At 37.0% G+C, this 72,089-nt stretch overlaps 4 protein-coding genes across 5 annotated transcripts in view; all 4 read left to right on the top strand.

Annotated features, from left to right (window-relative positions):
- Window positions 1–22,096: 22,096 nt before the first annotated feature.
- Window positions 22,097–23,383, top strand: LOC145130287 (common plant regulatory factor 1-like). Its single transcript, XM_079065114.1, has 4 exons — window positions 22,097–22,174; window positions 22,267–22,335; window positions 22,723–22,848; window positions 23,228–23,383. Exons 1-4 carry the CDS (start codon window positions 22,097–22,099, stop codon window positions 23,381–23,383), a joined length of 429 nt encoding a protein of 142 aa, XP_078921240.1.
- A 12,374-nt stretch (window positions 23,384–35,757) lies between these two features.
- Window positions 35,758–36,209, top strand: LOC145130286 (uncharacterized). Its single transcript, XM_079065113.1, has 2 exons — window positions 35,758–35,794; window positions 35,878–36,209. Exons 1-2 carry the CDS (start codon window positions 35,758–35,760, stop codon window positions 36,207–36,209), a joined length of 369 nt encoding a protein of 122 aa, XP_078921239.1.
- Window positions 36,210–37,348: 1,139 nt separating this feature from the next.
- On the top strand, window positions 37,349–39,279 carry LOC145133028 (cinnamoyl-CoA reductase 1-like). Its single transcript, XM_079067972.1, has 6 exons — window positions 37,349–37,516; window positions 37,792–37,961; window positions 38,061–38,246; window positions 38,348–38,510; window positions 38,617–38,806; window positions 39,044–39,279. The coding sequence occupies exons 1-6, from the start codon at window positions 37,396–37,398 to the stop codon at window positions 39,180–39,182; spliced, it is 969 nt and encodes a 322-aa protein (XP_078924098.1). The 5' UTR covers window positions 37,349–37,395; the 3' UTR covers window positions 39,183–39,279.
- A 32,358-nt stretch (window positions 39,280–71,637) lies between these two features.
- Window positions 71,638–72,089, top strand: part of LOC145133673 (AT-hook motif nuclear-localized protein 10-like) — a 2,996-nt gene continuing 2,544 nt past the window's right edge. The window contains exons 1-2 of one of the 2 annotated variants that reach the window (XM_079068612.1): window positions 71,638–71,839; window positions 71,999–72,089. The exon at window positions 71,999–72,089 is cut by the window's right edge and continues 28 nt beyond it. The gene's annotated coding sequence lies outside the window, so the exon portion shown is untranslated. The remainder of the gene's footprint in view (window positions 71,840–71,998) is intronic. The other variant, XM_079068611.1, reaches the window with a different exon arrangement.

The raw sequence follows: 72,089 nt of genomic DNA, 5'->3' as shown, positions 1-72,089 counted from the left end.
TTCTGTCATTGTACATTTTGACATCAAGATATAAGAAAATAGCAGAAATTTCTGTTTATAAAACAAAATAGAGCTTGTTTGTTGATTCAAAAGATTAAAGCGGTATAACTCTTATAAGAGATCTTATAATTAAGATTATAGAAAGATTAAATCAATATTAGAATGATGCGATCTAGCCCTGTGTGGGGGTGTAGTTGGAACCTTCAGAACAACAATTGTAGTTCCCCTAATAATTGAAGAGGACTTATGAATCTGAACGTAACCTTGTTTAAACCAAAAACACACTATTCTTATTCTTATCTCGCATCAATTAATCCAAAAAATAAGTTCAACCAAAGCTAATAACACGCCAAACTTAAACATCATAGTTGAAAGCAAGTTTCAATTTGTTTAATCAGAAAATGACCTAATGGATAAGTAATAGAAGGAAATAAAACCGGGACACAAATGGAACATCACTCATAGTACAAAAGTTTACCGTATATGGTGGGAAAAGAAAGAGCAAGAGAGGTGTCGATGAGCAAAATCAACTACCACAGGATTAATTCTCGCCAATTGAACTGTTCCTCACAACAAATAGAACATGTCTACAGTTAATTCTCTTCTTCTTGTTATCTCTTGCTGCATTTCCATCCAACTCCAAAACCTAGAATTCGAGTTTGGGGATCAAATCAATTGCTGATTTTAAAAAATATCAACAAAAAACACAAATAGAACATTGAACTGTTCTCCCCACTCTCGATTCAATGAAAAAAAAAAACAGAGAACACACGAATTGGAGGAGGTGAGTAGCACTTTGAATTTAGGACAAAACAGGAAAGGGCGGTGGGTATGGTAACATAAACCCTATAAAAGATCGGAAACACGAACCTGAAACAGCAATGAACGACGGAAGCGGAAGCGTTTGTATTAGGGCTTAAAAAAACTCTCAATCGAGATAGGGGCAGACGAAATTGGAATACAGTGGGGCGAAGCAGGTGTGGAGGTGAGAGGGTGAATGCAGAGACGATTGACACCAAATCTAGGATGAAAGCCACGTCAAACCACCAAACGTATTGTCGATTGCCTGGAGAAACAGTAAGACGTCCTCGTTCCTTCCACTATCTATGAGTTTAAGGATTTTTTTGGTAGCGGTGGTTTTCCTGTTAACGGATTGACAGAAGGAATATAAGAAGAAGCATTAGGGGGTGGGGTGGTTTTGGCGAATTTTGATCCGAAGAGTTCTTAGTTAAAACAATGAAGGCGGTGGAATAGTTGTGTATATTTCATTGGAGGCGGTGTAAGGAATATAATATCAAGGGACTAAACTTGCCAACCCACAAAATAGTATGGCCAACGCCTGAAGCATCAAAAATTTACTATTCATAAGGATAGTCGTATGTATATAACATTTCTTAAATTGAGGACAAATTTGGTTCAACACGCATGTCTTTTAAGTTTTAATAATTAGAGGCAATTTTTAAAAACCTGTTTTTTTAGTTGAATCGGTATGGTGACCGGTTCCCAATTCAACCGGTTCGACAGCTGGGTTAACTGGTTTCTATATTTTTCATCTTTTTTCCTATTTTCTTACACATATATAAATATATAAATCATGAATTTGACGTTTACAAATTCAGACATTAAAAATACATATAAAAATAAGTTGTGCATCAATCAAAATACATTAAAATAACACATAAACATAATTTTTAGAGTTTATATCAATCCATATACGTCAAAAAGAAAATAAAGAATAATACCGAAACAAAATATAGTTTTAGATAAATACAAACACATCAAAAAACTTTATAACATTTACCATATTTTTTATTTAGAGAAAACTAAGGTCCCATTGTTAGAAAACTAAGGTCTCATTTGTTAGTTGCTGACTGAGAAAGGTCTGTCTGGGTAAGAAATCATGATTGAGTAAGAAATCATGTTGTTTGATTGTACATCTGACTGGATGTGCTGACCGATGAAAAATGACCGTGTTACCCTGCTGCTCTATACAGTAATGAAAATGACTATTTTACCCTTTAGTTTATTTATGCTAGCTAAAATATATTTGTTTGCATGCAAATTTAACTTCGATGAACATTGTTAATTTAATAAAAGGTCCACATGTAATGCATGAATTACATATATATCACTTAAAAATTAACAGTTTTGAGGAATGAATACAAAACTAAATTTTATTTATTTTAAAAACAATAATATAACCAAATGTAATGGACATGTGAAAACCCAGGCACATGAGTTGGAGGTATTTTCATTTTTCTACATTAACTACACACCTAACAACATCCTATAATAAATTAATACACACCCTTTCTTCTCTCTTCACTTTCATTCCAGTCGATTCTAGAGAGAGAATAGGATCTGACCCAATCTCCATACAAAAGTTGTAGCTCTTTTCTAGGGCAGTTCCACCCCTCATCTGAACCATCGACCATGACAACACCACCGCTGCAAATCGAACTTTTTGTTCCTTTCTGGTGGGAAGAACAATCAGATAACCACCATGGATAGATGTCTGGAGCTTTCTCAAAGAATGACAATGGTGTAATCCTACATTATTACCAAAATACCCTCACATTCTTATCCTTATTCTCTTCAATCGATCGTAATTTTGAATCCTATTGGACTCGATCAACAGGTAAAAGGGTGCTCCCCTCTGCTTCTCTCTTAGAAAGATGCGATTTTTTTGGTTGGGTTTAAAAGGATGAACAAGGGTTGTGGTGTGGTGTTTATGGAAAGTTTCATGGTTCTTGTGTGTGTGAACAAGGCATGTTTATGGATGTTTTTGTGGTAGCTGCACTGCTGCAATGGCGATGGATTTGTGATGCAAAGGGCAAAAATGTAAAGAAAACAAATATGACCAAGTCAGCTACTTTTATCTTACTTACTGAGTCAAATGGTTCTGGCCGAGTCATTCCACATATCAAACACACTCACCCACATTGATCTGACCGAGTCAGACATTTTTGTCTGACCGGACTCAGTCAGACCCAAATCAAACAGGACCTAAAAAAAATTTAAAAAAATCACCAAATTTTATTATGCAAATGATTCTTTTCCATGTATTTTTATTCAGTTTAACCGGTTCAACCAGTTTATTTTGACCGGTTCAACCGGGTTTTTCTAAAAACTGCCCGGTTCAACCCGGTTCAGAAATCGACGTAAAACCGGTGATAATCGAACCGCTCCCTCCCCCGGTTCCCGGTCCAACCGGTTCGATCGGCCGGTTCAAACCGGTTTTTAAAACATTGATTAGAGGGCGTATATGTAAAATCAACGACACCCACTCTGATCTGCCCCCTGCCCAGCATCGCCCCCTCCCGCTATGCCCCTCTGACAGTTGCCTTTTCACTCTCCTTATCTACCATAGCCTCTATTCCTCCAACCATCGGAAACAATCTCTCACCGTCTTCGGCTCAGATGATTCCCTGTTTTAAACGCCTCCAACTTCAACATTGTAGTTGACTCCTCCGGCTACAAAGACTTTTCTTTCTGGTTCAATTAAAGTGTAACATGTGACAACCCGAAATTTCTATCTTGTACAGTAATTCAATTCAATCACAGTCAGACTCGTTTCTGCTATCTTTTAGCATTGTTTAGGGTATGTTTGAGTGTTCTAAGCCTAGTACATTCAAGGTTTGGGTTTAGGGATGAGTTAAATTAAGTTCTTCGTATTGCATCCGAGTCAAACATGATGGGTTTTAGGTAAAACAAATAAACCAGAAAACAATTCCTAAGTTCACATGCAACCTACTTTGGATCTATGTTTTAACTATTGAACATACAACTTTGAATTGCAAAATAAGAACCCTAGAGGAGAGAGGCTAATTTCGAAATTAACAAACTAGGATTTAGGAGTTACATACCTTTCAATTGTTATAGCAAACAATTGATAATCCTCTTGATCTTGATCTTGATCTTCTTGGAAGCTTAGCACCACAAATGTAATGCCTCTAATGGAATCACACCCAAGAACTAGCAAGAAGGAAACTTGGAGGAGAGAGGATGGAGAGAGTATGCAATTTCGGCCTTAGGGTTTCTTCCAAAGAAATCAGTACCCAAAATGTGAGCCAGGAGGCTCCTTAAATAGTTGAGGGAACTAGGGTTTAGGTAAAACCCTAGTTATCCTTTGCTTAGGGCCTAAGCAAGACCCAAGGCCTTATCTTGGACCCCTTGGACGAATTCTCTAGGGTTTCCCCTAGGGTTTTCGTCCACCCCCTTCCAAGGGAGTTCTGGATCCTTCCATTCAACTATCAGTTAATTGCAAACTAGTCCCTGCACTTTATAATTAATTCTTTTAACCCCAAAATCAATTCTGATTAATTTCTGGCTAACAATTAATTAAACATAATGATTTCTAATTAATATATTAATCCATTAACATATTAATAAATCATTTATATATTAATTCATTAATCTTATAAATTAATATCTCTCCTTTCATAATTTCCTTGTCCAATTGCTAGGTTGAGGGCAACCCAAAAGGACTGTGCTGCTATCAATTCAAGTACATACCAATTATAGTTATGGGCTTAGACACCTAATCCAACAATCTCCCACTTGGATAAGTCTGTAACTATAATTGCTAGTATGCCTTCTAAATTTGACCAGCAAATTGTAGCTTCCAAAAAGCTGCTGCCGAACTCTGACCCAGTCAGTTACGTGTCCTAAGATAAGTGATCATATAACCCTTCGTTCTGCTTGATATCCCCAGACAAAAGACATGGAATGTAATCAATCTGTTTGTCCAGAATCTATGTTTCCCGATTCCTGATTTGTGATGATGTAGGACTTCTAATCGAACACATCAATTTAGTCCTGGCTGGGCCCAACACATAAGTCAACACCAAATCATCGAGGGGCCCACAGATATCGCTTTTCCTATTAGGGCAAAAGGAACGAATAAACGTTGACTCATATGCTTGTATCTTTTACTCATCAAATTATGCATGACAATACGTTTTATAACACCAAGTTACTGATGTGTTTTCGTATCACCAATGCACAACCGACTTGTAAATTACAACTCATATATCTTCGTTTCAAGATTATAAGATATTATCGTCTCAGTATTACTCGTGATGAATTCCATGAAGTAATACTCTGAGCGAGGGTTTATCCAATACTCAAATCTTAATTTCTGAGTACTCATGAACGTTGCAGCAATTCTATTGCCATGTCTATCCTTAGACAATCTGCAATCCAATTCATGACAGTCTTAATTCACTACTTACTTCCAAGAGTACGAGCGACTGTGGAGTTTGAATAATCTCATTATTCAGGAAGTAAAACATGCAAAAATGAAACACAATAATAAACAATTGACAAAAGGTAGTAGCCAAACTTATAAATAATACTTTATTATTTAATCACCAAAAGTCAATTACATTTACTTTGTTACAAGTTTCAAAAACTAATCTAACTACTAAAACTAATATCATCTTTCAGTCCTATGCTCCGAGCATGCTGAATATGCTTAGCCCTACTCAGACCCTTTGTGAGAGGATCTGCTGGGTTATCTTCAGATGACACCCTCTTTACTATAAGATGGCCTTCTTCTACTCTATGTCTGATGAAATGGTACTTTCTGTCGATATGTCTGGTCTTACCATGATCTCTCGGTTCCTTTGTCAAGGCAACCGCTCCTTCATTATCGCAGAACAGTTCCATAGGCTCCTGGATGGTTGGAACAACTCCGAGATCTCCGATGAAGTTCCTCAACCAAGCTGCTTCTTTCGACGCTTCACTCGCTGCTATGTACTCTGATTCACAAGTAGAATCAGCCACCGTATTTTGCTTGGAACTCTTCCAAGTAACTGCTCCTCCATTCAGTAAAAACACCCAGCCTGACTGAGAACGGAAGTTATCTCTATCCGTCTGAAAGCTGGCATCACTGTAACCATCTACTCTCAAAGTATCACTGTCACCAAGCACAAGGACCCAGTCCTTTGTCCTTCGCAAATACTTGAGTATATTCTTAACTGCTATCCAATGAGCTCTACCTGGGTTTCCCTGATAGCGACTGACCATGCTCAAAGCAAATGCCACATCAGGGCGAGTACATGTCATAGCGTACATGATCGATCCGACAGCGGAAGCATAAGGTACACGACTCATGTCATCTATTTTAACATCTGTACTCGGGCATTGAGTCTTACTCAATTTGGTATTGCTCTGGATAGGTAGCTCTCCCTTCTTGGAATTTTCCATACTAAACCTCTTTAGTACCTTATCCAAGTATGTGCTCTGACTAAGTCCAATTAGTCTCTTCTTTCTATCTCTCAATATTCTAATCCCAAGAATATAGGCAGCTTCTCCAAGGTCTTTCATGGCAAAACACTTTCCAAGCCAAGACTTAACATCTCTCAAGGTTGGAATGTCGTTACCAATGAGTAATATGTCATCGACATATAACACCAGAAAAGTTACTATACTCCCACTAGCCTTGATATACACACAAAACTCATCTTCACTTCTAGAGAAACCAAACTCTTTGACTTTCTCATGGAAGCAAAGATTCCAGCTGCGAGATGCTTGTTTTAATCCATAAATGGATTTCTCAAGCTTGCACACTCTATTGGGAAACTTTGCATCAACAAAACCCTCTGGCTGATTCATGTAAACATCCTCAGCCAACTTCCCGTTAAGGAAAGCAGTCTTGACATCCATCTTCCAGATTTCATAGTCATGAAAGGCAGCTATGGCGAGCAATATCCTAATAGATTTAATCTTAGCTATTGGCGAAAAGGTCTCATCATAGTCAACCCCTGGGGTTTGAGTGAAACCTTTTGCAACCAGTCGAGCCTTGAATGTATGCACATTCCCATCCATGTCTGTCTTCTTCTTGAAGATCCATTTGCACCCAACTGTCTTGCTACCTGGTGCACTATCAACCAAATTCCAAACTTGGTTGTCATACATGGACTTAATCTCGTTGTCCATTGCCTCTTTCCACTTGGAAGCCTTTGGGCCTGCCATTGCTTCCTTATAAGTGACTGGTTCATCTAAGTTTACCAGTGTTCTGTCACTTATGAATGTGTCACCATCTGAAGTAATATGGAAACCATACAACTCAGGTGGCACACTCACCCTAGTGGATCTTCTAAGAGGTAATGAGTTATCAATTGGTTCAACAGGAACTGTTTCCTCTGGTTGAGTGCTAGTGTCATCTAAGGTTCCTTCATTGGCTGACTCTTGAATTTCTTCAAGGTCAATAGTGCTCCCACTGTCCTCTTTGAATATGAGCTCTCTTTCAAGAAAGACTCCTCTTCGTGCTACAAAGACCACGTTCTCACTAGGCCTGTAGAACAAATATCCAAAAGACTGCTTTGGGTAACCAATGAAAACACATTTCTCGCTTCTAGCTGCTAGCTTGTCGTGAGTCTCTCGTCTTATGAAAGCTTCACAACCCCAGACTTTAATATGTGCTAACGAGGGAACTTTCTCTGTCCACATTTCGTGAGGTGTTTTGGCAACCTTCTTTGTAGGGACAAGATTGAGGATGTGGGTGGCTGTCTCTAAGGCATACCCCCATAAGTGAATGGGAAGCGAAGCCCGACTCATCATAGAACGAACCATGTCTAACAAGGTTCGATTACGCCTCTCAGCTACACCATTTAACTGTGGTGTCCTAGGAGGAGTCAATTGTGAGACTATCCCACATTCTTTCAGATAGTCGTTAAACTCGATACTAAGATACTCCCCGCCTCTATCGGATCTAAGTATCTTTATCTTTCTGCCCAATTGATTTTCGACTTCATGTTTAAACTCTTTGAACTTTTCAAAATTTTCTGACTTATGCTTGATCAAGTAGATATATCCATATCTGCTATAATCGTCAGTGAAAGTCACATAGAATCGATTAGCATCTCTTGTAGTTGATCTGAAGGGCCCACACACATCCGTGTGTATGAGATCCAACAGACCTTCACCTCTTTCACAAGACCCTGTGAATGGTGATTTTGTCATCTTTCCCAAAAGACAAGATTCACACATATCATCTGACTTTAGGTCAAATGATTCCAACACTCCATCCTTTTGGAGTTGGGCTATGCGTTTCTTGTTAATGTGTCCAAGACGACAATGCCACAAGCATGCCTTGTCTACACTATTAGACAAGTCAATATTAAGTACACTATTTCCTAGGCTATCAACACAAGTCACTGTTTCATACACATCATTACAAGGCAAAGCTTCAAACATAAAAACACCATTCTTATAAACAGAAATTGAACCATTCAAATCATTAAAAGAATATGTAAAACCTTGTCTGAACAATGCATGAAATGAAATAATGTTTCTCGTCATCTCAGACGAATAGCAACAATTTATTAAATCTAATCTAACATCATTATTAAGCAGAAGCTGATAAACTCCGATCTTGGTTACTGGTGAAGACTTTCTGTTTCCCATGATCAGGTTTATCCTTCCTCGCTCTATCTCCTCACTTTCCTTTAGACCCTGCAAATCAGAACAGATATGAAAACCACATCCTGTATCAAGGACCCATGAACGAGAAGATAATGAGTTATTAGCAGAAATAGTGTAAATACCTGCCGAAGATGGCTTCACTTTGCCATCCTTGATATCTTGCAGATATTGTGGGCAAGATCTCTTCCAATGCCCCTTTTGGTTGCAGTAAAAGCAAACTGCCTCTTTTGGATCAGAAACATGGGGAGTGGAACCATTGGGCTTAGCCTTTGGTCCATTACTAGATGACCCAGCTTGAGCCTTGCTCTTCCAGTTTTGCTTGGGAGGACCTTTCCTCTTTTTCCCCTTTCCCTGTCCAATAGCCAAAACAGGGGCATTCGTAGGTGTGGAGGGTATACTTTTACCCTTCATCCCTGCCTCAGCTGTCTGCAACAAGTTGTGCAATTGGGCCAAGGTCTGCTCAGTATTGTTCAAATGGTAAGTTAGAATAAACTGACCATAACATTCAGGAAGTGAGTTCAAAACCATGTCAATGGCTAATTCCTCATCAAAGTGAATATTGAGCTTGACCAAACGCTCTATGTAGCGTTGCATTCTTTGCACATGTGACACAACCGACTCCCCATCTTTCATCTTGCAAGCCATGAGTGACTTGACTACTTCGAACTTTTCTTGACGAGCTCGCTTATGGTACTTTTCCATAAGGTCCTTATTCATCTCGAAACGCCAGTAGTCCTCATAGTACCTCTGCAGTTCTGGGGGCATAGTTGCCACCATGATGCATGCCACTTTGGTAGCATCATCGTAATGTTTCTTGTAGGCAGCAAGATCTTCAGGAGTAGCTTCATTCTCATCAAGCTCTTTGAGCTCCTTTTCAAGAACATATTCTTTGTTCTCGAAACGAAGAACCATTTTGATGTTGCGCATCCAATCGTTATAGTTTGAGCCATCCATAACGACTTTGGAGCATATATTGAGCAAAGAGAAGTTTTGGTTGGAGGAGGACGAAGCAGAAGTGTTTCCAGGAGTAGACATCTGAAAAAAAAGAAAGTTTTAGTTAGATTTCAAGATACCTTAATAGAATAACCCAAAGATATAATATCAAGGTTAGGATCCAACTATGAAGATTCACAACTTAGAAATGGGATGCCGAGATCCAAGTGCAAATTTCATAAAGGTAGGTGAATGACGATTCACCAATTCCACCATTAGACGAAACAAACGAAGTGAAATTCCTAATTCTTTTGAGATACATTGAAACTATTCAATGGCATGTTTTAATCTCAGATTATGCTCTTCTATTTGTGACTGGGATGCCGAGGATCACAAACAAGATGTGAATAACCATGCAAATGTGCTTGGTAACCTCATTGTCTTTATCATTTACTATTGATGTGCTGGTAAACCACACACACTCCATCAAAATGACAATTATGAGATACCCATTACTACTCTTTATTAGTGCCTTTTAGTGTGCTGGTTAACCACACACGCTCCACTAACAACCAATAAAGCATAATGTGCAATTTCATGGATTAGCATACTTTTCACATTTTTCCTAAAGTAACTAGAGTTGGGATTTTGAAAAGAATGTTCTAGTACTTTCTTTAATATCATTATACTTTTAATGAGAAGTAGTTGTCCTATCAAATCCGTTCTGCTAACGACCCTCCACTAATCAAGGAAGCGGTGGGTGAGAGTGGACACCCATTCAACTATTATTTTATAGGCAGTTTCCTTATACCCCCCTTATAGATTAGCTTCGTGAATGAGGCATACTAGCGATTTGACTGACCATATTCTTATACATATATAATATTAAACTTTTAATTATAATATATATATAAGGTGTGTTTTAAAACATTTTAAAACTTCAAGGGTTTATAAATTTCGAAATTTAAGCTATTAAATTTAAATTTAAATAAACCAATTAACTAGATTTAATATTTATCTTTTAATTAACTATTAATCAAATTATTAAATCTTGTAAGGATTATCTGATTAAATTAATCCATTAATTTAATCCTAATCCTTATCCCTCTAAATTTCGAAAAATAGGGTAAGGATAATTATCCAATTAATCTAATTAAGTAACAATTATCCAAAACAAGAAACCCTAGTTATCCTCTAGCATATTTCGAAATTCACAAGGGAGTAGGCTAGGGTTTTCAAAACCCTAACCCTAATTTCGATTAGGGTTCTTTGGAGGCTAGGGTTTTCGAAAAAACCTTTGATCCAAAACCCTAGAAATCGCAAATTATGGCCTTTAGGGTTTAATAGCTATAAACCCTAATTTGCAATTCAACAATTGTAGCAATTCAATTTAAAACAACAATGGCTCTGATACCACTGATGGGTTTTAGGTAAAACAAATAAACCAGAAAACAATTCCTAAGTTCACATGCAACCTACTTTGGATCTATGGTTTAACTATTGAACATACAACTTTGAATTGCAAAATAAGAACCCTAGAGGAGAGAGGCTAATTTCGAAATTAACAAACTAGGGTTTAGGAGTTACATACCTTTCAATTGTTATAGCAAACAATTGATAATCCTCTTGATCTTGATCTTGATCTTCTTGGAAGCTTAGCACCACAAATGTAATGCCTCTAATGGAATCACACCCAAGAACTAGCAAGAAGGAAACTTGGAGGAGAGAGGATGGAGAGAGTATGCAATTTCGGCCTTAGGGTTTCTTCCAAAGAAATCAGTACCCAAAATGTGAGCCAGGAGGCTCCTTAAATAGTTGAGGGAACTAGGGTTTAAGGAAAACCCTAGTTATCCTTTGCTTAGGGCCTAAGCAAGACCCAAGGCCTTATCTTGGACCCCTTGGACGAATTCTATAGGGTTTCCCCTAGGGTTTTCGTCCACCCCCTTCCAAGGGAGTTCTGGATCCTTCCATTCAACTATCAGTTAATTGCAAACTAGTCCCTGCACTTTATAATTAATTCTTTTAACCCCAAAATCAATTCTGATTAATTTCTGGCTAACAATTAATTAAACATAATGATTTCTAATTAATATATTAATCCATTAACATATTAATAAATCATTTATATATTAATTCATTAATCTTATAAATTAATATCTCTTCTTTCATAATTTCCTTGTCCAGTTGCTAGGTTGAGGGCAACCCAAAAGGACTGTGCTGCTATCAATTCAAGTACATACCAATTATAGTTATGGGCTTAGACACCTAATCCAACAAAACACTCCTTCAAGAGGAGTGTACGGCCGCACACATAAGTGTACGGTCGTACAATCAATGTGGTCGTGAACTCATGCATATATATAAGTCCTTCCTTTTTTTCCCTCACTTTTCACACTTCCAAGTCAAGAAATCCAATTCTCTCTCAACTATCATCAAGCCGTGAACTCCATAGGAACCCTCAAAAGTGTGAGTATCTCTTCTATCTTCTAGTTAAGCTTGAGAAACACTTGATTCCTAGCCTTGAATCTTCATCTAATGCAAGAACACCAAGGGTGTACGGCCGTACACCCCTCTTATGGCCGTAAGCCCTTGTTTGGTGCATGTTTTGGCCTCAAACTCATCTTATGTCCCAATATAGGATCTTGAACACTTAATGGATGCTATATAGGGCCGTAAAACACCACTTTTTCATGTTTCTTCCATGAGTGTACGGCCGTACACTCCATGACCGTACACTCAATGGTCGTACACCACATTGGCCGTACGCACCCTTGTGTGGCCGTGAACCCCTTTAATGCAATCACATGTGATTGTAACACTTCATTACAAGTGTTTCCTAGTCCATAAGATAGTTTCCTTGCATGTTAGTTGTGTTAAACACTAATTACATGCCTATATATGCCATTATATGTCATTTAGGACTCGTTTGTGTCTCGGGAATTCATTCGTGGAACTTCTCATCCTTACGCGAATCTTCAATTGAATCACCCACATAAGGTGAGTTCATACCCCTTTAATCTAATTTTTCAAATGATTTTTAAAGCTTTTTAGGGGGGGAATACAAGTTGAATACAATTATTAATTTGTGTTAATAATTGTATGTGATATCAATTACACAAAGGATTTTCTTATGCTTTTAAGGATTACCTAATATTTCAAAAATGACTTAAAGTCATGTTATATCTTTAAAGTCATGTAAACTCTTTTTGAAACCCTGTTAAAACTCTTTAAAGTCATATAAATAAGACTTAAAGGGCTTAGGACTAATGAGTTGCCTTATCTCCTTTTCCTTGTTTGGATGTGGGTTTAAGGTGAGGTTATTTGTTTGAACATCGTTTCTTTCTTAATTATATACATTATACATATGGGAATATAAAAGGTTATTTCCACTACAAGAAAAAGACCCTTTTACAACGCGCAAACCACGACACTCATTGATTTATGTTACGCAAAAGAGAGTGACATTAAAAAAATGTCGTCTCTTCAAAAAAAAATTAAAGATTTAGGTCACGCATTATTGTGTGCCCTTAAATTAGTGTCTAAACAAAAAAAACACGGAGGGCACCTATAGTAAAATGCGTGTCGTCTAAGGCCTGTCGCTTTATAAATTTTAATGGAACGTGCGTTCCATCCTTTAATAGCAGGGGGGAAATGAAATCCTAAAAAATTAAAAACCCCGCGTTTCATCCATCTTTTAGGGTTCCCTAGACCTCATTTGCAGGTTTCGTTCTCTACTCAAGTTGTTGTTGTCCGGGAAGGAATAACGAATTCATCATCTCCACCAGTCGACAACCTTCACTCTCTCCTTCTCCTTTTCTCTGTAAACCCTAATCTGCCTCCACCACTACTGAATCCCTTTTGTTTATCCTAAAGGAATAACGCAACCAAGCTCGTATCTCAGATCAAGTACGCCGGCGTGGAGTTAAGAATTGAGGGCCTGCTTCAGGCTCACATCCTCGCTGACGTGCATCACGTGATATTCCAGACCAGCGAGGTTTGATCGACTTGAGAGCTCTGATCGGAGGCTGGAGCAGCGGCTCTGGTCCATGGAAATCGGAGGAGGTGGTGAAGGATGGTGGTTGGAGGAGGCGATGAATAACATGAACGAGGAGATCTTGTTCCTGACTGTATCCCAGTCTCCGAATGTACAACAATTAAGGCAAGATATTTGGGGGTTTCTTTCAAGAAGCAAGTTCAATGTACAACAACAAAAGTTTACTTGGTCTCAAATTCTTCTTGCCCAGGTTGTTTTTCTGCCCTCGTTGTACTTTTAGTTATCCCGCATCTGCTTATAGTCCCGAGATGCTTTCCATGTTCTTATAAGCTTGCTGGTGTTTACAAACTTATTGGCACGCATAAACTCTTTTATATCTTGTAATCAGCTTCATGTTTAATAAGAATATATACTGTGCATTTTGATTGTAGTATGAGGCTTGTAAGGTTTTCAGGTCATATTGAATCAAAACTGCATAGGCTAAGTTGATGATCTGTTGTGAAGTGTATGTTGCTTTGTGCTGATATATGTTTATGTTTTCAGGTTCCAATGGCTCCAAAACAGCCAAACACAGGACTCTTTGTGGGTCTAAACAAAGGGCATGTTGTTACCAAGAAGGAATTAGCACATCGTCCTTCCGACAGAAAAGGGGTAAGTAACAAATCATGATATCTAAATTGTGTTGAGTTTCTTTTGGTTAAATTAATGGTTGTATTTCTTTGGATTATATATAGAAAACAAGCAAGAGATCACACTTTGTGAGAAACCTTATTAGAGAGGTTGCTGGATTTGCTCCTTATGAGAAGAGAATCACTGAGCTTCTCAAGGTTGGAAAGGACAAACGTGCCCTCAAAGTGGCAAAAAGGAAGTTGGGGACTCACAAGAGAGCAAAGAAGAAGCGTGAGGAGACTACAAATCTTTTTTCTTTTTACTTACGTGGTTCACAAAATATATACTTATATTGACATAGTATGATGAATGTTATTTATTTAGTATGATTTGTTGTATTACACTGGTTTGATATAGATTGGGTCTTCTTTTTGTAGGTCTGGTGGAGGCGCTGAGAAGAAAAAGTGAGTTTTTTCATTCTTGTTGGAAAGATAGAGATCTCTTGAGATTTTTTTGTCTTTTGAATAGAGTAGAGGTTTTGGTATTTATTGAAAAGCCTAACTTTTATATCAGGCACTATGTCATGTTGGATCAACCATGGACCATAGATTTGTAGTTATAATATGCATAACTAAATATTTTCTCAATCGCTTTACAAAAGTATATGTTTATGACATTATGAATTTTATCTATCTTTGTGTGTGGCTTTTATAAACACAATAAACATTATATCTTACCTTTTTATTCTTGTTGTTGGCCCCACAATTGAGTTTACAGAACTTTGGGACTCAAGCAGATGAAGACCAACAAGAACTAACGGTGGGACCTGAGTTATGAGCTCTGCTTATGTGGTTTTGGGAATTGACATGAGGTGAGGGGAAAGTGTGTAAAGATATCAGAAAGCCAGGACAATCATACACTATATTTGCGAAATATTATCAAAACATGGAAAAAGGAGGAAGTAAGCTTACTCTTTGAGGCATTTTATCAAATAACTTATGTTCTGTTTTCTCTATGCATATTACACTTATGCTTAGGTCTTCTTTATATTGGTTAGTTCGTAGCCTTATGCATGTGTGTAAAAATATTTAGGCATTCCTTTTGTATATGCAGGCGATGATTACGAGATCAAAGTATGGAACTACAAACTGCATCGGTGTTTATTCACGCTGCTTGGCCATCTTGATTACATCCGGACTGTTCAATTTCACCATGCGAACCCCTGGATTGTTAGTGCTAGTGATGATCAAACTATCCAGATATGGAACTGGCAATCCCGTACTTGTATTTCTGTTTTGACTGGACACAACCATTATGCAATGTGTGCTTTGTTCCATCCGAAAGAGGACCTTGTTGTGTCAGCATCATTAGATCAGACTGTTCGAGTTTGGGACATTGGTGCTTTGAAAAAGAAAACAGTTTCCCCTGCTGATGATATCCTCCGTGTTGTGTTCCAGCCTCCAAAGCTACAGTAGCCATCATTGTTGACAAAATGAAACCTACGGGACAAGTTTTTCTTCCCACCCTATGATGAACACAATTAATAGACGCAACTACAATGGTGGCTGCCAAGACTATAAATAGAGACTTCATTCTTCAGTTGTATGCATCCCAAAAACACAGAGAAACAGATAGTATAACACTTAGAGTGAGAGTGTTAGTGAGAGGGTTGGTTTTTTGTAATAGTTGAGTGTGAGAGTTGCTCCTCCTATTGTAATTCTATTTTCGTGTTTAATAGAAGAGTTTTCCAACCCCAACAACTGGTATCAGAGCTTGGTTCGGTGTCCAGGGAATTCTTTACGAATTTCTCTGTTTTTTCGTCAAAAAAATTTTGTCTCAAAATTCGTTTTTGAGTACACCGTTGGAAAGGGCTTGTTTCAAGGATTCCGAAAATATATTTTTCGTAATTTTTTGACCACCAGAAGGCCCTCAAATCGTTGGTCAAAGTTGGTCAAATATGGCCGGAAAAGTCGCCGGAAAAACCAGGTGGCCGGAGAAGACTGCCGGGGAAGAAGGAGTGACGTCATCAGTGAGGTCATCATTGACCAGAATTTCAGGAAGTTGCAGTTTAGCCCCTGAAGTTCCAGAAAATTGCAGAAAGGTCCCTCTGTTTCTGAAAAACTGCAGTTCGGTCCCTGTTCCTCTGAAAACATCTGTTTTGGTCCCTGCAGTTCTGAAAAGTTTCAGAAAAGTCCCTGGTTGGCAGAAATATTTCAGATTGGCCCCTGTAAGTTCCGAAAATTACAGTTTAGCCCCTATAGTTCTGAAAAGTTACAAATTAGCACATAACTTTTCAAGAAAGTATATTTTGAGCCCGAAAAATTCTACCCCACCATTTTTGACGCTTCCGAATCCAAACGAGAGCTCGGTTTTATCTAATTTTTCCTTGAAATATTTGTAAAATAAATTTGCAATTATTTTCGATGGAATCTACAAGTACGATTACGATGGTTCGACTTACGCCCACAAATTACAACATGTGGAAGCCAAGGATGGAAGATTTGCTTAATCTGAAAGATTTAGCAGAGCCTATAGAAAAGCAAGGCGTCAAACCCAACACGAAGACAGACGAAGTTTGGACTAGAATAAACAGGAAAACGGTGGCACAAATTCGACAGTGGATCGACCACAGTGTTTTTCATCATGTCTCTCAAGAGACAGACGCGTACAAACTTTGGGAGAAGCTCGAGAATATGTATCAGGCAAAGACAGCACGCAACAAGACCTTGCTAATGAGGCGCCTTGTAAACCACAAGTTACGAAGTGGTACGTCCATAACCGAGCATACGAGTCAGTTCCAGGATCTCGTAAACCAGCTCGGTGCTGCTGATTGGGTTCTCAAAGACGAGGAACAAGCCATATTGCTCTTGAGTTCTCTACCAGATAATTGGGAGACGCTTGTTGTGACTCTCAGCAATTCTGCCCCCGGTGGTAAAGTGACAATGGAGATGGTCACAGATGCCCTAATGAACGAGGAAGCCAGAAGGAAAGAAGCTGGTACAGACCTCGTGTCAGAAAACAAAGAAAGAGGCGGAGGCAGAACTGGAGGCCGAGGTCGAGGTAGAGGCAGAGGTAGACATGGTCAAAGTAGAGGAAGATCCCAAGATCGTGGGAAATCACGAGATCGAGGGAAATCGCAAGAGCGAGGTAAATCTTCAAATACATGGTTCGAAGGCTATTGCAATCATTGTAATTATTATGGTCACAAAAGGAGTGATTGCCGAAGGTTCTTACGAGAGCAGCCCGAGACAAGCCAGAATCCAAGCAGGGAGAATGGTGAAACCATGGTCACCATAACACAAGACGTTGCCCTTGTTACATACGAGGAGGAAGCATGCCTACATGTTGAAACTCATGATGATGAGTGGGTGATTGATAGCGCTGCATCATATCATTCGACTCCAAACCGGGATTTATTCAGTACTTATAAACCCGGAGACCATGGTACCGTGAAGATGGGAAACACCAGTTTCTCAAGCATTGTTGGTATTGGTGATGTGCATTTAAAGACCAATGTTGGATGTACATTGGTGTTGAAAGATGTTCGGCATGTCCCAAAGCTGAGAATGAATCTTATCTCAGTTGGAGCTCTTGACGTCCAAGGATATGATAATCAATTCAAAAATGGCACCTGGAAGTTGTTGAAAGGTGTTATGGTTGTTGCAAGGGGAAAACTTGATGGTACTCTTTATAAAAGTCATGCAAAGTTGCTTCAACCAAGTCTCAATGTTGTTAAAGAAAAGACATCACCAAACTTGTGGCATAGAAGACTAGGCCACATGAGCGAGAAGGGATTGACGACTCTTGCAAAGAAGGAGTCCATTTCAATGGCAAAAGATGTTACCTTGGATCCTTGTAAATACTGTCTATTCGGGAAACAACACAGAGTTTCCTTTAGCTCCACAAGAAAGAACCGCTCTGAGTTGCTGAGCCTTGTCCACTCCGACGTATGTGGACCCATTGAAGTAGAATCTCTTGGTGGAAGCCGGTATTTTGTGACATTCATTGACGATGCATCACGAAAGGTATGGGCATACTGTTTGAGAACGAAGGACCAAGTATTGGACCGCTTCAAAGCTTTTCATGCAATGGTGGAAAGACAAACAGACAAGAAGCTAAAATGTCTCCGATCAGATAATGGAGGCGAATACTATTCCCGTGAGTTCTCTAAATACTGCACGGAACATGGTATCAGACATGAAAAGACTGTCCCACGAACCCCACAACACAATGGTGTAGCAGAACGGATGAATCGCACCATTGTTGAGAAAGTTCGATGCATGCTCAGCATGACTAAACTCCCAAAGCCATTCTGGGGTGAAGCTGTATTGACATCTTGCTATCTAATAAATAGGTCACCTTCCGCTCCATTGAATTTTGAAGTTCCGGAGAAGATATAGACGGGTAAAGACATATCATATTCTCACTTGAGAGTATTTGGGTGCAAGGCGTTTGCACATGTATCAAGTGAACTGTGGAAGAAGTTGGACCTCAAATCCACTCCATGCATCTTTATTGGATATGGAGATGAAGAGTTCGGGTACAGACTATGGGACCCAGAACTAAAGAAGGTTATTCGAAGTAGAGATGTGGTTTTCTATGAAAACCAGTATTATGATTTCAAGGCACCGGTTAACAAGCAACAAAGCTCCAAAGTTTCAGATATAATATCTGAAAATAAAGAAGATGTTTCCGCTGAAGAAGTGGATGAAGAAGTCGATGATGCATATCAAGATGGTGTTGATGAGGGGGAGCTTCCACCCCTGGATAATTCAGATCCACTGCCAGAAGTTGCAAATGAAGGAACTCAATTTCGACGATCCGAACGAGTCCGTGCTCCATCAAGAAGATATCTGACTTCAAACTACATCCTTCTTACTAGTGTGGGGGAGCCAGAGAGTTTTCAAGAAGCTCAATCTCATATTGACAAAGCAAATTGGCAGAAGGCCATGGAAGAAGAAATGAATTATTTGCAGAAGAATCAAACATATGAGTTGGTAAACCTCCCCAAAGGAAAGAAAGCCTTGAAAAACAAGTGGGTTTTCAAGTTGAAGAAAGACGGCAAGGGAAATACTATGAAGTATAAGGCGAGACTCGTTGTCGAAGGTTTCCAACAAAAAGAAGGAATCGACTTTGATGAAATTTTTTCGCCAGTTGTGAAGATGATGTCTATTCGAGTTGTACTCGGATTAGTTGCCAGTCTAGATCTTGAACTTGAGCAGATGGATGTGAAAACAGCCTTTCTCCATGGTGATTTGGATGAAGAAATATACATGGAGCAACCTGATGGCTTTAAAGTCCCAAAGAAAGAGCATCTCGTCTGTAAATTAAAGAAGAGCCTTTATGGTCTTAAGCAAGCCCCAAGGCAGTGGTACATGAAGTTTGATTCATTTATGATGAATCATGAGTACAAGAGAACTGTTGCAGACCATTGTGTCTATCTGAAGAAGTTTCCAGATGGGAAATTTGTCATCCTTTTGCTCTACGTGGATGATATGTTGATAGTGGGCCAAGATGCAATGATGATCAACAACTTGAAGAAGGATTTGTCTAAGTTCTTTGATATGAAAGACTTAGGCCAAGCACAACAGATATTGGGCATGAAAATTATCCGTGATTGAAAATCAAGAAAATTGTTCTTATCACAGGAAGAGTATGTTGAACGTGTGATCAAAAGGTTCAACATAGAAAATGCCAAGCCCGTTGGTACGCCCTTGGCTAACCACTTCAAGTTGAGTAAGAAAAATTGTCCATCTTCTGAGAAAGAAAAAGAAGAGATGAAGGCAGTCCCCTATTCCTCAGCCGTAGGAAGTCTTATGTATGCAATGGTGTGTACAAGACCAAATATTGCTCATGCTGTCGGTGTTGTGAGTAGATATCTAGCTAATCCAGGAAAACAACATTGGGAAGCAGTCAAATGGATACTTCGATACCTGAAGGGTAGTTCGAAACTATGTTTATGCTACGGGGGAGCAAAGCCAATCGTGGAAGGTTATACAGATGCCGATATGGCAGGAGATCTTGATAGTAGGAAATCTACATCAAGTTACATTTTTACTTTGGCAGGGGGAGCTATCTCGTGGCAATCCAAGTTACAGAAGTATGTCGCACTGTCAACAACAGAAGCCGAGTATATTGCTGCCGTTGAAGCTGGGAAGGAACTTATATGGATGAAACGATTTCTTCAAGAATTAGGCTTTCCACAAGAAGAGTACATCATTCATTGCGATAGTCAGAGTGCTATGGACCTGAGTAAGAACTCGATGTACCATTCCCGTACAAAACATATTGATATACGTTATCACTGGCTTAGAGAAGCAATTGAGGGACGAGAATTGAAGTTGTTAAAGATCAACACCAATAACAATCCTGCAGACATGTTGACAAAGGTGGTGACACAAGAGAAACACAGACTATGTGCTGACATAGTTGGGATGAGGATTGTTGGACGGAGACTGGAGGGGGAGATTTGTTGTGTTCCAGCCTCCAAAGCCTCCAAAGCTACAGTAGCCATCATTGTTGACAAAATGAAACCTACGGGACAAGTTTTTCTTCCCACCCTATGATGAACACAATTAATAGACGCAACTACAATGGTGGCTGCCAAGACTATAAATAGAGACTTCATTCTTCAGTTGTATGCATCCCAAAAACACAGAGAAACAGATAGTATAACACTTAGAGTGAGAGTGTTAGTGAGAGGGTTGGTTTTTTGTAATAGTTGAGTGTGAGAGTTGCTCCTCCTATTGTAATTCTATTTTCGTGTTTAATAGAAGAGTTTTCCAACCCCAACACTCCGCCTCAGTCAAATGAATACTGATTTCTTTGGAGGAGTTGATGTTGTTGTGAAGTATGTCTTGGAGGGCCATGATCGTGGAGTCAATTGGGCATCATTCCATCCCACTCTTCCTCTTATTGTTTCTGGAGCTGATGATCGCCAAGTCAAGATCTGGCGCATGAATGGTATGGTGTCTTTACAGGGTAGTTCATTTGTTAATAAGCTTTTAATTTCCATCTCTTCTTGTGTCATACATTATCACCAAGATACTTCGGGATCACAAATCTCACTTATCAACTTTATCTTTCAGATACCAAAGCTTGGGAAGTAGACACATTGAGAGGTCACATGAACAATGTATCATGTGTTCTTTTCCACGCAAGACAAGACATCATATTATCAAACTCAGAGGACAAAAGCATACCCGTTTGGGATGCCACAAAAAGAACCGGCCTTCAAACATTCCGCAGGGAACACAACAAATTCTGGATACTCGGCTATCATCCCGAAATGAATCTCCTAGCAGCTGGCCATGACAGTGGCATGATGGTTTTCAAGCTGGAAAGAGAACACCCTGCTTTCTCTGTTAGGATCCTTCTACAGCACATTCTACTGGGGGATTCTACAACACTACAACAGTAAGTACATTCTTTTCTCAACTAAATAAATTATTTTATGGGTATGTCTAATTTAATTTTTTTAATGTTTGACCAGATTACGAATTGAGAGGTTACAAAATTAGTGTGGGAATGGTTGAGAAATCTGCTCCAAGGGCTCCTCTTGCTCATGAGAGAGGGTCAAAATTTGATATCACTGGGTCAATTTTGTATGTTATTTCCTAGTCTATACCTGATAGAAAATTTCCATATAAAATATTAAATTTCTTAAAAAATAAGTAAGTAGCATTTGAAAAACTTACATGGAATAGAGATATGAGTTTACCCTTCCAGTTTGTCATCGGTGTGGAAAAGGGGTTTGGTTTCAGGGGTTTGAACACCTACATTTCAACCAATTAAACAAGTTGAAATTAAAGATGGTGATAGTTTGCCAATGATAACTTTATTGCATAAACAAACATTTAAACCTTATTTTCTATTACCAAAGCTATAAATGATCAAGTTTACCAACGGGTTGGCATGCAGGTTTCGTTGGAATGTCTTCCTCAGTTAATATGTTCGGGGTTTTAGTCTCGTTTGGGTTCACTGAGAGAGCCAATGAATTAGAAGTACGGTATGTAGGCTGTATTTAAAACTCCTATATAATAAAATATCTCACCACAAACCATCTGAATTTTGTTAATTCAAGTCTTATTTTGGATCTTTATATTTCCACAGGCATGTTATGGCCCTAAAATGACTGTGCCACCATACTACAATCCTGTTGTTGCATCTGGTCATGCCCCTCGCCCTTATATGTGGGGTCCTCTACAGGTATAACATGCAAACAATTATCTCCATTCATTCAGATTTATCAGGTTGACCTTTGGGTTGACTTTTTTGTACTTGCAAAATCACAAAATCAGCATATGATGCCACCATATGCTGCTTTCTATCCACATGGAAGTGTTTATGCACATCTTGTAGTTCATCTTGTAAGTCTTCTTGACCTTTCTAAGATCATCTTGTAAGTCTTTTATGAAGGTGGAAACAATATTGATGGGAACTCACACAGGTAACATATCTTGCATCAAGCCTATATTGGTTAATTTACGTGCTTCCACTTTCCACATATAAATGGTAGCTCGTTTATAAAACAGTGGGGAGACTGAAGGAACGAGTGAAGGAATTGATGGGAATACAACTGAGGTAAGAAACCTTTATGTCATCAGCTGAAGTTGAGAAGGCTGAGCCACAAATGATGGCTAAAACTAAGGTAAACTGAGACAGAGCTCTATTTTTAACTTTGTTTTACTAACTTTCTGTTTTTAAAACATCATGTATCTTATAAAAGTTTAATCTTTATCTGGTTGGTTGATCAGTTGAGCAGCTGGCAAATACCAACAGATGTGACTGAGCAAAGAAAAAATCAAGACAGATCTGGTGCAGAAGATGGGCTTTCATCGATTGAAATCATGTTTTACAACAGTCTTCTATCCATTCTTGGCGTTTCTTATAATAGTTACTGGAGAATTCTCAAGTTCAATCTCATTATTATATGCAAAGGTCAGGATCTCCTTATGTGTGTATATTTAGTGTTATGAGAAGCCTTTAATTCTTGACATTATTTGGTAAATAAGCAAAAAGTTAATTACTAAGACCCTGGTTCTTTTCCCCCCATTAAGTGTTGTCTTGGATGAAGTGCTATATGATAAATGATGTTAAAAACATATTTGAAAAGTGAATAAGGGGAAACTTGTTAAAAGTTAGGACTTGATAAGGATAGTTAAATTCACATATTTTGTAAGGATAGTTAAATTCACATGTTTTGAATCATTTAGAGTACATGTTTCTCTCTTACATTATTTTTGTTTCATTACTCTGTAGGGTGGAGATGATGCTCTCGACCAAGCTACAAATGAAGGGGGAGATAGAGATACATTAACTGTTATGGCGCCTATTGCTAGAAAAGAAAAGAGAAATAAAGCTTATGATGTGGACATGATATCTGAAACAAGAAGGTGCCCCTTAATAGCAATGTAGTATTAGGTCATATAGTTCGGGAAAATCTTTTAATAACAATGTACAATCGGATCCCCTTTATACCAATGTATTACAAAATTTTGACATGATGTTATTGTAACGCCCGTGTTTCTAGGCTAGGCATTAATATTGACATGATAGTCTAGGTTAACCTTTGTGACTCATTTTGAAGAAATGAAAAGGAATTATGTGAATATTATGTGTTTTATGTGTTTTATGCTTAATTATTAGGGTTTAATTAATTAAGACTAAAAATGAGCGTCGAAAATAAATATTAGATAAAGCCGATATTTATTAAGAAAGTTGTAGTGGTCGTGACAAGGATTACGGATATATAAAGAATGTCGAAATCCGAGTTATAACGAAGAAGTTATAATCTGTCGAAGTTTCGCGACAAACCGGCACGGTGCCGAATATCGTAAAAAGTGAGTTTTTGATAAACTACTTTTTAGCCTTAGTGATCTAAACGAAAATTGTAGTGTTCGTTAAACTGAGAGTATGTATAAAAAGAACGCCCAAATCTGACTTCGTATGAGGAAGTTATGATTTTTCGAAGTTTCAGCTTAGGAGTAGACAACTAAAAACTCGAATTTTAGATCGAGTGATTTTTAGCCGACACGACCTAAACGAGCCAGGTGCTGCCCCCTTCGGATCTGCTGCCGCGTGCCTTCTCTCCAACCATCCGATCAGCAGCCTCCCCTATAAATAGAAGGCTGCGAGCCTTCTCGGGTAATTTTGAGAAATTGTCTATTTTTACCCCTTTTTCAATATTTTAGCTATTTTAACATCCCCCGAAGCCCCGGTATCAATTATCACCCCCGGAATACGCCACGAAGTGCCCGAGAAGCCCGGAAAATTTATCTTTTCGGTTTCGAAGCCCAACCCTCGCAGAGCCCGGTTTCTCAATAAAACTCTCGATTTTATTAGAAACGATCGTTTTAGGAAACGAATTGCTGCCCGATTTTCATTAAATCAGGTGAGTGTGTAGTTACTTTCACCTTATACATAGATATGAAGTATTTTATATAAAATACGTGCTGCTTGAATATATATTGTTTGTCTATTTGAGATGGATGTTGAAGGAATGATTTATACATGTTTTTAAATAATTTAAACTGTATATGTATTTTATCTACAAAAATGTTGGGTAAACATGGGTAGATGAAATAGTGGGTGTGTGATGAAAGGTGAGTTGGATAGATGAGATGATCAGTGATATAGATCATGAGTTGAGAGTGAGTGGTGAAATGAGATCATGAGTTGAGGGTGAGTGGTGAAATATGAGAAAAGCCCTTACCCAAACGTTGAAGTTGAGTGGTGAAATATGAGAAAAGCCCTTACCCAAACGTTGCCCCCCGTCATTCAGCAGAGTATGGATGACAACCACGGACTATTCTAGACGGTCTGTGGAACACTAGCAGGCCCGCAACCTGTAGGTGTGTGAACTATATGTTCATTTGTTGTACTCTAAAAACCCATTAACATGTATTGCAGGGGGGATTCCTGTGAATAATAATGTCGATAAATAAAAGCTATGGACTTAGCACATGTTGGATAAACCTTGGCAGCTATGGACTTAGTGCTTGTTGTATAAACCCTGGCGACGATGTGACTTTGTGCCTATTCCTTAGGATGAATCCTTAGGAAGGAGTGATAGTTGATTCTTAGGGTAAACCCTTAAGAAATAAATAAGATAATGGGGTTGGGGTAATTTGGTTGATTGTTGATGTTTAAGCATAATAAATTTATTTATTGTGGGTTGAAAACCCTATATGCTCACCAGGCTTCCAAGCCTGACCCACTCAACTTTTTATATTACAGGTAGTGATGAGTGATTTATGGATTATAGGCCAGTAGTTGTAAATAACTGTTGTAAGGCTTATAATGTCTTGTTTATGCTTTTGATCTGTATCGGAACATGACATCCCGAGGTTTTGATATAAAAGGAAATTATATATTTCTTAAAGAAAGGTTTTGATAAACTTTTATCATGTTTTGTTTTGGGAACAAATTTCGCAACATCTTTTAAAAGGATTACTCTGATTTTATTTTAAAAAGCATAAAATAAATCGGTCTTTTCTGGCCGAGAAATTAGGGGATGTCACAGTTATGCATGAAATTGATTGTTTTGGTATATATTTGTTTCCATATTTTTGTATTACGCGTAAATGAGTATCGTAAAGACGCGTCGTAAATGTATATCGTAAATGGTTGCTGAAGTTTATGACACGCATATGCGTGTCATCTTCATTTATGACAGGGGCTTTAATGATACGCAATGCGTGTCGTAAACGTGCGTCGTAAGGTAACGACACGCAAATGCGTGTCGTCTTCCTTTATGACAGGGGCTTCCTTGATACGCATTGCGCGTCGTAAACGCGCGTCGTAAATGTATGTCATAAATGCGCGTCGTAAATGCGTGTCGTCCATAGACGACGCGCAAAAGCGTGTCGTCTCTCGTTATGACAGGGTCTTCCTTGACACGCATTTGTGCGTCGTCTGAGCGTTTTACGACACGCATTGCGCGTCGTAAAAGTCTGTTTTTCTAGTAGTGTTCAGTCGGTATCATTACCTTTGTATCATGCTGAGCAAAGGGATATATTCAAGAGAGATCATGCCAATCAGATAGAACGTATAAATTATAATAGGTATAATTTATGATTCAAAACTAAATATACAAGTATGATTCACGATTGTATACTTTACATTCCAAGTATATAAGGAAAGGAAAGTACTAACAATTCAATTATTTACACCAGGATACATATAATACTTTTAGTATATGGATAATATATTAAAGAAGTAATAATACATCATACCGGGTTTGCACTAACAGGGGTACAAATACAACGTACCAGGGTTAGCAATCACGGGGTAATAATACATCATACCGGGTTTGCACTAACAGGGGTACAAATACAATGTACCAGGGTTAGCAATCACAGGGTAATAATACATCCTACCGGGTTTGCACTAACCGGGGTACAAATACAACGTACCAGGTTTAGCAATCACGGGGTAATAATACATCATACCGGGTTTGCACTAACAGGGGTACAAATACAACGTACCAGGGTTAGCAATCATGGGATAATAATACATCATACCGGGTTTGCACTAACAGGGGTACAAATACAACATACCAGGGTTAGCAATCACGGGGTAATAATAAATCTTACTGGAAACAAATGAGAAATCTATTTTTCTAGATAAGTATACGAGATATAAACAACTTTATCATAATTTAAACCCTAATTAACCAGGATAATATTAGGGTAGTTATTCACCAGTAGTTTATTCTTTTTAAGAAATACTATTGTAGTATTCACTTTTCAAAATGGAATGGTTTTATGGGATTAAAGCTACTTATCTGAACGGTTTTATGGGGATTTAAAACTACTTTTCACCAACAAGAAGGAAGACATCCTTCTTATAATTTTATAGATAGTTAAAATTATGTTAAACCTTATTATAAGTATAATATTACTTATATGGAACAGTTTTATGGAATTAAAACTACTTATCAGTTGTAAAACAGAAAATATAAAATTTTCTGGAACGTCATCATTCGTTCTCTTAAAACTAGTATAACATAAAGGACCTCAAATGGTTAACTTTATAATTCCTTAGTTTATATACAAGAGTTATACATAATTAATATCCGACTAACAGTGGAATGTGTGATTTCTGCCTTACTTCTTGTTCTTTGTTTGGTTGTGGGCTTAGGGCAGATTCACACATTTAACTGTCAGTTCGATATTAGGTTATATATGATTAGTATAAACTAAGTAATTGTAGAGGGAACTATTATGGTTATCATATTGTCACATCAGAAAATATAGGATTTTCTGGAGGAACCAGTTAACTTTTCCAAGAACTTAGAGTATACTTCATATAACTAAAATACTTATGAACTCACCAGCTTAAATGCTGATCTACTCTTTCAAAATAACTTGTATTCTCAGGAATCCAATAGACAGGTACACTCCCGAAGCTTTTGAGAAGACTGTCTGGTACCGATCTGCAACTCTTGTCTTCTATTGTATCTACTTTGACGTTTGAATATGTAATGTTTAAACACTTATGTAAAACTTATATTTATTAATGCAATGGTTGTTTGTACTTTGATTACTATAATGCATGTGTTGTGATACTTACATGACGTCCTCCGCCCCCGAACGTTTCCGCCGTTCTAGTTTGAGGGTGTGACAGATTGGTATCAGAGCATTGTTTATAGTGAACTCAGTATATCAGTCATAAAAGATATACAACTATAAACACATTGGGATAAAAACACTCTGACAAAGAATTATACTTTAAAATATAACAATATTTTATAAAAGTATAAGTACATACAGAATATATATACTAGAACGAGTATCACAAGAAGAACAAAACAAAAGTATTTGGATGTTGGACATTGCAGTTAAACCTGGACAGTTATGTAATCATATATGAGATCAATATAGCCTGATCAACTATATTCATTTGAGATATGACCAACATGTGTTTGGGAGTTATTGTAGTGTTGCAACAAGTCTAAAACTTACTTAGGTACCAGAAGAATTCTAGAACCAAACATAAAGGTTAAAATACTATAGGAGTATTTTAGGATGCTATAACAATAAAAATGAAAACTTATAAACTTCCTATATCTAGAAGTTCAAGAATCAATCATATAATTAAAATACTATAGAAGTATTTTAAATACCATAAATAAACTTTTGGGAAATTTTAAAAGATCTTTTCTGGTAAGTCTGTAATTACTAAGTGGATACGTTAAGGTTATACATAGTTGAGATTTTATAGACTTAGAATATGTGATTTTCACTATACTTCCTTTTCCTTGTTTGGATGTGGTTTTAGAGTATGATTACTTATTCAAAGCTCTATTTGATCTGGATTATATATAATCGGTACACACTATGTGATTATAGAAGGACTGGAAAGGATCACCTTCGTAAAAATTTGATTTTTCTCATAGATTCTTTAGACATTCCCATTCTCGTATAAACCCCTAGATAGATGTAGTCACTCCAGCAATCAATAGAAGAGTCAAGGAGGATCTAGCAGAGTTACATTAGGAGAATTCTGAGAAAGAAACAGATGAGAAGTAAAGAAACTATAGAAATCATTTAGTTCCCTTACCCTATTAAGGACACCAATGAGAGGTTCGCATGAATTTCTGGGATTTGAACTCTTCATTACGAAGTAATGGGGATCAGTGTAAGAATTGGAAGTAAGAAGGCATAGAAATTCAATATACCTACGAAAGAGAAGGACACCATATAGATACCAGGAGAGAACAAATCATTACTACCCAGAATAGAACGGAGAACAGAGGAAAACCACGCGTGATTCATGTGAAGTGTTTGAGCGCCTTTTCATCTTATTAATAACTAATAAATTAATACAACCTAGTGAGTTAGTGATTACATTACTCACATTAGGTTTTGAGCTTATTGTCTTTTCTTGTCACGGCTAATAACAATAAATCGGATCACAGAAATCTCAATTGAGAGTGATTACTTCTCAAATTCATAAGTCTATTTTATGTAGACTTTATTATGAATTTTTTTCAAATCTTTTCGAAAGTTGGAAAACGATATCCACCAATATAAGGTAACTTAGTTTGGATGACACTCGGTTTCTAACCATACTAGAAACTTACTTCTACTCTTACTAGGACTGCATCATATGGATGTAGGTCGAATCATTGAGAACTGGATAACAAAACGAAAAATTTATATGTATATATAAATGTTTAGAATACATCTAGAGGCAACCATTGTTGCTCACGAGCTCATTTTCTTATCGTGTAGCAGAATCATGCCTCCGAAGAAACGTAGCCAACCCACCAGTAAAACCCCAATCCTTCAGATAGATTTAGCTATGTTTCAAGCTGCGGTCACAGCAGCCATAGCAGCTGTCATGGCTCACCTTAATGCTAACAACACAAATGTTAGTGGAAATGTAATCGGCAATCCCGATCGTGTTGATAACCAATTCAACAACAAGTGCCTACTTGTAAAGACCCTCCAGACTTCAAACCTAATATCCTGAAACGAAAGTTCGAGAACGAGAAAGGGAGTTGTTCAACTCAAGGACCTACTGAAAGGCAACAAACTGGGGCAGTCAATACCCCCATCAGCCCTGCTATTCCAACACCGACCACACCATACTTAGGAAACCTCCCACACTGCAGCAAGTGCAACTACCATCATCATGGAGTCTGCCGAGTGTTGCATTGCATTAGATGCAACATGAAGGGACACACCACCCACATCTATAGGGCCCCAGTCGAGTTCATCGCTTCAACTACCAATGTTAGATATACTCATAGCCTTGCAAAAGTGAAAAAAGAATCTTGCACTACAGGTGTTTGATGAACTGTCTGAGTGAACATTTTTGCTTGATAAGGCCATTTGCATCCCTATAGCCGAAATAGTTATCATACCACTCATATACAAACTCATTCGATATACCAAACTCCAAAAACCATCATGATGATGACCAATTGTTATTTTGATCAAAAGTTCAAAGCATATCCCGTCATACTGATAACAATTGCAAAAGAAGCTAACTTATTGGTTCACTATTCCCGGTTCTCTCACTTATAGCCGACCTTATTGACAACACTACTCAAGGGTGATTAACCTGTTGGCTCCATAATCGAAAAGGATTAAACTTAACTACTAGCTATCAGATGCAACCGAAATTTAGTTCATCACACTGATTTTGAAACAATTCCTTGAGACGTTTCAACAAGCATTTGGTGGGCTGCCATGCATAACCACGTTTGGATGTTCTTACCTGTTGCAATCACCTCAATGTAAACCAATTTGGTTCTATTCATCCTGAAGTCCTTCAGCTCCACTAAACATTGCTTCATAGAATTAACTTTCGTCTTCTCACTTCCCTGGAATTTTTCCTTGAGATTGTTCCAGATTTCCTTTGCAGTTGTACAACTCCTCACGTAGTTGTAAACAACTGGAGGCAAAGCTCCTCTTAGCTCTCTTACACACTTTTTCTACAGCTTTTTTAGACGATCAGATTGATTTTCAACTTCAGAGTTTCCAGAGGAAGAACCAATTGGTTGAACATTCGATGGTGGATTGAGATTGCCAGAAATGCAATTCCACAGTTCTTCATCCAATCCATTAAGATAATCCTGCATACGATCAGCCCACTGATCGTAATACTCAGGGATAAGCATAGGAATTTTGGTGGATGATCCTAGAAGATGAGAAAATGAAGTCATGGAATTCAGATTGAATGACGCCATTGTTGTACGGAATAGATCCTTGAGAATTTTTGAAGAAACTTTGAGAATTTGACAACAAATTGTATGATTCAAATCACAATCACTCTTAGAACACTCGATTCAATGAATTAAGTGCAGAATCGAATCACAGACTTAGATCTAAACAATTTTCACTTTCAAAAAGTGCGGAAACTTTTGAATCAAAAAGTTGACTCAAAAACCTTTTGAACAAAGTGAAAATCAGATCAGAGATATGATTCCTGCTCTGATACCAATTGATGAGACAATGAATCAAGTATTGAACGAATTAGAGTGTAAATTCAAAGTAGAATTGAAAGATTTGAACACCGATGTAAATATGATCTGTTTGGCTCTATTACGCTTTTGCAAATTTTACAGAGTACAATGAATATTCTGTAAAGACTTCGTTACTAAGACACTAGTAACCACTCCTATTTATAGAAGAGAAAAGCGTACAAAAAATATACTAAGGACTAAACATGAAGCTTCGAATATTATGCCCTAGTAAAATACATTATAAAAATGTTCAAAGACCCTAAATACAAACTTCGACTATTACAACATTTCGACCCTAACAGACTTCATCATATAGTGCCAATGCTTTTCTCAACAAAATTGATACGAATTCGATTCAAGAGTTTAAGACCTGACAAATGTGATCATGTATATAAACGAGACAGTGAACCTTTAAAGAAGAAAATAAACCAGGTTATCTTTTTTCTTTAAAAAAAAGGGTAAAATAGGAAGTCAGAACTCATCAAGAAAATTAATCATCCCCATATTGTTTCTCACTTTTTACACTTGCAGCTAAACAGAAACAATTGTATCTGGGAAACGGAGTGATAAGAGAAATGGAAAAGTTCCTAAAAGAAAATGTGACTTGTTTTCTGTAAAGGCGGGCTTGTCAAGCTTCAGTTCATTTGCTGGTGGAATTAACATACTTGGTATGTATTTTTTAGCAATTAGTTATTATTTGTTAACACACTTTATAAAATGTTATTTGATTTTTGGTCATGGGTATATGGTTCAAAACACGATATTTGTGATTTTGGAAAGCATGTGGATGAACCGATGAAGGGTCATTGAATGAGCTTCTTGATGGTAGTTACAAGTGTCCTAATTCCATTAAAGACAAGGAAAAGAGAACAAAAGTTCTAAATGGAAGTATTTTGCTATGAGCTAGATAAACTTGCTCAATTCGTCAACTTTAGAAGCATGGTCAAACTAGTCAAACCCCAAATGTGGCACCTGTAGATGGTAAACATAACCATAATGTTTCTTCTTGCTTACCAAATGATGCCATTCTTGGACCTAACATGAATGATGACAATAAAGGAGATGTAAGAAATCCATCTTCTTTTGACAAGGTTAGTCCAATTTTACTGTTTTTTTATTCCAGTGCTTTATAGTTAAAGAGAAAATTACAAATTTGGTCCCTATAATATACTTATTTGTTTTTATCACAAATTTTGTTTGGTGGTTTCATTTCGTTGTAGTTTTTGTAACAACCATAAAAATCACAGTTTTCAAATCATAGTTTTTGTACACATCCCTATAATATACTTATTTGTTTTTAAACTTTTAAAATCAACTCAATTCATAAATTGTTTACAAATCATAGTTTTCAAAAACATTTCCAACATCAGAGTCTCCCAAAATCATAAGTCATAAACAAGAGGATGTGTACGGTCATGCCTTCGACTTCCCTCGATCATCCGAAGTACTTGAAACCACAACTAAAAACCATAAGCCAAAGCTTAGCGAGTTCCCCTAAAGTACCAACACATAAGCATATAACATATACAATAACAGCATGTACTGGGTCCACAACTAAAAGACTAGATTACCCCTGATCCCACAACATAATTATGGCTTGCCCTAGGGCCCAAAGCTTATGTTTGGCTTGCTCCCTGACAAAATCAGTCATCGGACTGAAACACCCTTAAGCCCTTAGTACGAGTCTGACATACCACTCGGTCCTCAGCTCGTATCTGGAATGCTCCTGAGTCCTCGGTATGATTCTAGCATGCCCTGCCCGACCCTCATCTCATATCTGGAATGATCCAAGGTTTGTTGGCTACCGCACGAAGCAGTACGACCTCAACCCAACATAATATGTTGACATATAATAGATAACAACATATACAGATAATCATGCAGACAGAATCACAGGTAGTCCTACAGATCTACCAAACTAGCATATCGACATCTAGCATAATCATGCGTATCTATTCCATACTCAGTATATCAGAGAATAGCAGGATATCAAACCAATGGGTCGGCATTGGTGACTTCAACCCGTAAGTATAGTGAGGAAAACTCACCTCACAAACTGAACAAAAGTTGATGAGGTCTCGACTCTGAATCTCAGCTCCAACCGACACCTAACCATTCAAGTGACCAATCACAATCAAAATCCCAAAATACCCTTAAGGTCAAACTTCGTCAAAATCCATAAATCAACTGATTCAACCCAACCGAGTCAACTCATCAATCGATCTAAGAGGTGACAATAGAATGCAACAACATGATCAAGCTATACACCTTGTTATTTTCATCAAAATTAGCTGTTAAGATCTTGAACCAACTGCACAATTACATGTTCCCTTAAAATGTTTTTGATGATATGACATACTGTCACATAGGCAAATCAAAATATAGAATTAGAAATAATTCATTGGATTAAGATCATATAGAAGTGGTTGAACTCACTTTTTGGTTTTGCATCGGAAATAAATCTTGTGCCTATCTTTGCAAGGTACTCTTTTGGAGGTTTGGTTAACAGACTTCACATAAACAACATTTGATCAAATTGAAGCACATGTGATGTAATTGGGGGATTAAGGTCGACGTTAGGGAGGAATTTATGAAAATCCTCTGGAGAAAGGCCTTCCTAATAATAAACATGGCATCCCATGACATTCAAAGCATTTAATTAAACTCTTAGAGCATTTTTTAGTAAATGGAGATAAGTAAATGTTTTGATTTACATTGTAAGGCTTGAGGACCTACTGAGTGAAGAAATTAGATGATCGGTCACTTTAAAACGCAAACGTTTGAGTGTAGAGAGATAAACGCCACCTCAGATGAACACACAATAGTGTACACCACTGGACCAATATCAAAGTGAAGAACATGAACATCCATACAAAATAGGAAATATGAAAAATAAAACCTAATTAATTCAAGCATCCAACAAACAAACATAAAAAAACAAAGAAATTACAGACTTGAAGCCGTAGTTGCTTCTGATTCTTCATGTCGTTCAACTTTTTTTTTAAATTCACTTCTAATTCTAAGTTTCAAATTTGATAAAGAGAAATCAATGAATACAATGTTAATTGCTTTTAGCATAAATAAAAACAAAACAAATTGCATCTTTACTGACCTTGGCTGGAGTCTTAAGATTGAGGCATCATGACAAAGCATCCAAGAAAAGTAAGAAGATGTCAAGAACCAAAGACAACCGATCACTAAGAACAATGGATGGAGAGTAATCTTTACCGGAGACCTTGGGGGTAGACATTGTCGCTGTCGGAGAACGATAACAATCCCAGAAACCACTGTGTTTGTAAGGAAAAATCTAAGAGAACTGCTTCTAGGGTTATACAACTTCAATCGAAAAACATGATTTCAAAATTGAAATTAAATTTGTCGTATAGTAAGCTATATTTGATTCCAGGAGAAAGGTTGATGGGAATCGAAGGTTATTAAGAGAAACAAACCTTACTTTAACTCCCATCGACGAATTAGGCAACAAAAAAAAGGCAATCACAAAATCAGAAAGCAATAATATATAGAGGCAAATCAGACGGTTATCAAAGGGATGAAGCGATCTTAGATGAGACAATCGACGATTGTGCAGAGCGTGGGGAAGAAGAATAAACTGCCAAAAACCTGTAAATACCAAGTTATTACGGTCAGGATTGCATACTAAGAAGATCGAACAACTGAAAATCAGGGAGCGGTTATCCACTCCCCGTTGTTAGTAATATTAGTAATTAGGGTTAGGTCATTCAAGTTATCTAATTGCAAAATCTGTAATTGTTTTGTGAATTGGACTAAGTAACAAGCACTAAATTGATTTTCATTAAATGAATTTAGTGTAAATCTTATTCACACGCTCTTACGCTCCCAAGCTTGTGAGGAGTATTAGATGTTGGAAACATTCACATAAATCTTTTTGCAACCTTTTGATTTCTATCTAAGAGGTTGTTTAGACTTAAACTAGAAGGTTAAGTTATTATCAAATAGCTTGTTTTGAATTTGACAACTTGGTTAATGGGAAGTGTTAGAGCTTGTTAACACTTTCAAGTACCAATTTAGATAGAATTGAGTAGACATCATATCGTTTTGGAATCACATCGCCGAATGTCATACATGTAGTTGGAGTCTTTATTAAAATCTGAATTTGTTTCAATTAGTTAATCATTTATTTGTTTCTTTAATCATTCTACTTGAATTCATTGCATATAAAATCCCCTTTTTTACTTTTGTGATCAAAGTACCTTGCGCAAAGAGGTATAAACTGATTGTCTTGTGTCTTTGTGGTTCGACCCTGCTTGTTTTGTACTATTTTATAGTGCATTAAATGGGTGTATTTAGAGTCTATTGTATATTTATTATTTGTTGGGTTTGACACACCTAACACCGGGCACAACCAACTTGTCAATGACTACTTTGTCGACGATGCATTGTATGCCGTAAAATTCAGGCGTCGATTCCGGATGAGAATGAATTATTTTTACGCATTGTCGACGACATCAAAAATCGATTTCCATATTTTCAACAGCGAGTTAATGGAAAAGGTCAAAAAGGATTCTCCTTAATTTAAAAATGTATCGTTGCAGTTCTTCAGCTAGCATTCGACATGGGACCGGACTCATGGCATGAGTATTTGAGGATGTTAGAGCGAACGACGAGGGAATGTGTATACAAGTTTGCTAGAGTTGTGATTATTCTCTATTGTGATCGCTATTTACACAAGCCTACAATAAGTGAAATTCACCAACTATATACAACACATGAAAACAAGCATGGGTTCCCTGGAATGTTTAGTAGTATTGATTGTATGCATTGGGGGTGGTCAATGTGCCCTAATGTGTGGCGCATTCAATTTAAGCAAGGTGATCAAAAAATGCCAACAATAATTTTAGAAGCACTGACGTCTTATGATCTTTGGATATGACATGCATTTTTTGTCCAACAGGTTCCAACAACGACATCAACGTTCTAGACCAATCGCCAATATTCAACGACATCTACCTTGTAAAATCGTATGATGTGTCGTTTCAGGCAAATGAGACATCGTACAAGTGTGGATATTACCTTACTGATGAGATATATCCCGAGTTAACTACTTTTGTGAAATCATTCTCATGTACAAATGATGAAAAGCGAATAAAGTTTAAGTCGACCCAAGAATCTGCTAGGAAGGATATCGAGCGAACATTTGGTGTTCTAAAGAGACGTTGGCAGATACTTGCAGCACCGCCACGATCTATGGAGCGAAAACGAATAAGTAGTCTTATGTATGCGTGAATTATATTGCATACTATGATTGTAGAAGATGAGGGGAAAACGATTTGTCATTACAATGAAATTAAGGATTTACCAAATGTAGAATGAGTTGGTATTGGTATGCAAGCATACATGGCGAACAAAGCAGAGGTATACGACCGAGTCCGACACCACAACCTTCGTGCGAATTTGGTGGAACACGTCTTCATTGCTCGAATGAATCTTGATGTGGACGATTTTGATGAAGACGACTTGTTCAACTCTACCGATGACAATTCAGAAATGTTTGAAAGATTTTCGGGTGTGGATTATGACGACGTGGCTAGTGAGGATGATTAGATCAATTTTTATTTTATTTTTTGATATTTTGAGTATGTTTTTAATTTATATTTTTAATATAGTGTGTTATTTTTTTAATTAATGAAGTATTTTTTATATTAATTTTATATAATTATAATTTATTAAATTATATTTTATTCACTCGTTGATAATATGTGATATGATATCTGTCAGTTTTGTGAGACCAATAGAAATATAATATGAAGATGACGTCACTTGTAGTAAGGTGAGTGTTTCTAAAAATTAAAGAAACATCGGGAACAAAATTTAAACACACCACCGCAGTCCACTCACCTGTAGCCAATGTTTTAAAAACCGGTTTTTTAGTTGAACCGATATGGTGACCGGTTCCCGGTTTAACCGGTTCGACCGTCGGATTAACCAGTTTCTATAATATTTATCTTTTTCCTATTTTCCTATACATACATACATACATATATATAAATCATGAATTTGATATTTACAAGTTCAAACGTTAAAAATACATATAAAAATAAGTTGTGGATCAATCCACATACATTAAAATAACTCATAATCATAAGTTTTAGTGTTTTACATCAATCCATATACGTCAAAAAGAAAATAAAATATAATACCGAAACAAAATATAGTTTTTATTTGGAGAAAACTAAATAAAGTTGAAAAAAAATCACCAACTTTTATTATGCAAATGATTGTTTTCCATTTTTAATATTCGGTTTAACCGGTTTATTTTGACCGATTCAACCGGATTTTTCCAAAAACCGGGTGGTTCAACTCGGTTCAAAAATCAACGTAAAACCGGGTGAGGGGTTCCCAGTCCAACCGGTTTGACGGGCCTATAAGTCAACTCGCCTCTCGAGAAAGTGAGGGAGAGAGATCGATCTTAATGGCCGCAGAGAAAGGGAGAGTTGTGTGTGTAACAGGCGCAGGAGGGTTTGTAGGATCGTGGTTAGTGAAGCACCTGCTCTCTAAGAACTTCACGGTTCATGGCACCGTCAGAAACCCTCGTAAGTTTTTTCCTCAACTCCGATTATAGAAAATTTTCGTCGATTTTAAGTTTCAGAGTTACGTTTTCATTTTTTCAGTTTCAATTATGCTTGATTTCATCCGAATTAGATGTCCGATTGAGAAATTGGAGAGAGATACATATCGGCATACATGTTCCCTAACTCTTTGAATTCGATATTGATATAAAGTCAATGAAATTTTGAAAACAAAAACTCAGTAATTAGTAACTCAAACTCAAATCTAAAGTTCATTTTTTAACACATTTTTCCTTCAGAGGATGAGAAAAATGCTCACTTGAAGAGCCTTGAGAACGCATCTGAGAATCTGAAGCTTTTCAAAGCAGACCTTCTTGACTACAAGTCTCTTACTGCAGCCATTGCTGGATGCAATGGTGTGTTCCATACTGCAAGTCCAGTTCCATCTGGTTCTGTACCAAACCCTGAGGCAAGCTTCTCTCTCCTCTCATTTGACTGATATCACCCTTTGCAGTTTGACTTATTAATGAAAAGCTTTATCATTGATTACACTCTCTTGTTGTTACAGGTAGAACTGATTGAGCCTGCTGTGAAAGGTACACTGAATGTACTGAAAGCATGTTGTGAAGTAAATGTGAAGAAAGTCGTGTTCGTGTCTTCTGTAGCTGCTATTGCTGTCCTACCTAATAAACCCACGGATCGACCCATGGATGAGACCTTTTGGTCCGACCCAGATTTCTGCAGATCAAATAATGTAATTAGCTTTACTATTATGTTAAGTACAATCATTCAAAAAGTTATTCAAAACTCTATTTCTCCTTTTTCTTTATCTAATTCAATTTTATTATAATACAGGATTGGTATTGTCTTTCTAAGACACAAGCAGAAAGTGAAGCTTTTGAATTCTCAAAAAGAAATGGAATCAATTTGTTATCAGTATGCCCAACTCTTATTATAGGGCCAATGCTGCAACACACAATGAATGCTAGTAGCTTGGTTCTTATTAAGCTTCTTAAAGGTTTTTACTTTATATATTATTATTCATATCCTGTAATTTGTATTAATAGTTTAATATTATCTTATATATTAATTGGTGTGCATCTTTTTTGACATCTTGTCTGCAGAAGGATATGAAGAACTAGAGAACAGGCTGCGTATGATTGTAGATGTGCGTGATTTAGCTGAAGCATTGGTTTTAGTATATGAAAAACCTGAGGCTAATGGAAGATATATATGCACATCTCATTTGATTAGGGCAAAAGAATTGGTGCAAATGCTGAAGAAATTGTATCCTGCTTACAAGTATCCAAACAAGTGAGTTCACTTCTTTTTTTTATTTAAATTTAGCAACTGTTATATTTTGTATATACTGTTGCTTTCATAACAATTAGGTGTTGTTTCTTTTTGACTTAATGGACTTAATGTATAAAAAGGTTTAAGGCTTGTTTCTTTTTTTAGACTAATAAACTGTCTGAATGAGATAAAATGACAATTTTACCCTTACATTACAAAAAGCAAAGTTAACTCCATTTTACTTCAATTGGGTTGCAGATTTACGGATCCAAATGGGATATTTTCAGTTACATCTGAGAAATTACAGAAGCTTGGATGGAGTTACAGACCACTTGAAGAAACACTTGTTGATTCTGTCGAGAGTTACAAGCAAAGTGGTCTTCTGGGTGATGAATAGAATGTTGGAAAAAAAAAGATTGTCGAGAGTTAACAATTCAATCAAATCCAATCTTTTTTTAAATATATTTAATACTATCAATTATTATTGTTTATAAGTTTACAAGAAATATGAAAAAAAAAATTGTCTTATTTCAAAATAAACTAAATCTTTGTTATTATGTGCTATTTTTAAAAGGGAAATCTCCAGAAAAGTCCTAAAATTTTACCCTAATTTACGAAAAAATCTCAAACTAAATTTTGTTTACAAAAAAGCATTAATTACCGGTAAAAATGACGATTTAACCCATTTTTTCCGGTTTACCGGTTTTATTACTTACCTGTTTCACTAAAGTCCAATTATTTTACCTTAATTTGCGAATAAGTCCCAAAATAAAGTTTACTGATGATTTGGCCATTTGCTCTATGTAACATACATTTTACCGGTTTCATTGCTGACCCGGATGCCTAGTCATTAAATGAGATGATGAGATGAATATGTTGAGTTATATAATGCTATGTTTAGCATAAAACTTGATATCCTGATGTATTGTATATCTTTTTGGATGAAACCGATAAAATGTATGTTACATGAAGAAAATGGTCAAATCATTAGTAAATTTTATTTTGGGACTTATTCGCAAATTAGGGTAAAATAATGGGACTTTAGTGAAACATGTAAGTAATAAAACCGGTAAACCGGAAAAAATGGATCAAATCGTCATTTTTACCGGTAATTCATGCTTTTCCGTAAACAAATTTTAGTTTGGGACTTTTTCGTAAATTCGGGTAAAATTTTAGGACTTTTATGGAGATTTCCCTTTTTAAAATTACAAGAAATTTAAAAAAAAAAGATATATAAAGATATTATTATTGGTTTTCATTTGTAGTTCGGGTCCTAATGGGTTTACTTTCCGATTCTTGAAACAGTTCTGGAATCTTTTTAAGAAGAATGTTTATGATTTTATGCATGAGTTCTATGACTCTGGCACAATTTCGCATGGGTGTAATTCCACGTTTATCACTTAGTCTCTAAAGTTGATAATCCGACGGAGATAAAAGACTACATACCGATTAGTTTAATTGGGTTACAGTATAAAATCATTGCGAAATTACTGGGTAATAGATTAGCTAAGGTGGTAGACTCGTTAGTTAACCCAGTCCTGCCTTTATTAAAGGTAGATAGATCTTGGATGTGTCTGTCATGGTTAATGAAATTGTTTGATGGGTTGGATGTGTCTGTCATGGTTAATGAAATTGTTTAAAGTGGATTTCGAAAAAGCTTATGATTCTGTCTCTTGGGAGTATTTAGATAGAATTATGGAGATTATGGGGTTTGGTGAGAGATGGCGTATGTGGATACGTGGGTGCCTTGTGTGTACCAGGGCTTCAGTTCTTCTCAATGGCAATCCTACGGATGAGTTTCAGATGCATAGAGGCCTGCACCAAGGTGATCCGTTATCTCCCTTCCTTTTTATTCTTATGGAAGGTTTGCATGTGTGTATAGAGGATGCTACTCAAAATTTAAGATTCAAAGGTGTGTTCATTGGTGATCAGAATGTTTATATCTTGCATCTTTTTTATGCGGATGATGCTATATTTTTTGGAGAATGGGATGCTGAGAATATTAAGAATTTGATACGGATTCTTAGAATTTTTTACATGGCCTCTAGGCTACAAATCAATCTTCATAAGTCCAAACTTTATGGAATTGGTGTTAATAAAGAGGCTATTGAACAGCTTGCTATGTGTATAGGTTGTGGGGCGGATTCGATTCCCTTTATGTATCTTGGGCTTCCGGTTGGTCAATTGATGCATAGAAAAGCGACATGGGAACCTATTTTTGATAGATTTCGAAAAAAAAAAACTTTATATATGGAAGTCCAGTATGTTGTCTATTGGGGGCCGATTAACCTTAGTGAGAATTGTTCTTGGGAGCTTGGGAATTTATTTTCTTTCTATGTTTTGTATGCCTGTGTCAGTTTGCAAGGAGCTGGAAAGAAGTAGAGCTAGGTTTTTTTGGGGTGCTGAAGATCAGAATCGGTTTATCCACCGGGTCAAATGGGATATGGTCCTTAATAATAAAGAAAATGGCGGGCTTTCTATAGGTAGTTTGGAGTCTTTCAACCATGCGCTTTTATATAAATGGAGATGGAGGTTTCTAAACAGCCATAACCTTCTTTGGGTAGATCTCATCAAAAGTTGTTATGGTAGTGATGGTGGATTCTCTTTGTTTTCACGGAACAAACTTAAATCTGGGGTGTGGTTGGGTATTGAAAATATGGTTTGGGACCTGGATAATAGAGGTTTTTTACCTTTTGATTCTATGCGTAAAAAGGTGGGAAATGGCCAAAGTATTAGCTTTTGGAAGGATGTTTGGTGCGGTGACATTATGCTTAGAGTCAGGTTGCCTCGCCTTTTTGCTATTGCTAGTAATGCGGATGCGTTGGTTAATGAGTATTGGGATGGTCATGGTTGGAGGTTCCAGTGGTCCAGGAATTTTGATGGCGGTGTGCTTGCAGCTAATTTGATTAAGCTCTCTTCTTTGTTAAAGATGGTTCATATTTTTGATATTCAAGATTCTTGTTGTTGGGTCGTTGGAACCCAAAATACTTATGTGGTGAAGGAGCCTCGTCTTTACTTGGATCACTTAGAGCTTCCTACAGGTGATATTCAGATGATATGGAATAGATTTCTCCCAATTAAAATTAACATTTTTATTTGGAGAGTGGTGTTAAACAAACTTCCTACAAGGGTGAATTTGGATAGAAGAGGTCTAGATATTGATTCGATGTTATGCTCGGTTTGCCAGCAGGATAGAGAAGATACTGAGCATTTGTTTTTAAATTGCACGATAGCTCAACGGCTTTGGAGTAAGGTGACGATGTGGGTGGACCAGCCTATACCCACCTTGTCGAATGTTATTGATCAGATGCAGTGGGTTGATGGCTTGACATCTGTACGTTCTAAACGAGTTATTATGGACTCAATTTGCTCTATCCTGATTTGGGTGTTGTGAACGTTTCGAAATGATCTTCTGTTTGGATCCAAGAAGATGAAAAAAGAATTTTTGTTTGATTCCATTGTTTCATTCTTTTAATTGGTATTGTCATAGAAATCGTAAGACTACTCGAAACTGGAATGAATGGTTGAAAATCTCCTCATGATTTAGTTGTTTTTCGCTAGCTTTTAATACATACGGTCGTTCAAAATAATAATAATAATAATAAAAAACTACATAGGACCCATTATATTTTTACCATTTTTTTAACCATTATATTTTATTTTGGTCAATGAAACCATCTATTTTTTAAAAACTTCTAAGTGCAAACATTGTTACCCTTGTTTACATATTAGTAGGTGTTAAAATGACATGTGTCATATCTTACTTGCTGAAATTAGATTCTCTATCTAACATATGTGAATAACATCTTAAACTAGAAAATAAGAAGCAATTTCAATAATATAATATTTGTGATGTAATGAAAATTTATATTAATTTTAACACTTGTTAAACCAGAAATAAAGGGTTAGATTAAAAAAAAATATTAAAAAAAAAATAGATAGCTTTCATCTATTAAAGTAAAATTTAGTGGTTAAACTACAAAATAGTCAAAATAAAAAAAAAATATTATGCATATTGCCTAAAAATGAATTACAAATTATGGTATAGTAAGGTGACAATGGTTGGATTGGGTTATATATAGGTTGACATGTTTAATTAAAGAGGTTGAAATCCACATGAGTTTTGTATATTTGCTTGTTTGCTCTTTACATTTCCGTAGTTACGCAATTTCGGCTTTGTTTGTGTCCCCCACGAAACGGGGACGAAGCAATTTCTAATTTATTGTAATAAATAAATTTAGATATAATTAAATACTATATAACTTTTTTTCTTGTTTATAAGAGAGGTTGGGTTCATCCTTTAAAGTGTCACACATATAGAAGACAACCTTGGACGATTTTTGGTTGGATGGAGAGGAAAGGTTCATGGTTTTTATTTTATTTTTGTACTTTTTCCAACCTTATTATTTTTATCTTATTTAGTTATTTACAATCGGTTTTTTGCTATTGACTATAGTCTAACGTCCCAACCAATTACAAGTACAACTATTTGATTGATCTATTTTCTTACCATAAAAGAAGATGACTTGATTAAGTGCTGGGCAGAGCTTTTTATTGTTGGCCAACCCATCTTAGTCTACTAGGCAAGAGTCATTTCATGTTCTTTTGTTTATATGTATGATTAAAGAAACTTATGAAAGTTTTTGGATTTGATTCAACTTTCGTGAATTTGTTGTTGAAAAAGAGGTTCACAATTTTGGGCATGAACTTTGCCTTAATTCACAAAAATCGACTCTAGTATTAATATGTAATTCATTTTATAATTAATAAAACACAAAACAACCAAATGACTTCTAGCCTAGTGGTATCAGATGTTGTTTTCCCCTTTTGAGGTCGAGAGTTTACAAAAATCGACTCTAGTACAGTCACGTCGTGCCCTTCCCTCGAACAACCTAAAAACATTTAACTTAACAACGTAAACACAAAACTTAATAAGTTTCTCAGTATACCACACATTCCACTATACATACCATGCATACAAGAAAAGGCTCTCGGCTTTAACCGATCCAGGGTAAGAGCATAACATATCAATCATAGGCGCCCTGCCTTCATACCTCTACCGGCTCCCAGCCGTCATAGAACCACCGGCTCTCAGTTGTGCCACAATCATAACGAGGCTATTACTAATATTGACACGTCGCTTATGAATGCATAATCGTACGTAGCTAATAAATAGGATATACAGTTGAACATATGATCCTACCCGAGAGCAATAAATCAAACAAGAACCATGAAAAAAGGCCTAGACTAGAGTTCTCATGCTATCCAATTTAAACTACGTACAATCCCTACGACATTCACTAAGCGATCAACCAATACTACGTACAATCCCTATGACACATAACAATATCATACAATCAATCAATTACATATATAATGAAGACTATCTAGTCTACTAACATACTTGTACCCTAACAATACCTATATCATATCATACAAAGGATATACAATGTCACACATAGTATAGTGAGAAAACTCACATGGAGCTAGTTGATCAACCAAAATCCTCACACGTGAGTCCACTGAAAATCTGATAGCACGGTCCACCTATTATCAACCAGAGACTAATCCTTAGTCCAAAACTCATATCCTTCAAGGTTTGACCAAAAGTCAACAGTAAACGTGGACAAAGTCAACAATCAAGCAGGTCAACGCACCGCGACCAGCCTTTGGTCGCGTCACTACCACCAGGTGATAAAACAATCGCGACATCGTACCTATATTCGCGACGCCAACCTTCGTTGGTCACGTCATGATCTTCAAGGTGGATTACTTCTTTTATTAAACACTTAATCCCTTAAGATTAAGGCTCCAACTTTCCAGATCACATCAAAAAAATAACTTAATGGATAAAATTTCCAACTTTGTCCATTTGCACGCCTCAAACACGCTTTTTTCTATCCTAGGTCTAAAATGGGACCAAAATACTACAATCTTCATGTGTACTTAAAAGGATTAATGACAATCACTTCTTTCCACCACAAAAACTTAAAAGGCTTGATGACAATCACTTCTTTCCACCACAAAATTTCCTGAGAACCATAAAAAGCAACCTTTGGCCGTGGAGTTTTCCGAACTCCACCCAAAACCCCCAGAACCCCCAGATCTTGAAATCCTCAAATTGACAATTTGAAAACCTAGTAAATAAGTGTTACACTTAGTCCGATGATTGACCAATGGAACATGAAATTGATGAGGAGAAAATGCCAACCAAGACAACCCATGGGGATCTATTCTTGAATGTGATGTTTATATATAGCAATAGCAATGACAATAGAGATACTGAAAAAACAGTTTTCTATACATGTGACAAAAGAAGTAATGGGTCGTGAACATTTCCATCCATTCATTACTGCAACCATTACAAAACAACAATGCCATTACATTAACCAAACGAACATTACCATTGCATTAAACAAAGCAACATTACCATTACATTCACTAAACCTATTCTTATTTTATGTAAAAAATAACATCACAATTTAAATTGATTACCAAATAACTTAACATTTGCCTATACCAAACTTATGCATAAGAAACTACTTCTCAAAATCTTTTTTGTTATAGTTGTGTAACTTTGACTTGTACATTTTCAGCTCTTTCTCCATTTCTTCAAGTAACAACTTATATTTTCAATCAACTCATAATATGCTAGCATTTTTTCATGGACATTATATAAAAGACGATGATACCCGACAATTAATTCAAGGTCTACCCAATCAAAGTACTCATAATCTTCCTTAGGGTTCTACAAATCAAATATAAACTTTCATATTTTTAGGCCAAGAAATCAAGAAATTTGATTATATTTGACTAACTAGAGCATTAGGGCATGAATCAAACCTCTTATGAGGGTTGTTGTAACATCCCGGAAATCAAGGTAAAATTTTTCATTTTTCAAAACCAAACCACAAACCATAAATGTTTTCCAAACTTAGTTTCCAAAAGTCAAAATCACAAATCAGAGTATCCCAAAATCAAATCTCATAAAATCTGAAGGATGTGCACGATCAAGCCTTCGATTTGCCCCGATCATCTGAAGTACATGAAACATAAAACTAAAACTATAAGCCAAAGCTTAGTGAGTTCCCCCAAAAATACCACCACACAAACATATAAAAGCATGCATATTGGGTCCATAACCATCGGGCTGGATTACCCCTGAGCCCACAACATGAGTCTGGCTTGCCTTTCTGGCCCACATCCCATGTCTGGATTGCTCCTGGCCCACAACATAAGTCTGGCTTGCCTTACTGGCCCTCAACTTATGTCTGGCTTGCCTTTCCGGCCCTCAGCTTATGTCTGGGTTGCTCCCGAGTTTGTTGGCTTCCGCACAGAGCAGTAATGCCTCAACCCAACCACACTATGTCGACATATATATATATATATATATATATATATATATATATATATATATATAACATATAACATATATCCAGTAAACAGATAATCATATAACCAGCCAACAAAAAAACAGGAAGATCTACAGATCACTACTGCATAAACAACATCCTATATACCAGGACATAGATCTAACATATCAATACTACATAGCAACATCCTCTATAACAGGATACATAACCCAGTGGGTCGGCATTGATGCCTTCGACCCATAAGTATAGTGAGGAAAACTCACTTCACAGTCTGAAAAGATAGCTAGACCAATCGCTGCTCCGATTACTGCCTCTACTGATCTCCTACACAAAAACCAGGGCCTTAAACTCAAACTACCACCCAAAATACCCAAAATGCCCCCATATCACATTTGGTCAAAATTCTGGTCAACGATCAAAGAAGAAAGTCAAAAAGTTAATGGAAGGTCAAGCTGGCTAAGTACGTCCTACGTACTCAGCTACTACGATGGGTGTAGTCGTATCTCATCCAAAACCACAAGACTCTAACCGAGTACACGCAACGTACCTATTGCTATGCTCATCGTACTCCATCTGAATCCAAAACTTCATATTAAGAACTTATTTCTTAAAGACCTCTTGTCCAAACTCAGATCTAGCCCCATAACATCATTCTAAGTCATAAAGTTTCCACCTTTATGACTTTCCATGGCTAGACAGGGCCCAAAAGCTAAAAAAACCCTAACTTAATTATCCATTAAGATATCATGACTCTTTCATGGAAGGGATATAAGGACTAAGATCACATTTTTATGGTTCTTAATAGCTCCATAATGGATAAAGTTTCCAACTTTATCCATTAGGATGGTCCAAACAACCAAGATCTAATCTTTAAGTCTCAAAGGGACCAAAAATACATCTTTCTCAACTAAATTCATTAAGTCCAAGTCTCCAACCTTCAGATCTGAATCAATATGATGTTTAGATGGATAAAGTTTCCAACTTTATCCATAACAAGGTCACAAACTTTCAAGATCTAAACTTTATGCACTAAAGTGACCAAAAAGTGCTAAATATGAAAATTAGCAAGATCTATGAAGCTAATGAGCAATTTTGAAGCTTTTTACTCACAATGGTCTAGAAATGATGTAATCTTGTTAGATCTATGCTTGAATCCTTCTTCCATACACTTTGTCACTACCTTGTTCTTCAAGATTTCACATTCTAATGGAGAAATATGCTCATAAATGATGCCAAGGCTCAAAATAAGTAAGAAGAGGCTAGGGTTTCGAGTTAGAGGCTAAAGAGGGGTAGAGGCTCATGATATGAAGGACTCCTTGTTGGGTCCAATATAGTGTTGCGTCTTTAGGCTCGGTCCTTAGCCCAGTTTTGTTATCCGGTTTAGGCCTGTCCAACCGTGATTATTTTATTAGGGTTTAGTATTTAAGGTGCATGCATGCATCCTTAGTGATTATCGCTTTAATTATTATTCTGATCATTGTACTACAAACCCTAGCTCGCCTCTACAGTGGAAGTTCTTCATCGAGCTCTGCTGAGGCGTGACTACTTTGAATCATTAAGCATTATTTGATTCTATATTGTGTTCATTGTGTTTGTTTGTTCTTGTTTGTTTTACATGTTGAAGATTTAATCGATCTAAGAGTTTTACAACTCATCAATTGGTATCAGAGCAGGAGACTGTGTAATTCATACACATCTCTTCTGTTGAAGAAGATCTTAGGGTTGTTCCGCTTTGATTGATATTATTAGAGCCGTCATTTGATGTTGACGTAGTTCATTAATTATTCGATCTTACCCTAACGTTATTTACAAGTCTGATCTTAAGCAGGTTTTTGAACAAAAATCGTTATGTCAATGGATGATTCTCAGTCAAACCCAATCAATATCTCCAACAACATTGGATCGACGACAAGGATTCCTATATTGTACACTCAAGATTATGAGGTCTGGACGCATCACTTTGAAGACTACGTGATTGGTTCAGAGGACAATGGATACTTGATCTGGGAGGCGATTACTATAGGTCCATTCGCTCACTCAAGCACTTAGAGAATCGTTAAAACTCAAAAGGAGTACAATCAACTCGTCAATGATGTGAAATACATTCCCCAATATGAGAAGGAAAAGTTTCAATGCAACATCAAAGCTTTAAGAATGATCCGGTTTGCTTTACAATCAGACACGTTTCGGTTAGTAAGCTCATGCACAACGGCAAAGGAAATATGGAACAAGTTAAAGGAATTGTATTCTACGGACGAAGATCTTGAGCACTCAATCCAAACATTGTTGCTCTCAGAATTTGGTGATTTCAAGCAGAAGCCCGAAGAGAAGCTCATTCAAGCCTTTGATCGCTTTAATCATCTCCTTAGTAAGATGATTAAGCATAGGATTGAAAGGAAAGTCATTGAACAGAAGGTGACATTCATGAATGGTCTTAGATCTGAATGGATGGCTGTGGTGTCTACTGTGAAGGCACATGAACAATTTAAGTGTTATTCTCTGGCAAAACTAGTGGGAATATTAAAGACACATGAGAGTGCTGTGACCAAAGAAACGAACGTGGTTTCTAGCATGGGTTCCTTGGCCCTAATCTCCAAAGGAAAGAATGCAGCTGACGAAGAAGAAGACTTGGATCTTTCTGAATATGATCTAACAAGTGAAGAGTATGCCTTTATGGTGTCAAATCCCAATAAGTTCATCAAAAGAAGGTTCCCAACGAATAAGAACCGAAACTGGCAAGGTAGTTACAGTGCCGAGAAAGCAAAGGAGGAACCGAAGAGTGTTTCTCAGACCGAAGAAACAAAGAAGGAAGTGAAACTTGGAGGTGACTCAGGCATTAATTGTCACTACTGCGGAGGCAAAAATCACTTCGCTAAAGATTGTGTGCTGAGAAGGATGTCAGAAAAGAATGGAGATGAGGACGAGGAAGCGAACCTCACACGTCGATTGGAAGAAATCAAGAAGAAGAAAGTTGGATCTAATAACACTATGAATGCTCTTGTTGTGCAGGGAAATACTGTCGATGATGAATTCGGAGGTGTTGAAGTTTGGTCTATTGATTCAGAAGACGAAGAAGTGAGGAAGCCTACTCATGGCAGGGCTTTGTTGGTAAAAGAAGAGGATGTTGCAGGAAGGTGTCTAATGGTGACTTCAGGGGTGTCACAAATGAGAGGCTATAACATTGATGGGGGATTGGAGGAAGCGAAGGAGCGAGAAGACAGGTGTTTTGCAGCGAAACCTGTCAGTGAGCAGATCAACGAATGCGATGAGTTGATCAAGAAGGTACAATCTATTCTTGTTTCCTTACATATTCTCATCACAAACTATGAAAAAGAACTAAATGGATTAAAATCTAAATTTTCTAGTATAAGTGGTAGTTTATCTCAAACTCGCGTCACAAACTCTAACCTAACTGATCAAATCAGCAGGGTATCATCGAAGAGTGAGGAGGGGCGTATGTGGATTGAGCTAAAGGATAAGGAGTTGATTAGGTCTAGGGATGAAACAATTTATTTGCAAAGAGATAATTTAAAGCTATTAAAACAACGAAATGTTTTCTGTTTAATTGCTAAACGATTATATTCCAATATTACTCAATTGCATCTTGATTGTGAAATAGGGAAGAAGATACATCGTATGATTTTGCCCTTCCTTGAGTTAAAGGAGGATGAAATCGATGCCGATGCATATAACTGTGAAAACGTTGTTTCTTCTGATGATATTTCTCCTGCTTACAAAATTGGTCTTGACAAAATAGAGTCCTTTATTAAGTCAAAAGACCATAAGGACATGCTCAAAAATCTGTTGGATAAAAATGACAAATTAAAAATCAAGACCGAAACTATACATAAATTTGACTCTTTGAATGCCAAGTTGAATTCAGAAATTAAAATTGATATTGAAAACACTTCTGAATTTAATGAGGATGATGATATGAGTGTAATATCTGTAGTAGATGAGGTTGACTGTTCCGAATTTGTCAAAAGCGAACCCGAAACCAACAAAAATCTTATTTCTGAAAATTCGGTTGAGTTCGCTCGTTTATCCAAAGATAAGACCAAAGTCCTCAAGGAAAAGGCTGTTGTATATCAAAAGGTCCAAACGACTCCAAATCAAGTTTATGCAGTTCATGGAGTCACTCAGCAACAGACAACCGAACTGACAGCAATAGTAGCAGAAGATAATGTTGGTGGCTGTGATGAGTTTTTCTGGTCAGCACCGATTGATAATGCTGATGAAACATTAGGTTTATCTCAGAAAACATCATGGAGAGTAAAAGGAAGGTACGTGGCAGAACCACTTAATGATCCTACAAGCTTTGACGTGCCTAACACAAGCGGTACCAAAATTCCTTCAGGAGAACCAGTCAAGGTGTCTAGCGAATCCTCATCGCTATAGAGCAAGCCTCATGCTCAAAGACCAGAGAAAATGGCCAACATCCACAAAAAGCCAAAACAGGTGTTAGACCGAAAACATCAACGAAATTTGAGGTACAAGAAGAATCTTGCTGAAAGGAAACAGTTCTGGCGATCTCAAAATCCTAATTACGTTCGCTGTGAAAAGCCTTCAAAGTCAAAGGAGGAAGGAAAAGCAAACTCTGTTTCTTGTGCTCAACATGATGACAACAACCGAAAGAAGAGTTTCGGTCCTCCTAACCAAAATAACCGAAAACAGAGTTTCGGTCCACAAAGGCAAAGCAACCAAGCAAGAGGTTTCGGTCCTCAAGAAGAGAGAAACCAAAAGGGTGGTTTCGGTTCTAGACCAACGGGTGAGAGGAACCGAAGGGAAAGCAGTTTCGGCTCTCAATCATGTAAGAGCACTGACCGTAAATCTAACTCTAATCCCAAATCTCATTCCTCCAGTTCTCCCTGTCACTTACAGAATGATCGAAAGGGAAAAGGAAATCTCTTTCCAGAGAAGGCAGAGAAGACATCGATCAAACCTGACTTTAAGAACCGAAAGTCTGCAAACGTCAAATACTCTAATTCAAAAACTCAACCTAAAGTTATCAACTCAAATAACATCAAAGTTTTCACCATAAAAAGAAAAGATGAAACAACTCTAATAAAAAGAACCTTTTTAGTTGATGTTTCTCTTACAATTCCCTATTCTGTAAAAGGCTCACAAGGACCCAAGAAACTTTGGGTTCCTAAATCTGCTTAACTTTTGCAGGTTATACGTGACGAGCAGTTTGATGATGAATGGTACATAGACAGTGGCTACTCGCGTCACATGACAGGAAGAAGGGAAGAGCTAAGGGAGTTTCGGTCCCTTAAAAATGGTGGAAGTGTCAAGTACGACAATAATTCTTTTAGCACGATTAAAGGTTACGGTATGATCACCAATGGCGACTTCTCGATACGAAAAGTGGATTATGTTGAAGGTTTGCAACACAATCTTATCAGCGTTTCTCAACTGGTGGTTGGTACCGGGTTAAAAGTTTCATTCGATGACGATGGCTCAAAGATAATTGAAAAGAAGTTGAACAACATTCTGCTGAAGTCGAAGCGAAAGGGAGAGATGTACCCTCTGAATCTCAATCCCATACGAGGGAAACCATCCATCTGCTTACTAACGAAGGCTCATTCAAACGAAAGCTGGCTGTGGCACCGAAGACTCTCTCATCTCAATTTTAAAGACATCAACAAACTGGTGCTTGGCAATCACGTTCGAGGTCTTCCTGTTCTGAAGTTCGACAAAGAACACATGTGTGCTACATGTGAAATGGGAAAGCAAAGTTGGCAGAGTCATCCCTCTCGAGTCAACACAAAAGTTATCGAACCACTCGAATTATTGTACATCGATTTATGTGGTCCATCCTCAATCGAAAGTATTGGCGGTAACAAGTATATACTTGTCATAGTGGATGACTTCTCTCGGTTTACTTGGGTGTTCTTTTTAAAGCAGAAATCAGAGGCCACTCCCAAACTTAAACTTTTTATCAAGCAGATAGTAGTTCAACTACGAAAGGTAGTTCGCAACATAAGAAGCGACAATGGGTTGGAGTTCAAGAACAAAGACTTTGAAGATTTTCTTGCAGAGAAGGGAACCACTCACAACTTCTCGGCTCCATATACTCCACAACAGAATGAGATTGTTGAAAGGCGAAACCGATCTCTATGTGAAGCAGCCCGAACCATGCTGAGTTTCGCCTCTTTACCTCTATACTTCTAGGCTGATGCCATTGCTGCTTCATGTTTTACACAGAACAGATCTTATCTCAACAAACGTTTCTCCATCACTCCCTATGAGATCTTGAACAACCAAAAGCCCAATGTAAAGTTTAGTTGTGAAAGGTTACTGTCAAGAAGAAGGCATAGATTACGAAGAGACCTTCGCTCCAGTAGCAAGGCTGGAATCGGTTCGTATTTTTCTCGCCTACGCTGCACACAAGAATTTTGAAGTATTCCAAATGGATGTGAAGTGTGCCTTCCTGAATGGAGAACTGGAAGAGACGGTGTATGTAGAGCAACCACCAGGTTTCATAAACGAGAAGTATCCAGATCACTGCTACATTATGGACAAGGCAGTCTACGGTCTCAAGCAAGCACCAAGGGCCTGGTATGAAACTCTAACTAGATTTTTGAAAATGTCTAAGTTTAAACAAGGTTCGGTTGACCCAACCTTTTTTCGTAAGAAAGAGGGTGACCACCTTATGATCGTTCAGATTTACGTTGATGATATCATCTTCGGTTCCACAAATCCCAACTTAACGGCTGAATTTAGGAAGTTGATGGAGACTAAATTTGAAATGAGCTCAATGGGTCCTATTAACTTTTTCCTTGGCTTGAATATAAGACAGGGACCCGAAGGCATTTTCATTAATCAAGAAGCTTACACGAAGACACTGCTTGCCAAGTTTGGAATGATGGGAGATTCAAAAGTAAAGGTTCCTATGGCGTTTGGCACAAAGCTCACACCCTCTCTAGACAAACCGGCTGCTGACATGACCCTTTATCGTCAAATGATAGGTTCTCTAATGTATCTAACAGCTAGTCGACCAGACATAATGTTCTCTGTTTATTATTACGCCAGGTTTCAAGCTAATCCACGTGAACCTCACCTGCTAGCTGTGAAGAACATCTTTCGGTACCTGAAGCGAACCACTTCTCTCGGTTTGTGGTATCCAGCCAAATCAGGGTTCTCTGTCCAAGCATTCTCAGATGCTGATCTTGGGGGATGTGGACTGGACCGGAAGAGTACCACTGGAGGATGCCAATTTCTGGATGGTAAACTTGTTAGCTAGCAATCCAAGAAACAGACTTGTGTGTCTCTCTCTACTGCCGAAGCAGAATATATAGCCGCAACATCATGCACATCTCAGGTCATTTGGATACAAAGTCAACTTCGAGACTATGGCATGAACATGAAGAAAATCCCACTATATTGTGACTCAGAAAGTGCAATTAGGATTTGTCATAACCTAGTGCAACATTCAAAGACGAAACACATCGCACTGAGGTGTCACTTTATTAAAGATCATGTGGAAGATGGTAACGTAGAAATTCATTTCGTAAGAACCACTGATCAATTGGATGACATCTTTACTAAAGCCTTGCCTGAAGCAAGTTTTAATAAAATCCTACAAGGCTTACGAATGATGGAAGCTGAATCTGTACTGAAATCTTTTTTGTCTCAATAAAAGTTGGAAGCGAAATAGAGCGAACGCTCGGTCCATTTCGGGTTCGGTTCTTCTGGGAACCGAAATGAACCGAACGCTCGGCCTATTTCGGGTTCGGTCTAACGGGGATCGGTTCGCCTCTCAACTCCAAATGATGATTTCGGTTGTATAGTTTGTGTGTTCGTTTCTCGCAAATTATTTTATGTTTTTTCCTTTTATTTTTATAAAATCAAAAAACACTTTTCTTTTCTGTTTTATTTCTTTTCAGAAACCTCAAAACTCAAAATATTTTTCTTTCTGTTTTAATTCTTTTTCAGAAAATCTTATAAAATCCAAAAATATTTTTCTTTCTGTTTTAATTCTTTTCAGAAAATTTTATAAAATCCAAAAACATTTTTCTCTCTCATATTATTTGTGTATAAGATTTATTCTCAATGATGGAGCTGGGGCAGGTATAATTGTTTATCCATGTTCTAGCTAAGTGTCCCTAGAAGCATGCTGCTGCATGTTGACCCAAGCCTCAAAAGATTTTGAGTGAAGCCTTAATGACTTGATACATACAAATCAAGTTTTCCCAATCAGGCTGTCAAATTCATTCTAATCAAGAGCTACCTTACTCTTCTCAAATTGAGTTAAGAGTTTTTCTGCTTAGTCTATCTTTTATAGCAGAGGTACATTCGGTTCTTTAACCACCTCCTATTTATTCTCCATTATATTTCATCTCATAAATGTAACCCTCGAGACTCTCAGCATTACCACTGAGGTTTACGGTTACACAACTTCTGTGTTAATGATCTTAGTTTCGTGCTACTACGTGCTAAGTGAAACCCAAAATTCAAAACCTTTCATGAGTTGACGGTGAACAATTAAATGTTCTAGCTTTCACCTTTGAATTAATGAATCCGCTTTATGAAAGTGCCCTGAAATCTCCTTTTATTTTTGAGAGATCCTTATGAAAATGTCTTTTAACCAAGATTTCTCTTCCCAAAGGATCCAAATTTATTTTTTTGAGATTTCTAATTAATAAATATCAACAAGTCACTGAATATGTTCCAAACCTACTTGTTTAACAGGCCACATCGGTCTCACAAGTACTTCGTTCTATTTTGGTCTTATGTCAAGTATCGAAATCTAGAATTGAAGCGAAAGCCACCCTTAATAGCCTTATATATAAAAGATGCCTTTCATTGCTTCTCAACAAGCACTTGATCGTAATTCAGCGGGAATCCAAACAAGAACTTTGAAGTCTCTCTTGACTTTGAAGGAAGAGATTCGTGCCCGGGATCCACTGCTTTATGTCTTAAATGACATCACAAAATCCCACAAATAGTTTGATTTATTTCTTTATCTTTGACACTATCTTGCACGAAAATCTTGCATTTTCCAAAAGTCTTGGTTGGTTATTAATAAGCTATTCATAAATATATAGCTTTGGTTCCTAATGATATAATGCAGTTATTTTCAATAGAAGGGATGCGTCAGTATAACGCCTGTGGTTCTTATGGCGTTAAATATTCCGTTAAAAGTTTAAGAGGTGAGTCAGCAGGAAGTCAAATCGATTGGAGAATTTGAAAAGAATATAAGTATGGAAAGGTGCGTGCTTCTGAACCGTTACCCACTCATGCGTCATCTGCTACTTTATCGGGGTTGCCAGTTGTCAAATCACACCTTTTTCGGTGACGCTTCCCAAATTGGTGGAATCAATACTCCAGATTTTTCTCTCTCTACACAATCGTATATAAGGGTTTTGCTAACCGGGATCTTACTTTTTACCCTTCTTCATCTCTCTCAAGCAAAAAGACGATCACTGTTCATCTTTTTCTTCTTCAAGCTACAACAATGGCAAAATCTTCCTCTGTTCAAGAAACCACCGGACGCTCCACTCTTCTCGCAATCAAGGTCAACCAGACCCTGTTGATCGATCTTGCACCGTTCCTCTACGATACCTACATGTATCAAGTGGTGGAATGCCTAAAATATTCCCCACTCGTCCAAGCTCTCTCAACGGTGGAAGTTGTTCCAATGGCTTGTCTCTCACAGATTTATTCCACTGCTACATATGACAAAGGGGCAGAGAAGATTTACTTCGACATTCTCAACCAAAAAGCTTCAATATCCAAGAACTGATTTTGCTCGTTGCTAGGGCTTACTTCTGACGAATCCATGGTGAAACCTGATTCCATCTCCACATGTCAGCTTTTCTCAATGTTCTACAACATGGGGTACATTGAAACCCTAACTACTGTGACCAAGTTCAAGAAATCATGCCTTCCTCCTCAATGGAATGGCCTCTTCACCTTTCTCTTCAAAGGGCTTTCTGAACGCAGTGCTGGATCTGACGGCGCTAGCAAGTCTTTTATGACTCTGCTTTATGGATTGTACAATGGTATCAACCTTGACTATGGGTCGGTTCTATGGCTTCAACTTGTTCAGACTTTGTCTTCTGCTTCTCGCCACACATAAATCTTTTGTGCCCGGTTTTGGACCATTATCACTCAATGGATTATGAAGCGTTATCATGTTCCTATCATGGCTGACTCACTTCTCTCCTCCATTGCTACCTTTCATACTACTAACATCATTGTCACTCATCCATCAAAGTTTCACTTCGTTGGCTCAGTTCCTGAGGCGATGTATGCATGTGTGTCCCCTGAGAGCAAGATTATTCAGGAGTACAAGAAGCTCCCCTCTTCTGGTCCAAGGGAACTTTCTCCTGAAATGATAAAATCAATTGAGGAAGCAGACAAACCTGCTAAGCGAGGCAAAAAGCAAGAAGCGAAAAAGGGAGATAAAGGAGGTCAATTATCAAAGGTTCAGACTCCTAGGAAGCGAAAGTCTGAGAAGGCAGCACCTTCCCAGCCCAAGCAGAAGAAGACCAAGAAACCTATTCGGAGGCTTATTCTTCAATCATCAAGCGACTCAGACTCAGAGTACATACCTACTGGTCATAAACACCCCATTCCCAACGACTCTGAGAGCGAAAGCTCAGATGATGAAGGTTCGGTTCATGGTGATACTGTTGGATTAGGTGTCTAAGCCCATAACTATAATTGGTATGTACTTGAATTGATAGCAGCACAGTCCTTTTGGGTTGCCCTCAACCTAGCAACTGGACAAGGAAATTATGAAAGGAGAGATATTAATTTATAAGATTAATAAATTAATATATAAATGATTTATTAATATGTTAATGGATTAATATATTAATTAGAAATCATTATGTTTAATTAATAGTTAACCAGAAATTAATCAGAATTAATTTTGGGGTTAAAAGAATTAATTATGAAGTGCAGGGACTAGCTTGCAATTAACTAATAGTTGAATGGAAGGATCCAGAAATCCCTTGGAAGGGGGTGGACGAAAAACCCTAGGGAAAACCCTAGAGAATTCGTCCAAGGGGTCCAGTAAAGGCCCTTGGATCTTGCTTAGGCCCTAAGCAAAGGATAACTAGGGTTTTCCCTAAACCCTAGATCCCTCAGCTATTTAAGGAGCCTCCTGGCTCACATTTTAGGGGACTGATTTCTTTGGAAGAAACCCTAAGGCCGAAATTGCATACTCTCTCCATCCTCTCTCCTACTACTTTCCTTCTTGCTAGTTCTTGGGTGTGATTCCATTAGAGGCATTACATTTGTGGTGCTAAGCTTCCAAGAAGATCAAGATCAAGATCAAGAGGATTATCAATTGTTTGCTATAACAATTGAAAGGTATGTAACTCCTAAACCCTAGTTTGTTAATTTCGAAAATTAGCCTCTCTCCTCTAGGGTTCTTGTTTTGCAATTCAAAGTTATATGTTTAATAGTTAAAACATAGATCCAAAGTAGGTTGCATGTGAACTTAGGAATTGTTTTCTAGTTTATTTGTTTTACCTAAAACCCATCAATGGTATCAGAGCCATTGTTTGTTTTAAATTGAATTGCTATAATAGTTGAATTGCAAATTAGGGTTTATAGCCATTAAACCCTAAAGGCCAAATTTTCGCAATTAGGGTTTTGGATTGAAGGGTTTTCGAAAACCCTAGCCTCCAAAGAACCCTAATCGAAATTAGGGTTAGGGTTTTGAAAACCCTAGCCTCCTCCCTTAAGAATTTCAAAATATGCCTAGTTGTTTTAGGGTTTCTGGTTTTGGATAATTGTTACTTGATTAGATTAATTGGATAATTATCCTTACCCTATTTTTCGAAATTTAGAGGGATAAGGATTAGGATTAAATTAATTGATTAATTTAATTAGATAATCCTTACAAGATTTAATAATTTGATTAATAGTTAATTAAGAGATAAATATTAAATCTAGTTATTTGGTTTATTCAAATTTAATTTAATAGTTTAAATTTCGAAATTTATATAAACCTTGAAGTTTTAAAAAGTTTTAAAACACACCTTATATATGTATTATGATTAAATGTTTAATATTATATATGTATAAGAATATGGTCAGTCAAATCGCTAGTATGCCTCATTCACGAAGCTAGTCTATAAGGGGGTATAAGGAAACTGCATATAAAATGGTAGTTGAATGGGTGTCCACGCTCACCCACCGCTTCCTTGATTAGTGGAGGGTCGTTAGCAGAACGGATTTGATAGGACAACTACTTCTCATTAAAAGTATAATGCTATTAAAGAAAGTACTAGAACATTATTTTACAAAATCCCAACTCTAGTTACTTTAGGAAAAATGTGAAAAGTATGCTAATCCATGAAATTGCACATTGTGCTTTATTGGTCGTTAGTGGAGCGTGTGTGGTTAACCAGCACACTAAAAGGCACTAATAAAGAGTAGTAATGGGTATCTCATAATTGTCATTTTGATGGAGCGTGTGTGGTTTACCAGCACATCAATAGTTAATGATAAAGACAATGAGGTTACCAAGCACATTTGCATGGTTATTCACATCTTGTTTGTGATCCTCGGCATCCCAGTCACAATAGAAGAGCATAATCTGAGATTAAAACATGCCATTGAATAGTTTCAATGTATCTCAAAAGAATTAGGAATTTCACTTCGTTTGTTTCGTCTAACGGTGGAATTGGTGAATCGTCATTCACCTACCTTTATGAAATTTACACTTGGATCTCGACATCCCATTTCTAAGTTGTGAATCTTCATAGTTGGATCCTAACCTTGATATTTTATCTTTGGGTTATTATATTGAGGTATCCTGAAATCTAACTAAAACTTTCTTTCTTTTCAGATGTCTACTCCTGGAAACACTTCTGCTTCATCCTCCTCCAACCAAAACTTCTCTTTGCTCAATATCTGCTCCAAAGTCGTTATGGATGGCTCTAACTATAACGATTGGATGCGCAACATCAAGATGGCTCTTCGTTTTGAGAACAAAGGATATGTTCTTGAAAAGGAGCTCAAAGAACTTGATGAGTCTGAAGCTACTCCTGAAGAGCTTGCTGCCTACAAGAAACACTACGATGATGCTACCAAAGTGGCATGCATCATGGTAGCAACTATGTCCCCAGAACTGCAGAGGTACTATGAGGACTACTGGCCTTTTGAGATGAACAAGGACCTTATGGAAAAGTACCATAAGCGAGCTCGTCAAGAAAAGTTTGAAGTAGTCAAGTCACTCATGGCTTGCAAGATGAAAGAAGGGGAGTCAGTTGTGTCCCATGTGCAAAGAATGGAACGCTACATAGAGCGTTTGGTCAAGCTCAATATTCACTTTGATGAGGAATTGGCCATTGACATGGTTTTGAACTCACTTCCTGAATGTTATGGTCAGTTTATTCTAACTTACCATTTGAACAACATTGAGCAGACTCTGGCCCAATTGCACAACTTGTTGCAGACAGCTGAAGCAGGGATGAAGGGTAAAAGTATACCCTCCACACCTGCAAGTGCCACTGTCTTGGCTATTGGACAGGGAAAGGGGAAAAAGAGGAAAGGTCCTCCCAAGCAAAACTGGAAGAGCAAGGCTCAAGCTGGGTCATCTAGTAATGGCCCAAAGGCTAAGCCCAATGGTTCCACTCCCCATGTTTCTGATCCAAAATAGTGTTGGGTTATGAGCATTCTAACACTCCTAAGTGTACATGCAACCCTAAATACCTTGGATCTATGTTTTCTCTATTATACATACAATTATGAACATCCAAGGTATTATCCTAATCTAGCATACAAAATAATAAATATAACAAGATAGAATACATACCTCTTTGATGTAGAATGTCTTCATGAAGCTTGAGTGCCTAGTGCCCCAAGTGTGACACCTCAAATGGTTTACACAAAACCAAATACACTTGGAATAACTTGAGAGAAACTTGAACACTCCTTGAAATCGTCTAGCCCTCACACTCACACATTAGTGCACGATTTCTTGAGCCATGGGATTCTTTTATATGGTGGCTATTAGGGTTACACCATGTAACTCATAACTTTACCCATTCCTTATGCTCCATGGATTTTAACCTCCATGGAGTATCCATGGGTCACCCCATGGACTTAGTCCAACATAAGGTATCTTGGATCACAAGCCCACATATATAAGAATGAATGATTTACACAATCAACCCATATATTTAATTAGTCTCCTTTTGATCACTTAATTAATTCCAAATTAATTCTTGATCAATACTAATTAAATAACCTTATTAATATATTAGAACTTATAATATATTAACCAACCTTAAGTGTTATTTCTCTCATTATAGTCTATCCAAATACATGATGCCATGCAACCCAAATGGACCATGCCGGGTCGGGTCAAGTCTTACCAATTATAGTTATGGACTTAGACATTAATCCAACAGTCTCCCACTTGGATAAGTCTAAAACTATTATTGCGTATGACTTTAGGAACCGATCAGCAATCGTAGCTCTCAAAAGCTTCTGTCGAACTCTGACCTTGTCGATGAACTCTGTCCTTTGTCAATGACTTGTCCATTAGATAAGGGATCATATATTCCTCCATTCTAGATATCATATGGACTGAGACATGGATTATCAATCATTCTCTCTGTCCATTTGTTGTTTCCCGATTTTCGATTCATGATGACTGACTGATTGAACAAATCAAATAAGTCCTGGCTTGGCCAAGCACTCACATGTATCATCTTTAAATCATCGAGGGGCCCACAGATATCGCTTTTATCCCGAAGGTAAAAGGAATGGATAAACTTCGACTCATATGGCTTGTTCTACTACTTGTTGAATCATACACAAAGGCACGTTTTATAACATCGAGTTACCAATGCGTTTTCGTGCAATCAATGTATAACCAACTCATAGTAACAACTCATATCTCTAGGTTTGAAGAATATAAGATATTATCGTCTCATGATCACTCGTGATAAAATCCATGAAGTGATTCAAATGAGCGCGGGTTGAGTCCAATACTCAGAACTTATGAGCACTCATGAGTGTTGTAGCACCACTTTTGTCCACCAACTTGGACCTCTACAAACCAACCCATGACAGTCTTGATTCATATCTACTTCCAACATATGACCGACTGTGGATGGTTTGAATAACTTAATCATTCAGGAAGAGCGACTTAGTTATTCTGGAAGTCAAAACATGCAAAGTGAAACACAATAATAAATGAATCAAATATGGTATGAAACCCTATGAATATAAATAAACACTTTTATTTATCACCATACTGATTACTCATTATTCATTGTTTCGGTTTTATCAACTTTATACTTGAGTTTAAAACAATAGTTGTCCCATGCTCCAAGCATGTACACTATGTTTTCTAAACACTAGTCATGCCATACACCAAGTATGCATACTATGTTTGTCTATGATCTTTACTTTGTAAAATAGATCAATTGAACATCACTCCAATGATCCTCTTTTCACAGTCCCAAATCCTTACTGCAAATGCAAGAATTCCAAATTCATGCCATTTACTGAAATCTGTTAGATTCTAAACTTATATGCATTGATCCTCTTAATGATTATGCACGAAGTCAGAAAGACTTGACAACAATCATTACAGAGCATTCCAAAGGAGATCAGCTCCTTGGAAACATCCTTCTTTCATTAAGTTTCCTAATCTTACACAGATTGAATAATTTCTAACTTTGAAACATTTCCATATTCCATTTTGACTATCACTTTTGAACAAGAGTTGCCTCCTTACAGATTATGTCAATATGGTCCTTCCAGAATTAACATTATACTTCCAACTGTCCTTGAGCAACCAATCGTTGGTAAACCTTAGATTGTCCTCGACAATTGCTTAATCATTTTAGTCATATCCAATTCTAGACCTTTTCCCTTCATAATGCCCCAGGCATTTGGAAAATTTTAGAAAGGATGAATATAGCACATGTAATCGATCCTATATCTGAAGCATATGGGACACGATTCATGATGTCTCACATAAAGACTAAACCAGTCTTTTGCTATAATATTTCCATTTCAATTTGCCAAGTTCTCAAAATTCAGATTATGAAAAGGGATGCCGTAATCATAATCGAATTTTAGAACGCAAATAATGGACCCATATATAGAATTTCCTTATGTTGAGCCATTCCAACATGAAATTCATATATATATCCTTGATTAAATACGATTAAAATCTCAATCTAAGCTTTTAGAATTAAAATGAAGTATAATTTCCTCTCCCTTAATTATAGCAAAACAACTTTTTCAACCCCTGCAACCTCACGAGTTGAAACTTTTGTTTTCTATAATTAACATTGCTAACTTGCAACATTTGTCATAATTATCATGCTCCCACTAACATGATGATTATTAGCATAACACTTATGCTCCCACTAGCTTTGACATGTACTCAGAAATCAGCTGACTTTCTTACCAAAGTTCAGATTTCTGATACTAGATTGTTTTGATAAAACTTTATTAAAATCATACACCTCTCTTAGATAGCTCACATGTGTGTGTCTAAACAATTTTAGAACTATGAAAAGGGATGCTGTAATCATAGTCTCAATTGTTTAGACCTTTGCCACTTCTCACAAATCCATGTTAGTGTGCCGGTAAACCACACACGCTCCACTAATGACTTTGAGAATGCAAATATCATAATTGCTATCTAGCTAAAATCTACTTAGTGAAAGTGTTTCCTCACCATCATTTTCATGAATCGGAGAGAAACCTTATGACACTTAGATTTAATAGTGTATGTGTTCTTATCCATGTGAATTTGTCAAAACCATAATCACAAGACAAGGTTAGTGACAAATCCAAACTCATATTGATTAAACTTGTGCAATCTTAAATTCTTGCCATTTGGCAGCTCAGGTGCCTGCCATTGCTTCCAAGTAGTTGTGCAACCAATTGAGAACTCTCAGAACTCCTATGCAAAGCCAACTTGAATAGGCACAAAAATTTCAACACGATAGGTTATAAACCTCAAGTCGTGTGCTAGTGAAGGACTTTAGGTTTTATTCTTGATTAAGTCTTGAAACTTTCAAGAGCTTTAAGACTCCCACTGTCCTCTTGACATATAAGACTCCTTTGTCAAATATTCAAGAGATAGTGCGGATTCTTTATCAAGACTAACACTTTACACAATTGGCCTAAGTTGGTCTCTGTTTTATCCAAAACATCACAACTTACCAATTTCAAATGTACAAGAGTAGATAACCTTTTACTCTTACATTTGACTAGTGTTAACAAACCCTCTTTAAGATATGTCACTCAAGTTACAATCTTGGAGTATGACTCTAAGAATTGTTTTAGAACGAAGTATGACTCATCTTTTTGTTTTAACCATTTCAACAATTCATGACTCCTCTTCTTAGTCATAAGAATGCACTAAGATGACTTTAGAGGACCAATTGTGATATGGTATCTTAATCATTAAGATGATCATAAACATGATACTAAAGTACTCTCCCATCTTTTCAGATTTGAGAAACTTTTATCTTTCTGCCATACTTTGATTCTTCTTATTCGTTCTGTCTCACATTGAAACTTCTCCAATGGTACAGACTTATACTTAAACTTATAAGTATAACCATATTTACTGAACTTAAGTAAATCATGACGAATAGTCTTCTTGATCTTTTGTGGTGGACTTGACCAGTGCACAAAAATGTGTACTCGATCCCTTAGTCCTTTCCTTATTCACATAAGGAATTAGTCTTAATTTTCCAAGCTGAAAGTTCTCATTCATCATACTATACAACTTGCATGATTCCAAGTTTCGGTCCAATTGAACCTTGGGTGATGAGAATCTTTCCTTATTTGGTAATATTAGACACTACCACAACCGAAAGAATCAAATCCATTTTTCCAATATTGCTATCAATGGAATCTTATAAGCAACAACTTTTCACAAATGCCATTGTAAGGATACTTAAAATAAATAAAATCAAAACCTTTTTCTTTTATTTTAAAACTTTGCGGAAAAACTTATCCTTACAATCCATATGAAAACCTTGTTGTTATCTATTCCTAAGCAATATAAATATCATAACTCTTAAGTAATAGCCCAAAATTCTGATCACCGAACCATGCGATTGAAATCCATCTTCGCGATCAGAATCAGCATGTACTTAATAGAGTTAGACAATGGACTTTACCTGAAGTAGAGCCAAACTTATTGACTTTAACATCCTTAGGTAAATTTGGCAGCTTCGTAACCAATGCCCCTTCCTTTGGCAATAGTTACCTATGGACCCTTGATAATGGGACTATCTCAGACTTCGCCTCTCTCTTTACCATTGGGTCAACCGAGTTGACTATGGCCGATCCCTTTCCATTGGGAAGAGAGAGCTTTACTGGATATCCAATGTCATCATTGTCAATGTCCATAGCGTTTTAGGAAGTTGATCTTAGCAAATAGATAAGATCATTAAGGGTCTTGTCTTAGTCTGTTTCATAGGATTCCCAAAAGAACTCACTATGTGACTTAGAAAGTAGTTGAGCCACCAACTTTCTCAAGACTTTGACACCCAACTCTCCCGACTTGTCAATATGTGACTACATCTCCAAGATGTGATCACACCTAGACTTTGCCTTGCCAATAGGGCTTCAGTGACCTTAAACTTTTTAGGAACTTGTGGGTTAGGGAGAATAATTGGAGGAGGTGAAAGAAGTATGATATCCATGGGACATCATCTTCATTTAGGAAAGCTTGTTTCAAGAGATTTGGGAAGATCATAAATGTCTAGACCAGACATCTTTTTGGGAGATATTCAAGATAGTTGATTTAAAGTCCTTAATATGACACCCAATATGAAATATTAAGGCTAGGACCCAACAAACTATTTTATAACTTAGAAGAGGGATGCCGTAATCCAAGCTATAAAATATTTGAAGGTAGGTGAATGACGATTCACCAATTTCCACCATGAAAAACAAAATAATTTATTAGGTTTTAATTGGATTTGAAAGTCCTAGATCTTTGAGATTCATTGAACTGTTCAAAGGCATGTTTCAATCTCGAGTGTGCCCTTCAGGTTTTGTGACTGGGATGCCGAGGATCACAAAACAAGGTGTGAATAACCATGCAAATATACTTGGTACCCTTAATATTTACCCCTTAATCAGTGTGCCGGTTAACCACACACGCTCCACCGATACTATGATAAATATTAAGTTACTATTTGCCTACCTTGTTAAGTCCAGGTTAGTGTGCCGGTTAACCACACACGCTCCACTAACGACTTAAGCAAAGTGCAAAGTGTAATTTCATGGGTTAGCACCAAATTCACATTTTCCTAAGTAACTAAGATTGGGTATTAATAAGAGTTTAGTTACTTAGTATTTATCATTAATACTTTTAATGAAAGGAGAATTATAGTCCTTGTCCTACCCGTTCGGCTAACGACCCTCCACCAGTCAAGGAAGCGGTGGGTGAGAGTGGACACCCATTAAATTGCCATTTTATAGGCAATAACCTTATACCCCCCTTATAGACCGGCTTCGTGAATGAGGCCTACTAACGGTAAGACTGACTTTACTCTTATACATATATATATATATATATATAAATATTATTAACTTATAATATTATAAAGTATAAGGGTTGAATTTTAACTTTTAAATTTCTAAGGGCTAACTTGGAATTAAAGTATTCATAAGTGAAAACTTTTCAAATTCCAAAACTTGAGGGCAAGTTTTGAAACTATTCAAAACTAATTAATTCCATAACTTATGAGTTTAAAGTAGTTTTAATTAAAAAAAAAAACTCTTCAAGTTCCATAACTTGATGACAAGTTATGGAAGACTTTAAACTAATTAATAAAAAAAATAACTTTTTTTTATTGTAACTTATAGAACTAATTAAGGTTACATTTTTTTTTAATTTAATGAAGAGACTCTTGAACCTCCATAACTTGAGGACAAGTTATGGAGTCATAAAACAATTTAATTAGAACTAGACTCTTCATTTTGTAACCTTTGCCAACTTTTATGAGTTTTATGATTCTTAAATGTGACTTTTCATATAACTTGAGGACAAGTTACAAAAACACACTTTGGAATCAACTCTTAGATTAAAATGGATTGAAAACAACTATTTCACACAACTTTTCTATTAATCTAAGAACCTCATAAGAACAAGATAATTCAAATCATCAATCTTCAAGAAATTAGCATGAACATACAAACTAATACAAATCTTGAAATTATGACAATTATCTTAGAAATTGGATTAGCATGAACATTACCACATCAAAAACAAGTTTATAAGTCCAAAAACATCTTAGGGTAATGTTCCTAGTCCAATTCCAGCCAAAACAATCGAATATATGCATCCAACTCGATTTTTCAGCTACTTTTGCAAGTATAACAAGAAAACAAGCCTAGGCTATGATACCACTGTTGGGTTATGAGCATTCTAACACTCCTAAGTGTACATGCAACCCTAAATACCTTGGATCTATGTTTTCTCTATTATACATACAATTATGAACATCCAAGGTATTATCCTAATCTAGCATACAAAATAATAAATATAACAAGATAGAATACATACCTCTTTGATGTAGAATGTCTTCATGAAGCTTGAGTGCCTAGTGCCCCAAGTGTGACACCTCAAATGGTTCACACAACACCAAATACACTTGGAATAACTTGAGAGAAACTTGAACACTCCTTGAAATCGTCTAGCCCTCACACTCACACATTAGTGCACGATTTCTTGAGCCATGGGATTCTTTTATATGGTGGCTATTAGGGTTACACCATGTAACTCATAACTTTACCCATTCCTTATGCTCCATGGATTTTAACCTCCATGGAGTATCCATGGGTCACCCCATGGACTTAGTCCAACATAAGGAATCTTGGATCACAAGCCCACATATATAAGAATGAATGATTTACACAATCAACCCATATATTTAATTAGTCTCCTTTTGATCACTTAATTAATTCCAAATTAATTCTTGATCAATACTAATTAAATAACCTTATTAATATATTAGAACTTATAATATATTAACCAACCTTAAGTGTTATTTCTCTCATTATAGTCTATCCAAATGCATGATGCCATGCAACCCAAATGGACCATGCCGGGTCGGGTCAAGTCTTACCAATTATAGTTATGGACTTAGACATTAATCCAACAAAGAGGCCGTTTGCTTTTACTGCAATCAAAAGGGGCATTGGAAGAGATCTTGCCCACAATATCTGCAAGATATCAAGGATGGCAAAGTGAAGCCATCTTCGGCAGGTATTTACACTATTTCTGCTAATAACTCATTATCTTCTCGTTCATGGGTCCTTGATACAGGATGTGGTTTTCATATCTGTTCTGATTTGCAGGGGCTAAAGGAAAGTGAGGAGATAGAGCGAGGAAGGATAAACTTGATCATGGGAAACAGAAAGTCTTCACCAGTAACCAAGATCGGGGTTTATCAGCTTCTGCTTAGTAATGATGTTAGATTAGATTTGATAAATTGTTGCTATTCGTCTGAGACGACAAGAAACATTATTTCATTTCATGCATTGTTCAGACAAGGTTTTAAATATTCTTTTAATGATTTGAATGGTTCAATTTCTGTTTATAAGAATGGTGTTTTTATGTTTGAAGCTTTACCTTGTGATGGTGTGTATGAAACAGTGACTTGTGTTGATAGCTTAGGAAATAGTGTACTTAATATTGACTTGTCTAATAGTATAGACAAGGCATGCTTGTGGCATTGTCGTCTTGGACACATTAACAAGAAACGCATAGCCCAACTCCAAAAGGATGGAGTGTTGGAATCATTTGACCTAAAATCAGATGATATGTGTGAATCTTGTCTTTTGGGAAAGATGACAAAATCACCATTCACAGGGTCTTGTGAAAGAGGTGAAGGTCTGTTGGATCTCATACACACAGATGTGTGTGGGCCCTTCAGATCAACTACAAGAGATGCTAATCGATTCTATGTGACTTTCACTGACGATTATAGCAGATATGGTTATATCGACTTGATCAAGCATAAGTCAGAAACCTTTGAAAAGTTCAAAGAGTTTAAGCATGAGGTCGAAAATCAATTGGGCAGGAAGATAAAGATACTTAGATCCGATAGAGGCGGGGAGTATCTTAGTATCGAGTTTAACGACTATCTGAAAGAATGTGGGATAGTCTTACAATTGACTCCTCCTAGGACACCACAATTAAATGGTGTAGCTGAGAGGCGTAATCGGACCTTGTTAGACATGGTTCGTTCTATGATGAGTCGTGCTTCGCTTCCTATTCAATTCTGGGGGTATGCCTTAGAGACAGCCGCCCACATCCTCAATCTTGTCCCTACAAAGAAGGTTGCCAAACACCTCACGAAATGTGGACGGGGAAAGTTCCCTCGTCGGCACATATTAAAGTCTAGGGTTGTGAAGCTTTCGTAAGACGAGAGACTCACGACAAGCTAGCAGCTAGAAGTGAGAAATGTGTTTTCATTGGTTACCGAAAGCAGTCTTTTGGATATTTGTTCTACAGGCCTAGTGAAAACGTGGTCTTTGTAGCACGAAGAGGAGTCTTTCTAGAAAGGGAGCTCATATTCAAAGAGGACAGTGGGAGCACCATTGAACTTGAAGAAATTCAAGAGTTAGCCAATAAAGAAACCTTAGATGACACTAGCACTCAACCAGAGGAAACAGTTCCTATTGAACCAGTTGATAACTCATTACCTCTTCGAAGGTCCACTAGGGTGAGTGTGCCACCTGAGTTGTATGGTTTTCATATTACTTCAGATGGCGACACATTCATAAGTGACAGAACACTGGTAAACTTAGATGAACCAGTCACTTATAAGGAAGCAATGGCAGGCCCAGAGGCTTCCAAGTGGAAAGAGGCAATGGACAGCGAGATTAAGTCCATGTATGACAACCATGTTTGGAATTTGGTTGATAGTGCACCAGGTCGTAAGACAGTTGGGTGCAAATGGATCTTCAAGAAGAAGACAGACATGGATGGGAATGTGCATACATTCAAGGCTCGACTGGTTGCAAAAGGTTTCACTCAAACCCCAGGGGTTGACTATGATGAGACATTTTCGCCAGTAGCTAAGATTAAATCTATTAGGATATTGCTCGCCATAGCTGCCTTTCATGACTATGAAATCTGGCAGATGGATGTCAAGACTGCTTTCCTTAACGGGAAGTTGGCTGAGGATGTTTACATGAATCAGCCAGAGGGTTTTGTTGATGCAAAGTTTCCCAATAGAGTGTGCAAGCTTGAGAAATCCATTTATGGATTGAAACAAGCATCTCGCAGCTGGAATCTTTGCTTCCATGAGAAAGTCAAAGAGTTTGGTTTCTCTAGAAGTGAAGATGAGTTTTGTGTGTATATCAAGGCTAGTGGGAGTATAGTAACTTTTCTGGTGTTATATGTCGATGACATATTACTCATTGGTAACGACGTTCCAACCTTGAAAGAAGTTAAGTCTTGGCTTGAAAAGTGTTTTGCCATGAAAGACCTTGGAGAAGCTGCCTATATTCTTGGGATTAGAATATTGAGAGATAGAAAGAAGAGACTAATTGGACTTAGTCAGAGCACATACTTGGATAAGGTACTAAAGAGGTTTAGTATGGAAAATTCCAAGAATGGAGAGCTACCTATCCAGAGCAATACCAAATTGAGTAAGACTCAATGCCCGAGTACAGATGAGGAAATAGATGACATGAGTCGTGTACCTTATGCTTCCGCTGTCGGATCGATCATGTACGCTATGACATGTACTCGCCCTGATGTGGCTTTTGCTTTAAGCATGGTCAGTCGCTATCAGGAAACCCAGGTAGAGCTCATTGGATAGCAGTAAAGAATATACTCAAGTATTTGCGAAGGACAAAGGACTGGGTCCTTGTACTTGGTGGCAATGATACTTTGAGAGTAGATGGTTATAGTGATGCCAGCTTTCAGACGGATAGAGATAACTTCCGTTCTCAGTCAGGCTAGGTATTTTTACTGAATGGAGGAGCAGTTACTTGGAAGAGTTCCAAGCAAGATACGGTGGCTGATTCTACTTGTGAATCAGAGTACATAGCAGCGAGTGAAGCGTCGAAAGAAGCAGCTTGGTTGAGGAACTTCATCGGAGATCTCGGAGTTGTTCCAACCATCCAGGAGTCTATGGAACTGTTCTGCGATAATGAAGGAGCGGTTGCCTTGACAAAGGAACCGAGAGATCATGGTAAAACCAGACATATCGACAGAAAGTACCATTTCATCAGACATAGAGTAGAAGAAGGTCATCTTATAGTAAATAGGGTGTCATCTGAAGATAACCCAACAGATCCCCTCACAAAGGGTCTGAGTAGGGCTAAGCATATTCGGCATGCTCGGAGCATAGGACTGAAAGATGATATTAGTTTTAGTAGTTAGATTAGTTTTGTTCTGAAACTTGTAACAAAGTAAATGTAATTGACTTTTGGTGATTAAATGATAAAGTATTATTTATAAGTTTGGTTTCTGCCTTTTGTCAATTGTTTATTGTTGTGTTTCATTTTTGCATGTTTTACTTCCCGAATAATAAGATTATTCAAACTCCACAGTCGCTCGTACTTTTGGAAGTAAGTAGTGAATCAAGACTGTCATGAACTGGATTTTAGATTGTCTAAAGGATAGACATGGCAATAGAATTGCTGCAACATTCATGAGTACTCAGAAATTGAGATTTGAGTATTGGATAAACCCTCGCTCAGAGTATCACTTCATGGAATTCATCACGAGTAATACTGAGACGATAATATCTTATAATCTTGAAACGAAGATATATGAGTTGTAATTTACAAAGTCGGTTATACATTGGTAATACAAAAACGCATCAGTAACTTGGTGTTATAAAACGTATTGTCATGTATAATTTGATGAGTAAAACCAAAATCAGATTGGAAAATTGTGATTTTTTATTTTGGAAAATACCAAACCATCGGTTTTTTATTTCGGTTTCGATTTTTCGTTTTTTTTAATATATTTTTCGGGGTTTGTTTTTTTTTATTTCATAGATTTCTTCATCAACAAATGTTGCTACAATTTAACAAAAATAAATAATTTGGTAAAACATAATATAAGAGGAAGTTTGTTCACATTTAGTCATTGAATATTTTAGAGGGAAACAAACTTTCGATTTTGTTCACATTTAGTCACTAAACTTTTTTTCGTTATCTATTTGCCACAAAACTATTGAATCTGTTCATATTTTACCCTTATGACCGGTAACAGCCGGTCATAATGGTAAAATGTGAACAGTTTCAATAGTTCAATGACAAATAGATAACGAAAAAAAAATTTAGTGAATAAATGTGAACAAAATCGAAAATTCGTTATCCTTTCAAGTCATTATCCCAAAATATAACTTTTAAAATATTTTATTTGGTATATGGATATACATCAAAATTTTAAGAAATATAGAAAATAAAAAGAATTAAAATTTAATTATTACTAACAAGATATGCTAAAGATCTTGTTATCCAAAGCAATACAACGACTCCTTTTTTAATTAAAAAAAGGAGAGAGTCCGTAAAAGAGAAGTCATGGAAAAGTGGATATATTTTGAATTTCAAAAACACTAATAATTAAAATACTCACCAATTTATTAATCAATTCATTTCTCTTTCAAAATGCCCCAAAACCCTAGAAATTGTTGCTTCTCTATATATTAATCGTCCAATTTTTCTTCACAAAAATTCCTGATATTTATCGGTAAGTATTTAGTGTTTTTCCCCAATTTTTTCTTACTTTTTTTTTATTTGATTAATTTTGTATTTTCAGTAACTGTAAAATTATGAAAAAGGAAACCATTTTCGGATTATGTCTACTGTAATTCTCATTTTGCTTTTTAATTTATTTTATTTTTGCTAGATTTTCTTCAAATTTTGGATGAATTTTGATTTCTGAAGTGAGGTTGTAAGTTTTAAGAATGATCCTTGTTATTAGGGCTTTTTGTGTTGCT

The sequence above is a fragment of the Lactuca virosa genome, chromosome 8 (genome assembly GCF_052849685.1).
Source record: "Lactuca virosa cultivar CGN04683 chromosome 8, Lactuca_virosa_CGN04683_v6, whole genome shotgun sequence".
In the NCBI taxonomy this organism is placed as follows: domain Eukaryota; kingdom Viridiplantae; phylum Streptophyta; class Magnoliopsida; order Asterales; family Asteraceae; genus Lactuca; species Lactuca virosa.
This window is presented reverse-complemented; position numbering and strand designations above follow the sequence as displayed.

Excerpts from the sequence above, each read along its gene's own strand:
- LOC145133028 (XM_079067972.1), top strand. The coding sequence starts at position 37,396 with ATGGCCGCAGAGAAAGGGAGAGTTGTGTGTGTAACAGGCGCAGGAGGG. Across the intron at positions 37,962-38,060 it reads GTTCTGTACCAAACCCTGAG|GTAGAACTGATTGAGCCTGC; the intron begins GCAAGCTTCTCT and ends TTGTTGTTACAG. Across the intron at positions 38,247-38,347 it reads ATTTCTGCAGATCAAATAAT|GATTGGTATTGTCTTTCTAA; the intron begins GTAATTAGCTTT and ends ATTATAATACAG.
- LOC145130287 (XM_079065114.1), top strand. The coding sequence starts at position 22,097 with ATGACTGTGCCACCATACTACAATCCTGTTGTTGCATCTGGTCATGCC. Across the intron at positions 22,336-22,722 it reads CACATCTTGTAGTTCATCTT|TTGAGCAGCTGGCAAATACC; the intron begins GTAAGTCTTCTT and ends TTGGTTGATCAG. Across the intron at positions 22,849-23,227 it reads GTCTTCTATCCATTCTTGGC|GGTGGAGATGATGCTCTCGA; the intron begins GTTTCTTATAAT and ends ATTACTCTGTAG.
- LOC145130286 (XM_079065113.1), top strand. The coding sequence starts at position 35,758 with ATGTGCCCTAATGTGTGGCGCATTCAATTTAAGCAAG. Across the intron at positions 35,795-35,877 it reads GCGCATTCAATTTAAGCAAG|GTTCCAACAACGACATCAAC; the intron begins GTGATCAAAAAA and ends TTTGTCCAACAG.